General features: G+C 42.1%; 1 protein-coding gene across 1 annotated transcript; it reads right to left on the bottom strand.

The window, feature by feature from the left end:
• Positions 1-26,320: 26,320 nt before the first annotated feature.
• FOXQ1 (forkhead box Q1) lies at positions 26,321-28,351 on the bottom strand. The gene has a single exon (XM_086741919.1). The coding sequence runs from the start codon at positions 27,921-27,923 to the stop codon at positions 26,679-26,681; it is 1,245 nt and encodes a 414-aa protein (XP_086598045.1). The 5' UTR covers positions 27,924-28,351; the 3' UTR covers positions 26,321-26,678.
• Between the last annotated feature and the right edge of the window lie 43,738 nt (positions 28,352-72,089).

Genomic DNA, 72,089 nt, shown 5'->3' with positions numbered 1-72,089 from the left:
CCTCCCCGGTCCGAGCCTTTCTTCGGCCGTTCCGGAATCGGCCAAGTTTAAAAATACATCCATATTGTTTGTTTTGGTTTGGTTTTCACCCCCTACTCAGGTGAATGATGCCGCTGCATGGAGAGGAAGAGGAGGGGACACCCCCAACCCCGACGATTTCAAAGCCCCCCCTTTATTTGGCTGTCACCCCTGCCATACCATGCCTGCTTCTGGCCAGGAAAATAAATCCCCGGGCTGACAGGCGGAGCGGGGCAGCGCGCTGCTGAGCGAGGGCTCTGGGACCACCTCCCCCACCTCCCAAGGCTGGGTTTAAACGTCCCCCCATAGCTCCGGGAGGGAAAAACCTCACTTCGGATTTGTCCCAGGGCAGGGCAATATCCTCCGCTTATAAAGACCTGTAGTGCCTTTTAAACACCAGGCTGACATCACACTTAAAGGCCTATGCGTTCATATTTATTAAAACTTCGGGGAGAGGCTTTTATTTTTTGGACCGAGGCGAGAGGAAGAGTGAGATTTGGCTGGGCAGAGGGGGGTGTTCAGGTCACATGGCCCTAAGTAAACCCCAGGGCTGGGCTGCTCTTACGGCTAACTGTGTATCTGGTTACTTCAACAGATCAGACATGGTAGCTCGGAAGCTCTGCAGGCATCTGAGAGACAGCAGAAAAAGAAATGGAACCACAGCCATGGAGTGGGTGAGAGGCAGGGACTTCCCACGGGGAAGGCAGTGCAGCCCCGCTGCTCCACGTGGTACAGAGGATACAATGTGTGCGTGCAGTTATTCAAATCCTGCTGTTATTTGAATTAGGCTTTTTCCTCTCCTACTCCTTCTGTTCTCACAAAAATAAAAAGGAAAAAAGGAAAAAAAAAAAAAAAGCCCGTGAGCCTTAATGGAGAAGCGTATCTGTTTAACTGAAAACATCACATCTTTTCTCGTCCAAATTGAGCCTTAATACAAAAGTCACTCTGAGAAACGCTGGACCCAAGAGGATGTACTGTTTTCTCCAGGCTGGAAGAATGCTAGTAGAGCAGCTGATTGGACGATTAAGCTGCTGCCAAAGTTGTCCTGCCAGTAATTTATTCTCCAAAGGATAACTTATTCCAACTCCTGAAATCTGCAGTGTGGATCCAAGGGGAAATTTGGCTCAGAGGAGGCAGCACGTTCAGTCTCTGAAACTCATACAGAAATACAAATCTCTTGCTGCGGGTGGAGAGATGTCATTGCCTTTAAAAGTTTGAGCCCTTTTAGCACCCTGACCTGTTCATCTCACTAGAACATCTGGGTGTAAAAATAACTAGCGGTGATAGTTATTGCCTCTCAATGGTTGTCTTTCTTTTCAACCTGTCTCCAGATATATTCTAAAGTTATTTCTCCTCAGAGACTGGACGTAACCCTGCAAAGTGGCACATTCCCGGTTGAAAGTTAGGAACAACAGGCTGATTATCAATTACTTAGATCCTAAATGGAAAACCATAAAAGATTTTTTTAATGTATTGGTATAGATATTACACACACGTAAAACCTTTACCTATGTATTTTTATGTATTCATACATATAACATACATAAAACATTTATACAACTCAGCACTAAGTGCTGTCAAGACTCTCTAGCTATGTGTTAAAGGAATTCATGTCATGTACAGGAACTTTTCTTGCTGTGGTGTTTTCCTCACCTGAAGCTTGCTCCACTTCCAGCAGAGTCCAGGAAAGTTGTTTTTCCATCACCAGCGGTTGCATTTGCAGCATCCTGTGGGCCACTGAGTGATGTCAGGGTAACAAACAGAGGTGAAATCTCAGCCAGCTGATTTTGAAAACGGTTATGCATGAGGTAGGTCTGAAGTAACTGCATTTGTGTTGGCAGACTGGGTGCGTTGGTGATCTCTGCTATAGATAGGCAAAAAGGATGTGGCAGGGTAAGTGTTTTCCATACAGGTGAATGGGTGACACCTTTGGTTTACAGGGTTGGAGTGATGTGAGAGAAACTTGCCCAATTTGTGCAGTTCCTCACCTTCCCCACGCGTACTGCTGCTTCTTGGGACTTCCAACGCTTGTTGTGATGGCACGGAGAAATGCTCATATTTGAAAGACTTTTGTGATCTTGATATTTGTTATCTGTTGCCATCTGAGCGGATCACTAAGCACCCTGAATTGCTGACAAGTTGTCTGCTACCCCTGGCTAGATCTGGTGGAGGCAAGCCCAGCAGCAGCAGGAGGGTGGAGAGGTGTAAGACCGAGAGAAGCGTGAACTCACCAAAATGGCTGTTCAGAGTAAAGTGCTTATGTGATCAAAGCAGCCAATGCTAAACTTAAACCTCAGCTCTAAACCAAGAGCAATATTGCTGGGCAGAATAACGGGATTATTTCTTATCCCCTTGGCCTTGATTTTCCACTCACTTCCACTGCTATAAAAAAGGACTAATTCAGCTAAGTTAATGAAATTGCATTAGTGCTAGTCTGGTATACAGGCCTTATTGAAGCCAATGGAAATTTTACTGTGAACATGAGTAGAAGCAGTGAAAAAAAAAATCTTAAAGCTTTCCCCATTTTTCATGTTATTTATATAGCAGCATTAATCAGTAGTAATATCTCAGTGCTATTGGAACAATGTAGGCGCATTGAAAAAAGTGGAAGTAGTGCAGTTATTTTTGGGCTTGTGCCATTGGGCGCAGTCCATTTTTGCGGCCGTGAGCTGGTTCCCCATGAAACCACAATGAAAGGGTGTTCGATTGGCCTTGCTGTCAGGAGTTGGGGTGGAGCTTGAAGTAGCTGACAAGTGCATTAGAAAAAATAAATATAACCGGAATGCTTGGGAAGTTAGCTCAGCCAGAGCTAGAAAATAATTTGGACTGCTGTGAGAAGGAATATTTGAAAAAGTTATTCAGTAGGAAAATGCTTGGATTGGCTAGTAATCCCCAGTGCTGAGCACATTTTTCTATATTTCTGTAATTATATTACTGCCAGCTACTGTGGGACAAATGACAAACAACATCTGGTCACAAAGCCTTTCCAGAGTGATGGAAAAATCACTATAGCAGCAATTAAAATACTTAGGGCCAAAGAACAAAATAGCATGCAGTGACAGATTGAAACAGAGCACACTATATAGTCAACAGTTCCCTCTCTACCTCCAATTTTAAATACAGCAGTGTCAGCCTCAGTTGTATGACCCAGAGTAACTGCTTTCTCAAGGGGTTCCTGCAGGCTCTCCTGACCCCTCAAACTCAGCAGCACTTTTGCCTCAGATTTTAGTTGAGCCTAGATGAAGGTTCATGCATCCACAGCTGTTATTCTGATGAACAATACACATTTGAATTAATGTTGCAGTATTTTTGATACAGTATCTTTAGATTTAGAAAGCTGATAATACATTTGCTTGTTTCTATTTTTAGTTCTTCATTCTCTTTTTTTTTTTCTGGATTTTTTTTCCTTTTTTTTTTTTCCTCCAAGTGGATAAATGGGGAATAAAAAGAGGGTAGTGAAAATTATTTCCAGTTTGTCTTACTTCTGAACACTTATGCATATGATTAATTTATGGGTTTACCCAGACAACTCTTGAATAAAGACCCCACAGTTACCCCTCTACATATATAAAATTCTATACCCAACACATATGAAGAAACATGGGTGGATGTTTACAACTCAAGTCACAGGATTTTTTTCCAGTTTACATGAAACCGTTTAAAAGATCCGTTCAATAGCTGAGGTGTATACATCAGTAGAATGATTACCTTTAAACTTTTGAAACTATATTTCAGCAACAATTTCCTTGTCTACAACTTTACAAGGCTGTAAATAGCCCCTGTGTGCATAATGAATTCTGACATCATAGGCCAGGGTTCTTACACACAGCAGGTTTTCCAGAACTTTTATTAGCAAGTTACACCTTGAGGCGAAACTAAACCCCCCAACTTTCTATTATAAATGTTATAATAAAATGCTCCTTTGAGTTTTCCTAGAGCTCAATGTTCCTTCTTTCTTCCCGTTCCAAGTCATTCTTTGTGCAGCATATACGGGTTTGATACAGTCAGATTACATGGAAAATGTGTTTTGCTGCAGACATATTGGATATTAGGTATTGTTACAAGGCGTTTTTTATGGCTAGGCTTGCAGGACCAACGTAATAAGGCGATAAAGAACAAGATTTCTTGCTCTTACAATACTATACTCATGACTGTTTCTATTCCTATTTCTATTCTACACTTACTATACATGGTGCATGCGTGCTGATTTTATTTGTTCAAGTGCTGGGTATAACGAAACTCCAGTATGTTACAACCAGGGACTGGGAGGAGAAAGAGTCAATTGAGTCAGTCTTTTCAAAAGACTGAACAGATACTGGCTGCAATGAGACAGGCTTGCAATTAAACTGTTCCTTGTAGCCTATCTTTGCTTCTTTTCACCCACTGCTATGGCTAGCGCACCTAAAAGTTCTAGGTTCTTACAGACAACATCACAAAGCTAACGCAGCTACAACGGTCTTTCTCCTCTGCATTCCCATGGCGCGGTTCATGGCAAGGCCAGGCTTTAAGAACACAAACCTATTGAGCAAGAAAAAATACTTTTGTATGTGTGATTTCCTTTTGATCGCTAGTGCTGTTCCCAGCAGCTAAAAGTGATCCTGATTAGAGAAAATGAAGAGACATCCCTTCTGTCCTCTGCATTCCCGCTGGGCAAGTCACTTCAATGCAGATTTCTGGGCAGTGGACTAGCTAAGGTGATGGGGATGCTTGAATTAGTCAAGAAAGCGCTTCAATATACGCTACCTTCTGATCGCAGGCTTTAAGCATTTTCCAAAGCAGATTGCGTGCCTAGGTGAAAAATGTAAATGGTAGTACATCCCCATTGTGTAACCTTTCCTTGCAGCTCTTCTTGTCCAGAAAGGATTTAGTGATCGCCTAACTGACACCTCACTCTGCACCGAAGTAAGAAACCTAGGCAAAGTGAAGGTTTTGTTCCTGCTATTTGCCTTGGACAGTATGTATACAGATAGCTGTTTACTAAATGTGTGATGCTGTCAAGTAGCCATGCCAACAGCCCCCATTTCTGTTTTTAACACTATTTTCCCCTTCATTTTCAATTCTGTATGTGCTTCTATGTTTCTGAGTCTCTCCTTGTCTGAATTTCCATACTCCACAGAGACTGCATATCTAAGGCAAAAGGGCTGGATTTGCACAGTCCCTTTGTGGCTTCGGGTTGAAAAGCCGTGGACAACGCAGAGCCACTTTCTCTTCGGATTCCATTTCACCCAGGTCTGCAGAAAAGCAGAGCTCTCGGGTGAGAGGATTGAGGCAAGTGTAGGCAACACCCCATCTTGGCACTAGTGCCTGGGCTGCTATGGGGCAGCATGATTTGCTGTGAATCTCTGTCAGGAAACAGTTTTTCTAGCAAGCCGATACCCTTCTTCTTTTACAGACTCATCAAGTGAACTTCAAAAATGATGACAGAGTTTTGCTTGGCCCATTTCCTATGGCAGCAAAGCATCTTCCCAGCGTTGCTCCTCCGCCTCCCCAGCATACTGTAAGTTTCATTGTTGTCGAAGCAGGTTATCTGGAGGTCAGTAGGCTAACAGGGTGTTTGGATTTCCTAAAATTGTGCCTGTCCTTAAATGTGGCAAAAGAGATTGTTTACACAGCACTCCGTGAACCTGGACCGCACACTAAAAGCTGCACACAATGCTGCTATTTCTGCTTCTCTGCCTCCTTCCCCCTCGATGGAGGTATTTCAGCTTTCTGGGGGGGCTCATTAAGGTTCATAAAACACAGAAAAGAAGCTGGCTGGAGACACTCATAATTCTACAGGTCCACCATGTGGGATACACAATTAAAAAAAAAAAGCATAGCTAGAAAGAGATGTCTTCAATAAAAGGTTTAATTGAAAGCAGCCGTGATGGTCAAAATGGTACTGAGAGGAAGGAACTACTGTGACACTCAGGTTTGCGTTTGTTTCCTCTGACACTGACTTCCTGTATAGCTTTGAGCAAGGCGTTTAATTTCTTCAGAGCTCCATTTCCTACACATAAAACAGGGATAATAAGATTGCTTTTCTTTTATTGTCTTTTATCTTACCTGTTTGGGCTGTAGGTCCTTCTGCTCAAAGCCTGCCTCCAACTAGCTGACACTGTCCATTGGGATGGCTGTTTAAGGTACCGCTCGTTACACCGTCAGAAGCCAGGCAGTGTCTCTGTCCCCATGTGCTACTCCAGGGTTCAAAAGGATTTTATTATCAAATGCAGGAGTGGGTGCGACATCGTGCTCTTCCTCCTGGACCTGCAACAAAGCCCCTTTGCGAGAGCCCACTTGAGTCACTGAGAGCACTTTCGGGGCTCAATTAAGAACTACTTTAGTCCTATTTACCGCAGTGTACTTCCACTGAAATAATTTCACTGGTTTCACAGGGTTTTTTTTGCCTTCTGCATTTTCTCAATAAAAATATACCCATGCAAAATTGGCCCAATTCATATTCTAAACTGGAAACTTTCAGCTAATGTCAATGGCTTTGGACTGAGTACTAGAAAAAAAGAGGAACCTACTCCAAAAATAATTTTTGACTTCTAAAGTAGTAATAATCATTAAAACCCCCTATTTTCAGGGAGTGACATTTCTATGGCTTTGTGCTTTTCTTAAACTTAATATTCAAACTCAATCTTAACTTTGGCTTCTGTTCATCTTGAAAGTACAGAATAGAATGAACATACAATACTCCTAGCATGTTTTCTTGCTCATTTGTGCCTTAAGGATAACATTAGAAACTGCACATTACGAGTTCACTAGTTTGATTGTGAATCAAATGTTATACGTAAGAAAGACTGTAGGTGCTTGGGGAAATTTTGGGGCAGAAAAGCCAGGAGTTAGTTTTGGAGATGCCGAAAAATCACAGGAATTTTCAAAACTTCTATGTCTGTCTCAAGGGCACAGAAAGTTAAGAAACTCTTACTGAAATACTGAAAAATATATAATAAATTGAACTTATGACGTTCCCACTGTTCTGTCTTTTTATCATGGCTTCATATTCTTTCCCTCCTTCCATGCATGCCTGGCACCCAGCTGGGAGCCATCCAGGGTCACTGTAGTGAGCGCTGAGTACTGCAAGGAATCTGTCTACATGCAGAAGAAGTAGATGGTGTAGCAAAGCAGAAGGACCTAGCATGAACCCCAAATACACACTTACATAAACATGAGAGACCTCTTGAAGGACCAACACCCTCTACAACTACCTGAAAGGAGGCTGTAGTGAGGTGGGTGTTGGTCTCTTCTCCCAAGTAACTAGCAATAGAATGAGAAGACATAGACTCAAGTTGCATCACAGCAGGTTTAGATTGGATATTAGGAATTTTTTTTTTTTTAATTGAAAGAGTGGTCAAGCATTGGAATAGGCTGCCCGGGGAAGTGGTGGAGTCACCATCCCTGCAGGTGTTCAAAGAAGATGTAGACATGGCACTTCAGGACATGGTTGGACCTGATGATCTTAGAGATCTTTTCCAACCGTAATGATTCTGCGAACACCTGCCAGCCACGAGGGAGGCCTGAGGGAATGTAAGGCCTGGGATGGCGGTGTAGATGCAAACTCTCTGAGTCTGAGCCGCACAGTGCTTTTCAATATGCTGCTGATTGAGGCAACCATAAAAATGAGGATGGCCCACAGACTGGGGTTGTCAGTATGTTTGGGGGCTCTCTACTTGGTCTACAAGTAGAGGGATTGCTGTGCGTGGTTTTTAGAACAACTAAATGGCTGATGCAGTGTGAGTTGTGTCTGTCCCCTCGGATAATCTGGGAGAAACCGAGGAAAAGGTGTTGTCACCTCTAGCAGAAAATGGTCTGATGGATGTCTGAACTTTGTTGGTGTTTGGTTTTGGTAGTCTGAGGTTTAGTTCTTGGTATCTTTGAAGTTAAAGTGGACTGATTCTTTTTCAATATGTTGTTAACTAAAAGTAGTTGAGGCAGAGAGTGTGGGTAAACCAAGTTATGATTTTGTATGTAAGCCTGTGAAGGACTTCTTGCAGAAGAAAAGGAAGACGAAGTGCCATGGGTGCACTGTTTAACAGGTTGAGGCAAGAGAATAACAGGGCAGAGAGCTGAGCACTTGGGATCTATCTACACAATAATGCCAAGGGTATGGCAATAAATGAGAAGAATTCAAAGCCAAAGCTAAGATATAAGAGGTATCACAGAGCCCTGGCAGATGGATTGTATGACTGCTGTATCAGAATAACTCGCCTTGGAAGGGAGATGGGGAGCAGAAGTGAAGGTTTGAACTGCTTGCCAAGAATACATATACTTTCTCCAGAGAAGAAGAGAGGAGTGGCAAGTTTACTGAATGCTTCTGGGTAATAAAAGTAAAAATCCAGAAGTCTCCTGGAGGTCACAAAATTGAATGGAGGAGGTAGAGCAGAATCTGGTTCTAGAAGGATTTAAAAGGCAAACCATAGAGGAGTCTTATCAAAAATACAGCAGGGCAAATCTAATCAATTTTTTGGAGTGTACTGAGAATATTTAACTGTGTAGGAATGTGGAGAAAGCAATAAAAGAAGATGCTATTATATTTCTGGCTCTTACTTTTTGGAGGAACTGACAAAGGATCTGAAGTTCTGAGGGAGTTTAAGTGAAGAGGATACCCTGAAGAAGAACCACCTGAAGTAGCTTGACAATTGTTGTGGTAGAGCAGCTGACATCCAAGGAGAGGAATATATTAAAGCAACGGAGGGAGACAATAGACTTGAAAAAAGTAGTCCTCAACAGACTGGTTAGCGGGACTATTTTGAGAAGATATCTGTATCTAAATCAAAGAAGGTAATGAAAGTGTTAGCTGATTTTGGTCCCCACTTTTGTGCTCATTTTCAATTCTAAGTCTTTCTCTTTCCCTATTACACTCCCAGTTCTATATACAACTGCATTTATTGTTTGCCATCTTGCGTTTTCTTAGTATTTCCCATAAAAATAAAGCACATAAACATCCAAGATCAGAGAGGCTTCTACAAATGACCTTCAAAAAGCATTCAATTATTGAGAACGGGGGTTAAGTCACTATTTGCTTCTGCTTACAAATCCATCCTGAATAATTTGGCTTTGGTCTACTTCAGTTTTAGCCCTCTAAAGTGACTTCAAAAGATGCTCCAATCTGTCACTGCTGGTGTGCTCTCCTCAGGGGGTGGACAGAAGACTACCCAGGTGTGTTCTGGTGTTATCTTCAAAGGCACCTGCAGGCTGCAGTGTTGCCTTGATTTTCTGCACACCTCGACAAACACTCTGCTTAGTTTTTGTTCCTAATGGGTGTGCCAACCACCAGTGGTAGAAACTGGAGTCAAGGGAAAGCCAGCAATTAAGCAAATTGTTCAAACCAAGAAAAAAATAATTAGACATTTTGAACAGTGTTCAAACTAATGGGGGACCAAGAACAATGTTGGTGGTTTTTTTTTTCAGTTGTCACAGTAGTGTGCTTGTTCCTACCATGTTGATCTAAAAGACACAAGGTGTGTAAGGGCTGGTGATGTTCCTAATGGAAGGTAAAGCCATCTTGGCTTAGAAATTGCCTTTTCCTACAAGTATCTAAAAATTCCTTTTGATCCAAAAGGTATTTAGGTTTGTGCCCAAGAAGGCTGAAGAAGTAATATCAAATTTATTATCCTTTCATTTGAAAGCATGTGTGTAGTGTCTAAAGAACAGAATGAAGGCCAGATGTCTTCCATAGAAACAGCTCCTCCTTTTGTAAGGGTGGATGATGGAAAAGAGACCAACTGTTGAATCTGAGCTTCCCAGTCTGTGTAGAAAAATGTTATCATGTTCAGAGACTGTTGCTGAAGAATGCAGAAGACCAGGTATTCCAGGAAAAGCAAATTGACACACTAGTCATTTGAGTAGGGGGAAAAGAGGAATGCCCTCTTAATTGGTGTGTGGGTGGGTGTGGGGTTCTTTGTTCTCTTTCTGATCCTTGATGGCAGTGTGTTTGCCTGGCTCAAGGCAAGAGTATCACACTTGCTGGGATTCAGTATTCACAGCATCAGAAGATGGAGCATGTCCAGTGTCCCTGTGGAGGTGAGCTCCTGGGCAGGTCCTTGGTAGGTCCAGTCCCTGGATTTGGTGCAGGCACAAACCAAAGCGTGCAGACCAGCACCTTGCTGTGCCACTGATATCTGCTCTGTGGCTCCCCAGCAGGGGGAAACAAAAGGAGTTACGAATGGAGTGTGGATACTTTGGCAGGACCACATGCTATTCAGCATTACTATGAATCCTTCTGTCTAGACAGCAGTTGAACAAGAAGAAGTGATGCTTTACTGAAAGGTGTCCCCTGCTACTGCTGACCTGATGAATGTGCCAGAGAGTGTTTCTGGTTTTGGAAAGACAGAGTGTATGTCCGCCTGCCACTGTGCAGCCTTCCTGGCTCAGGGCTTAAAAAGTACATTGAGTGGATTGGGGGCTAAAGAGAAAGTTATGAATCTGGAGAGACCAAGGATGCCCTATCAGTCCTCAGTGGTGTGACCATCAGACCTTAGGGTGGGGAAGTGGATGTTGCAACAAAGTCAGAGGTCCAGAAACCAAGTAAAATCCCGTCGGAGGCTGCCATGCTTAGTTGCAAGGGGACCTCTCCGATGGGAGCTATAAAACTTTTTTTTTTGGGGGTACAAAATAAAGCAATTGGATCTTTATCAGCTTCATCTAATGGCTCTTAGGTTATTAGGAAAAGACAATTAACAGCTGGACCCTGTCCATCTTCACCACAATATTAAAGATTCTGTAGATCTCTCTTGTATTCTGAGGTGATTATTTCCCTCCCTGCCCATGAAGTAAGTTGACTCTGGGTATACTATGGCTAACTGCTACAGAGCAGTGCCTCCACTGTGAGAATTTTTGAATCAGATCCTTCAGATTTCTCCCTGCCAAGTCAATTTGAGGTCTTCATTTTTCTTCTTTTGCAGTAGTCTTGTGTTTTCCTGACAATATGTATGACTATATGCAAGATAATGCTTTTTTTCTTTCTGGCCAGAGTATTTCCCCACTGAGCTGTATCTTCCCCACAGCCCTTAACACACCTCAAGGAAGAAAAAAATAATAGAGTCCTCGTCTGCAAGCTTACAGATAGGCTGTCCACTTCTATTTAAAGGGGCTTCCTGATGGACAGGGCCAGGCTTACAACTGAGAACTTTATTTCCATGCTGCAGATGTAACCTTTGTGTTATAACAATACAGCTGGTTATATTTTGCATTTTTCTTGGTGTAAAAATGCCTAGTGATAGGTATATCCACCTGAATATGAACTGTTTGAGATATTGCCTGCAACTTCTGCTAGGGCTGGCTTCATAGGTCAACGTCTCCAGAACTGAAATACCTAGAAAGTTTTTGAACCCATATACGGGGATCTGAATTGGTGACCAAATTGTTTCTGAGAGGATGTAAAGCAGATGCTATTGCCATCAAAAGCAGTGTCAACTCTGAGTTCTCAGCTCTAACAGGAACAAATGCCTGCTTTTATTTCCTTGTGGTTTAACTTCAGCCAGCAACTGAGCACCATACACTGCTTGCTCACCCTCCACCTGCACAGTGGGATGGGGGAGAGAATCAGAACAAAAGTAAAACTTGTGGGTTGGGATAAAGACAGTTTAAGAGAACAGCAAAGGAAGATGAAATAATAATAATAATAACAATAATAATAATGATAAAAGAATATACAAAACAAGTGATGCAAATGCAATTGCTCACCACCAACTGCTTGATGCTTAGCCACTCGGCCCCCATCCCAGCCAACACCTGTGAGTTTATGTGTTGAGCATGAGGTCATATGGTATGGAATATGTCTTTGGCTAGTTTGGGTCAGCTGTCCTGGCAGTGCCTTCTCCCAGCTTCTTGTGCACCTCCAGCCTTCTCACTGGCAAGGCAAGAGAAGTTGAAGTGTCCTTGGCTTAGTGTAAGCACTACTTAGCAACAACTAAAGCATCTGTGTGTTGTCAACAGTATTCTCATACTAAATCCAAACCACAGCACTGTACCAGCTACTAGGAAGAAAAATAACAGTGTCCCAGCCGAAACCAGGACAGTCCTCTGCAGCTCCAGTCCTCTAGTTCCACAAAAATCCAAAAGGAAACTCTAAAATGGAAAGTACTGAATGCCTGGCCCAAAGCATGTTGAAATGTACACAAATCACTACGATGGGCTTTGGATCAGGTCTTAAATAAACTAACTCTTGGATTGTCACCTCTGTTCATAATGGCCCTTTGTTCTGCCTTTTTAATGACTAATGATTATATTATAAAAAGCCTTATGTAACTTCTGGCAGGGTTAGACATCATATATGAGAGGTGTATAACCTTAGAAATGCTCTAGCTAGTTTCTTGGGTTGTGTAACAAATAATTACGGAATCTCACTTAATTATTACACACCTCCAGGCTCTTACCCCCAGTGACTTTACATGCTTGTTAATATTTAAGCTATCTTGTAGCTTGGGTAAGTTGTAACGACTTTTTTTTGTTACTGAAGCTAATATTAAACAAAATAAGTCGTTAGGGGAAAGAGGAAAAGGTGTGATGGATGCTTTGTTCTTCTGAAAGTGCTTTTCCTTGCTTTAATGGTTTTTGGCTGATTCACAGATACAAGTATGAAACAGCAAGCTCTTCCAAAGCCTTCCTCATATGCCTCTCTGGCTCTCTGGGAATACACAGCACCACTCTTCTCAGCAGACTGGGCAATGGTGGGCATGCGAGTTTGCCATGAAGAATACCTTTGTATAAAATGTAGATCACTCTTAAATATGGTGGTTTTGCCTACTAAGACTAAAGCTCTAGCTAAAACCTACGAAAACAGAGGAGGTCTTCTGATTACAGAAAGTATCCAGGCCCACAGAAAGGACCCAAAGGATTCAGCCACTCTTTGCTATAAACAAGGTGGACAGAATAGCTCTTGTTCCTGCTGCTTTTGTGCCATCCTGCTAAACCAATAAATCTTTATCTACTTGCTCTAATTAAAAATTAAGAATTTTCTAGTTATTTATTCAAGATGTCTGTGGCCTCTCTTCAGGGTTAGAAGAACAATCCAAACCAGAAAACTTTTGTGTAAAATTGGAACTAGTCTTCAGCTGGGCCAGTGCTTCTGCTTGCACAGGTGATAGATAAGGCTTCAAGAATGGTATGTGCAACTACAAATGATCCCAGTATGGATGGCGGGGTACGGGATCACCAGTAGGGGTTTCAAGCATGACTCATTGTTAACCTTACCTTCCACCAGCTTTCATGGTCTTCAAGGGGACCTGAGGTCACAGCGCGTTTCATGATCTACAAAAAAAAAAAAAAAAGTTGCAGGTAGGCTCTGAAACAACACCATACAGTGGTGAGACTTTGATTTTTCTAATGAAAACCAAAGGTCCATCACTAGCTGCAGCTGGAAGAAACAATAGCATCAAGTAAAGATTATTTATTCACGATTACAAATTCATTTGTATTTGGATAATATGGGTTCATGGTATACTCAACTCTCAAATTCTGTATGTGGTTGCAGGTCTCCCACCCCTGTGCATTTGCCACCAGCTCTACCTCTCAAACCAAGGTAAAGTAAAGGTAGAAGAGGTTCACAAGTATGATCAAGATGAGGAATGAATTTACTATAAATCAAGACATGACTCAGAAGGGGATATGATAGAGGTCTCAAGTTGTGAGAGAAAAGTGCTTAGGGGAACGGTTGCAAATCTCTTCCAGATGACATTTGTTGATCCTGTAGTCTGTTATTGGATGGCACATTCAGAGCAAAACAGCAAGAGATGCTGCTTTACATGATGCAAATCTAACTGTGAAATTGAACTGAAAAAGTTGATATGGGTTCGAAAACTGACAGGACAAATTTGTGAAGGAAAAGTTCTCCAAGGCTACTAAGCACAAGGGTCCTGTTTTGACTCAGGAATATCCTAAGCTTCATGCAGGCTTAGGAAATATTTTGGAATATGTTTACCTGCTGTTTTTCACTCCCTAAGCTATGGAGAACACGTGTGAAGGAGACAAGACCTTGGCCTAACCAGACTCTTGCTTTGACATAGGACAGGTGTTTTTTTAAATTGGACGTATCTGAGGAGATTTGGGAATCACATGACTCAATGTGAAAAGACGCATAACAATACTCACAATCTAGCTTGATGCTTCTTGCGACATTTGCCACCAATTATGGGGCCATTGGAAAAATCTATATGGGTTGGATGTAAACCTGGCCTTTAAGTAAGATGTATTTGAGCTGCACGGCATGTGCTGGAGTTGTCTTGGACAGAGCAGACAGGGCAGAGGTAATCCTCCTGGCAGGAAGAGCTGGTGGTAGTCTGGCAAACCTGTCTGCCCTAATTGGGTCTTTCCTATACAGATACAGGCTGAGAGCTGGTGTTGCCAGAGCTCCCAGGTTCAAGTGAAAGGTGTGGGACCCTGGAGTGGTGAACGGCATAGTCACCTGTGCTGCTTTCAGTGCAGGCACACGCTGCTGTCCAGAAAAGAGACTCAATCCCTTCTTTTCTCATGTCAAAAGGCTGGATTCTTTCCTCTTTGTAGCATGTGAGCCTTTCTGACATTCCAGAACAAGAAACTGGCTCTGCAAATCCTTTTTCAATCAAAACCTTTATTCTTTATATTTCCATTTACATCACTGAAACAGTACCTGCAGGTTTAAGATTTTATTTTTTTTTTGTAGCTAGAGCCCTGTGTTCATTGTTCAAATGTGACCAAATTTAACCTATGTTTCTTCTCTGTTGTACTACACAGCTTTTAACCAAGACAAACTTGCTATTTCAGTGAATACAAATATGTATTTATCTGGGCAGCCAGAAAAATATTACAGTCAGGCTTTTTTGTTATATAAGTGTAAATGATGAGTTGTCAAATAATTTAGACTTCTAGATAAAATGTTAATGTATTGTTCAGATCATGTATATTGATAAAAAGAATATGAACTTGTTTGTTGACACTACTTTTATCAGATGATATTTACAAAAATTAAACTTTTCATTATTTTTCTCCTTATTTTGTGGGAAGGTACTAAATAAAGCACGTACTGGAGAATATAAAGAAAATGAAAAGCAGCAGTATGTTTGCCAATGTTGATAGAGTCTCTGAAAAATAAGCCAAATGAAAATTGATTGGGACATGAATAATTTCAAATACGATTTTTTTTCCTTCTAATAGAAAATCAGCTTTTGGCTTTGTCCTCACTTTAATTCTATTTTAATGAAAATATGTAAATTCTGTTTAAATGTTATCAAGTTTTTCTGTACGTTCAGTCATAGAACTAATGAAGAAGAGAGTGCCTTACATAAATAAGGCTACCAGTCAGACTTCTCTACTAGTCTGTACATGTAAACATCCCGGAGCTCAGGTATGTTTTCAACCTGATATGCATGATCAACACAACATAGTTATCGCATATCAGTGTAACTTGAACAGTAGTTGAGTTTACATGATAGAAAATGATGATAACGTATCTGTGCATTGATGGGCAGAAGGGAACCCCCAGGGCGGTGCGCTCGGAGCTGCACACAGTGATAACAGTGTTTAAGTTGGAAACTTAAAACCTCTCGACTTGCAACTGAATGGGCTGTCAGGCAGAGCTGCGGGAAGGCCTTTGGGAGACTCGGAGTTGTTTCCTTCTCCTTTCTCAGTTGCTGCTGTAGATGTAACCGGTCACCCTGAGAGGCAGCAGTGGCTTGGGCAAAGCTGGTATCCCTGCAGACAGCCGGTGAAGCAGCTTTGGTTAGAGGAACATGCACACATCACGCTGGACCTCAGGATTGTCTCCAAAGTCCTGGTCCTCAAATATGAGGGAATGACTATTCTCTATGTTGCAAGAGCATGATGAGTCAGTCACTGTCCATGGGCATCTGAGTAACTCCTGCCTATTGTGACTCTCCCTGAAGGATGGGGGTGTCTTTTGAAGGCTTAGGTTTTTTGCGTCATGCCTGTCAAGGGGATATGCTGTTGGGAGATCCAGCCCAGTAGATCTTCCAGGCGTTGCTCATTGATTTGACCTCATGCTGGAGTCAAAGGGCTCCTTCTATTTAAAATAAGGATGGCATTGGGTAGACTTTTGTGTGGCATTGTATGAGACAGAGATTTTTCCTGCCTGTCTGGGGCAGAACCTTGCAGAGTCTGTGGGATGGGCTATTAATACGCAAAATTAGGCATGCTTGGCTATTTAACCTATTCTTTGCTGTGTGCTGAAAACCTTGGAAAAACTGAATGCAGCCTGGCCCACGGTAAGCTCAGCACCCTGAAATCCTATGGGTGCCTCACAGCTTGCCGCAGTCGTGGCCTTAAGGCTCTTTGTAACAAGTTTAAGATCAGTTGCTATGTACGTAATCGGCATGTGCAGCATCTGAAGATTTCAAATTTGGCTCTTATATAGGAGAGTTTAAAGAAATGGGGTGCAGAAAGACGGAAACATATAGCAAATGATCAGATGAAAACGAGTTTTGTGATTCTTTTGGCTTTATGCCAAAATAAGCCTCTTGCTCAAAACAAAGTTTCACACTAGTGTTTGAGCCTTCTAATTTGAACACTTATTTGGCCTTTTAATAATGCAGGGGACACAAAAATACCCCTTCATGACTCTGGTTGCTCAATTTGGCTGGGGTTTCCCATTGCCTTCTTTCCCAGACTATTTATAGAACAACAATTAAGATTAATGTATAGCTGCTTCCATTTAGTTCCTGGCTCTGCTGGGTTATGAGCCACTCCCAGCAAGAGCTGACTGAGATATTTAGTGATCACGAGAATTCCTGCTGAAATCAGCTGGAGCTATCTGTCATGTAGATGTGTATACCTTGAAAACAAATTGGTCTCATTTTTTTTTGGTATAATAACTTTTTTTTTTTTCTGTTGTGAAATGAAATTGTGAGGCTGAAGCTAAACAGAGACCATACTTCCTAGTCAATATACATAAATATATTTTCAGTGTTTTTCAGTCTATTCTTGCCATTGAATGGGAAATTTATCAAATAAATAGAATTTCATTACATGAATCCATTCCTAACAGTCTTTTTTGGGGGGCTATATGTTATCCATACAATTTAAATGTTCTATGGCTGTTGTGAAATGGTGAAATATAATGATTGATTTGTATTGTTCTTGACCGATTGGTAGCTTTCACAGCGTATGTATATGGGCTTGGATGTAATGGTTATCAGTAGAAACTGCATGCAGCGGGCAGGGTCTGAGGCCAGTATATGTCATTTTGAGGAATGGACTCTAGTAATGAGTTTATGGATATCAAGTCTTCCTTTTGGTGTCATAAATCCCTGTGATGCTCCAGTGCTCCACTTTGTATAGTTATGGCCGATAGATCCTGGCTATAGGAACAATCCCTGATTGTAGGATGCTGCGTGCTGGCCTTGCATCAGAGGAGACGGATGGATGGTGCTTACGAAAGCAACTAACCAAAAGAAATTGAACTCAAGCAGTGTTCAATCCTGTTTTGCAAGCAATTAAATAAGAATGAAGATGAGGATGAGGGTACAGTTTTGTCAGACCTCATCACACTTGAGAGACCTGTAGGCACCAGCATGCTAAGCTGAGCTTCTTGTCCTGGTGAGGAAGAGCAGAACTGTGCCAAAGGGAAGGGTCTCACAGCTTAGATTGCTATCTGAGTTAGACTCAATTCTAGATGCATGCGACTGTTCAGAAATTGCAAAACCTCATTTCTAAAAGGATACTATGACAGGGTGTGCATGATACCACAGAGTCTGCCTTTTTAATTGCAGTGTCCCCTGCATTAGAATAGATTCTGGTAAAGTAAGGACTGCCTGCATTCCTAACAAAGCTAACTACTAGAAATACTCCAAAGGCAAAAAATACGGCTCAGTTTACAACAGGTTTCTATATATCCTGATATCAAACTGGCTGAAAATATTTTGATTTCTATGTACATGCTCATCCAGAATCCTATGACTTAAATCTTTAAAATATCCATTCTTTTTCAGAGGTCCTTTTTCTCACTTGGAATAAACCCTCTGACTTCCATTGAGTCAGGGCCCTGAGAACAATATTCCTTTTAATTGCACAAGACTCTTTCCTTCCCACAATAACTTGTTATTGGATGATGCAGGAATCCTATAGAATGAAAAATACAGCCTGATCCTGTAATTTAAACAATGCACTACAATGGTGTGTGCACTGAATTAAAAGGGGATAAAATAATGGTGTATGAGCACAACGGTCCCAGTTTTCGAATGATTACCTTTAAGATGTTTTATTGTAGGGTTTGGTTTTCACATAATGCTAATATATATAAAACTAAAATAGTTACTAATTGCTGATACCACCCCGTGACCTGAAGATAAAAAGGCCTATATGGTACCTCAGAGTAAGACAGTGAACTGCATTTTCTGTTAACTAGTGCCAGCACTAGCTGTGAAACTATTTATCCCATGCTCTTCTCTGCTAGACAAGCTTACTTGTCCAACTAACAGGCTTTTGGCACCATTCCCATGTCCACAAACCTGTGTGTGAACTGATTGATTTCTCACTGCTTCAGATGATGTTTTCCAGTTTGAGGAGTCATCTCCACCCTGTAGGAAAACCCAGCATATTTCCCCAACATTTAAATCAAACTATGAAAACATGTGCCTTTCACTTCTCTTTAAGCTATTTACAGGATCTTTTGGTCTTGAGATTTCAGCTGTACAAGGAACATAAAAGCATCTAATTCTGCTTTTTCATCTATTCTGCTAATTCATCTATTTACTGATGCAAATATTAATTAAAGGTAATTTGGGTAGCCTTCAACCCTTGCTTTGGTTGTTTATGCTGGAGAGGAGGAAATTATAATAACAAGATGATAGCATGTGCTAAGCTTGTTGAGTCAACTGGTCAGATTTGAACCCGTCATCTGTGGTGACAGTAACGATAATGTGCAGAGGAAATTCTCCCTTGCAGTCACTGGGAGCAGTATGGGGTGGTGGGAACTTAAAAGGGTGAAACCAATCTCCTTTATACAGAGTAAAAGAAATGGGGAGCAGTGTCTAGTCCCTGGGGAATAGGAAAATTTAAATCTGAATTTTCCCATAGAACTCTGACCAATGTTTTATTTCACTAGCTGTAGAAGACCCAGAGGTTGCCCACACTTACTTGGGAACTGGCACTAATGGTAGCACATATTTATTTTGCTTTGGCTAAGTCTCAGCAGTGACTTTGTCATAGTATGGGTGCATTGAGCTGAGCTAGGGGCTCTGACCAGGCAGAACGCCATTGATGCGCCTTTCTCATCTTCCCAGCTCAGGGTCTGGAAGGAGTGGTGGCGTCTGCAAGAGTCTTAGCAAAGGCTGCTGGCATCAAAAGAGTCTACGGCAAGGTCTGTCTTTCTGTGCTCAATGTTTTGTAGACTAGACTCAAGGGAGAAATTGCTTCTGCTTCCTCAAGGATAGCCTTGGATAAGGGCAAGTAAAACAAGGGAGCAGAGGGAGGTGAAAGGGGAAGGTTGTTTCTCTGCTTGAACAGGACTTCATTGAAATGTTGCACCGAAGGGGTTTTTTTTTGGTGGTTACTGCTAGAATGTTGGGTAACAGTCTGTGTACTCTGCTGTCACGTGTTAGCCTGGCTCTTGGAAGGTAACTTACAACTTTTGTCCTCCTTTAACCTGCTTCTGGAGCCCGGGGGGCGTGGGAAGAACCTGACATGACTCCAGGTATTGTGACATAGAAAGCTATTCCTTTGCTATGTCTTACAGTTACTTGGAAAGAGATACTCCAGAGAAGTTCAGAGAAAACCAGAAATGACTAGGGGTGTTCCTGGACCGACTTATGAGGAAAAAGTGAAAAAGTTGCTGCTGTGCATCTGTACAGTTCTGCTAAGTGATTAATGGGGAATGTGATGATAACACACAACTAATTGAGGCTTGTATATGCCAAAGAAAGGGGAATTACTTTGGTGTTGTTTGATGAGAATGAGTAATAAACACATACTCCTCTATTGAAGATGGCTGCATGAAGTACCCAGAGCAACAGCAGTGGCTTGACGGTGAAAGAGAATTGCATTAGATGCTTGTTTTAGGAATATAAAATACTAAAAATCTATTATTACCTGCTGATGCAATGTAACTTTTCTTTCTTAGAAAACAAACAATAAAAGAATTTCTGTGGGGTTTCTACTTCATAGCTTAGGAGGTTTTAAGCAAGGCTACTAGATACTGCCTTGCTTCATAAATTATTAAAAATAAACTGGAAGAAATTGCACTGGATGGAAAGTGAATTGGGCAATTCTAGAAGCCTTTATATAGACTGCATTTACATAGACTCTTATTAGAAACCTAAGGAAAACTATTTCTGTAGTGAGATGCCACAATTTTCAACAGCAAATGCCGTGGAAGGAATTGAAATAAACAGTGTGGTGTCATGTGTCTGTTTTGAAAGGCCATAGGTAACTTCTGAGGTCTTACAGAAAATTAACTTTTCAAAACTTTGAAGTAAGATTGACAACTTCTACTTGGAATATTGACATTTTTCTGGCCATTTGTAACAGCTACTGACAAAAACACAAGTTTAGGAAATCATACTCTCAGGTTTCTGCTGAAACTTTAGGATCTCTAAGTCAGCTAACTACAAATCCTGACAAAGTAAAATGGATTTCACAGAAGCAGTCTGGCTTAAGACTCTTCTATCCAATGAGGTAGCCTGGGATACACCATGGAGCCACAGCATACCAGTAGTAAATCCCATTTTGGCTTTGGCATGATATTCATTAACACTGCTTCTCTACAGCAGATTAAAAATTCTTTAGTAATAGCAAGGATGACAAGAAACACACTATTTATGGGAAGGGTTACAAGTTGGCGGTCAGATGGTACTGTAGTATTTCTCCAGTACCAAATTATTACTTAAAATAACAACAGCACAAATACAGCTGAAATAAACCCATTGAACCCTAAATTATACTTATTAAAACACTTATGAATCCTTACGTACTGCTTATAAACATATACGCAATGAATAGCTATGATCAGGAAGCACCTACAGTGGAATTTGGGAAATTATGCATCAACCTATTTTTCATTTTTTCTCTCATGCATTTCTATCTGATCCTTGGTCCTACTTCTGACACGCTGTGCTCAAGACACTGTGCTGAAGAGTCGAGCTGTATTGCTCCATCTTGAATAGTCTCTTCTTTGCTATTAAGGAGAGGAAAGAACCCACAGAAGTATTGCTTTTCCCCATAGCAAAGGAGGCTATTAGTATGCCATCCTGCTTGAAAGAGCTCTGAAATTTTGAAACATGTCATAACAAAGAAAACAATACCATGGTGCAAGAGCACAAGTATTATGACAGTGTGTTCTCTCAGTCCTTCCTCATACACACCCCCTCTGGCTCTGGAAAAGAGGACAAAGGCCCAGTCCATCCAGATGTATGGAGGTAAAACTTCCAGAAGGCAATAACAGCATTTAGCTCCCATGCAGGGCTGGAGACCACATAAATCACCAGCTTTTCTGAAGCTGGCAATCTACAGAACCTCAAAAACGATGTGTTAACATAGGTCTGAACGTCTAGAGAGGGCCAAACTGTATCTAGCCACCTGTCTGATCTTACGATGGGGTTCTTGGCCTTTGTAGATGGTTTTTCTGAAGCTGGTTTCAACACTTTTGAGAGTGTCAATGAAGACAGGAAAGTTTATTACAGAGGAAAACGTTTCCTTTCCAAAACATAAATGAAAAATGGAACCATATTCACCCCATTATTAAAGAGCTACTGCAGCGCTAGGCAAAGTTGCAACAGGATACAACTACCCTTGCCAAAATCACAGCTTTAGTGCCCTGAATTTGGCTGGAGGTGGATTTCAACTTTGTTTTTATGTCTACTTCAGACTTAAAAGGCAAAAAGTCTGGCACAATAAAAGGACTCTCTTGTCTGTTATTAAATGAAACACCTTCCCCAGCTCAATGAAGAATTGTGCAAAATCTGGACTTCAGTTCAGAAACTCTAACCTTCCATGCGGGTCTGCGGTTGTTCTCCTTGCTCTTGCGTAGGAAATTTCACCTTGGGCTGCTTAAGGCACAGTGCAAAAGGTGAAGGGCCTGTGAATCTGAGTCGTTTATACCTGCCTTTTTCTGGGATGAAATTTCGTTTTGTTAAGGGTCCTCTGTGTCTGACACACCCTGACAAAGTACCTGAGAATCACCCTTTTGAAAAGGGTTTGCAGCAGAAAAAAACGGATGAGGTCCCAAGGCAAATTTACATCCATCCTTTTCCAGTCCTCTCAGCACCTGTGAAATTAAGGTGATACCGAGGGCTGCACTTTTGCTTAGGAGCTTTCACCAGAGACCAATGTTGAATTGAGTCTGATAGCTAGCACTGCTGTACTGAGGTGGCTTTTGAATAAAGCGATTTATTTCGGTGGACTTCTTCCTGAGTAAGGGTTAGGGATACTGAAGGGCTGCTTATCCTATCCTAAGGTTCATTGGGAGTGTAAGAGCTGAAAGTAAGTTTCAGGCTTCATCAGATCTGGCTATTGAAAAATGGGGTTAATTAATCTAATAGGAAGATAACACAATCAAAATTCTGACCTACTGACATCTCTCCATTAATTTAAAGGAGTAAAATCCTTTGCCTCCACTGTAAAGGAGAACAGGCACGGTATTGCCATGTTCTCCTGTTGCTTGGGATCTGTATAATATATACAAACTGTTACAGATTGCTTTTGCAAGCTCGTTTCTTCTGTGAGCTTGTGTCTAGCAACCATAAATTCCCGAAGTGCTTAAACTTCTGCTTTGTATGAATTTGATCTTAATCCACAAAGGAGGAGGCTATGCGGTTCTGCTGCTCAGTAGATTAAAATTGTAAGAGATTTAGGAAAGTGGTTAGGACTAACATTTTTTTCAAGTAGGAAACTGGTTTTATCACTGTCTAGTGTGGGGGGCAAGAAACGGGGAAGCCCTGCAAAAATGTCTGATGAAAATATTTTGATTGCCAGGTATGATTTTTTTTTTTCCCCTTTAAAGCACACTAAAACCTTCAGAACCTGCAAGAGATGAAACAAAAAGTCTCGGAAACAAAATATATAGATTTGGAAAGCCAAATCTCTTTTCAAAAATGCAGTTAAAACCAGAGCCCAGTCGGACCAGAATTCATGTGCAGTTCTACTGAGACTGGGGTTTCTACCAAGTGTTGCACAAAGAAAGTCTGGAGAGCTTGCAGCAGCCAGCATGGGATGTTCGCAGATCCTCTCGCATGCCAGTGAAAAGACTGGTACACTTCCTGTTCCAACCAGGCTTTCTGTGCCACAGCCATTGGTTTTGCCTGTCCAGCACGTAGAAACCCCTCAGGTGTCCCGAACCACCGCACCCGTCCAACAAGCACTGGGGTACCCTGGGTGCTGCAGACCCTCGCAGGGCTGAAGGGACAGGGCACAAAAGTATCGGCTTACTGCTGATGTGTCAAATATCAAAAGGAGAAAGGCTTTGTCTCTCTTCTGTCATCCTGATTTATCGGACATTAAGAAAGACAAAGTACCCAGACATACAAACGTCGCTGTTTTGGGAAGGTCTGCGAAATGGTTAATGTGCTTGTTCCACACAAAAATGTAAAGTGTAGGTTCTCTGATTACCTGCCGCTGGAAAAGTGTTTGGACAGGTGCCGTGTTTCACCAGCCGTCCGTCACAGCCGACAGCCCGGATTTATGGCCCTACACCAGGGCCGGCCTCCCCACTCCGCCCGCTCCGCTCCGGCTCCGGGTCCTGCCGGTCGCACCGGGAAGGGGACGGGGACGGGGGCTGCAGGCAGGATGACAGCCGGGACCCAGCCGAGTTTATAAAAATCATTCTCCACCTCAACCCCGTAAATTCACTTACATGTGAACAAACCGCCCCAGCTCCCTTGCTCGGAAACCCGGGCATGGCCCAAGCGGTGTCGCGAATGGGGCAATTTCCACCCAAAGGTCAACAGGGGGAAATTCGTCCCTTGCCCCTCCTCAGGGGACGATGCTGAAAGAGGAGGAGGGGGGGAAGAGCCGACCCTTCAGGCAGCGAAAGCCCCCCCACCCCTGCTCGTCCTCCCGCCGCCTCGCCTCGCAGCCCGGGCGCGGCGAGGTCCCCCAAATCCTGATCCCGACCCGTCGAGGAAATCCGAGCAAGCACTGGGAATGGACGGCGAGGACACAGACACACCTTGCACCGTACTGTTGACGTACGTTTCCCGACGCATCCCCAAAAATCGCGATTCATAGAAGATAAATGCTTATTAACAAGGCAGGGCTCGAACTCCGTGGGCTTCTTTTCTTTTTCTTTCTTTTTTTTTTTTTTTTTTTTTATGCTCAGTTGTTTTTAAGAAAAACGGACTTTTCCAAAAGTAAAAAGCAGAACGCTATCCTGTTAAGCAGACCTTTATACACGCGTGCATCCCAACTCACACGTACGTACATCCGATGAAACCCACGCTTGCGGCTGTGATAACAAATTTCACTTTTTTAGCATGTTGGGTTTTTTCCCCCCACTTTCCCCGTGCTTTTAGCGTGCCCTAAAATACGACCATTACAGATCGACAAAACCAAAAAGATTCTAGCCGTCGCATACGGACACCTGACGTGGGCTCCTATAGAGAAAGAGGAGTTAAAATACAAGCTAGAGGAAAGGGTAGATTATAGAAGGGCAGATTAATATTTGCGCAGAGCCTCGAAGGCAGAACGATGTCGAAAGAGCGTGCGTGTATCGTGTGCATGCGCGTGTGTACATAAACCCCAATTCCTTCGAGGGCCGGATTACCCCATACATTAGTCACTAATCTCTCGCAATGTTCTGATGAGTGTCATGGTCGGAGCTTAACACACCGTGAAATCTTGCTCCGCCTTTAGTGAAATAAGTCGGCATGTTTGCCCGCAAATTGCTCTCTTTGAAGCTTTCCTCTCGCAACGCACCTCGGCTGTCCGGCAAAATCTTTGCTATTCGGCTTTGCAGCGCCTGAGCCCGGCGCTGAGGGAAAAGGAGGTGGGGGAGAAAGTCCAGGGTCCCAAATAAGAGTAAATAGGAAAAAGAACAACCAGTGGCCAAAATTCTGCTCGTCGTCGTTTGTTTAGGTGATCCGGGCTTACAGCAGACTCGGAGGGGGAAAAAAAAGCCTGCCTAATTTCATCCTTTATTTTAAATTAACAAACAAACAAATGAACAAACAAGCCCCGAATTATCATTTCGGAGTTTATGTAAAGCTCTTCGATTTCGGGGACGCCGCTAACCCATAATCCAGTACCAGGGGCAGTTAAACCCCCATCCTTCCTTTTTTTTTCCTACTCGGGCATTGCGAGGCTTTCCTCGTTGCTTCTGACAATAAGAACAGAACTTCTGACTTTACAGAAGACGCATCGGGATAAGGCGACGTGAGGACACTTTTTTTTTTTTTTATTACCGGCGCACATCCAGCCGCCCTCACCCCCGCTGCAGGTGCCAGCGAGGCTGCGCCCGGCCGCCCCAGCCACCTTCCCGAAGCCGGTTTTCTTGGGACCGAGAGGTGACAACGGGATTACATTTCGTGTGCTGTCCTTCGAGGAAAAAAAAAAAAAAAGAAAAAGAAGGGGAAAAAACCCCCAAGAACCCCAAACCTGCCTGCCTTTCTGCAGGGCCGAGCAACCGGTGGGGAAACTCGATTTAAGTCGAGGAACTGAAGAGGGCTTCCAATCCCCCACCCCTCCCCAAAATAAGGCGAGGGATGGGGGGCGGGGAGAGGGTACGTGGCACCCCTACCGGCCGAGAGGGATGGGAAGAACAGGATGGGCAGCCCGAGACTTCCTCGGCCAAGGCGACCCCACGGCAGGCTCCCCCGGCTCCCTTCCCACCTCCACGCCAGCACAGACATCACGCTCTTCTCCTTATTACCGTCTTTATTTAGGGGGCAACTTTTATTGGGAGGAGAGGAGGAAAAAAACAAAAAACAAGAAAAAAAACCATTGTGGCCGAGCGTCAACAAAATGCACACGCACATATATTATATACACAAAAATAAAATAAGAAAAAAATTTTACCCTTCTCTTTCCAGTAGTAGTGGTCTTGGCCTTAAATGTACAACGCCAGCCAGCACAGGAGACAGTGCCTGACAATTCCTCGAGCCCCTTCCCCTCTTCCGCCCGCCTCCCCCTTCCCCGAACAATAATTAATTAAAAAAAGCTGCACTCTCTTTGTGTTAAAAACGCTACTTTTATAAATAATTTAACGTCCTCCCTTCCCACGAAACGCTAGTTGCCGGACAGGAGAAAAGGTTTCTTTTGGCACAGTGATGCATCGCTTTGCAGTACGGACTTACGGCTCCCCCCGCCCCCCTCCCTTCCTCTCTCCCCAGTCCCCCACCTTCCTCTCAGTCCCCTCCCTTCCCCCCAAGCGCACAGCACGACCCCCAGCTGCCGCCTCCGCGCCTCTCCGTGGGGGCAGCCCCCCGCCCCGCTGCCCAGGGGGCTGGGGATTGGGGAGGGGGACAAGAAGTGGGGACGGCTGAAGTCAAGTAGTCTCAACGAACAGTAAGAAGCACTTGCGGCTCATGGCTATCTCCAAAACGACAGTTTGGGTTTTGTTGTTTTTTTTTTTTAATTTTTAATTTTTTTTTTTTTTGGCTTAAGTTACGCCCACTGTCATTTCACTAAGGCACAGTCACCGAGGCTTTTGCTTGGAGGCTTTTGCTCGCCTCCGGAGTTAAAGTGCGGGATCCACAGCCTCCTCCTTTCCCCCCCTCCCCACCTCCCCGAGCAGGGGAGGAGGCGGGGGGGCTCCGTTAAGCCAGGGGCGTCTCCACGGCGTACGGCTGGAAGGAAGCCGAGCCCCCCGCCGCCGGTTGCAGCGACCCGGCCAGCCGGAGGGGCCCGTAAAGCGGGGAACCGGGCGGCAGCCCCCGCCCGCCTTTGGGGAGGGCGGCGGGGAAGAGCGGAGCCCGCGGCCGCTCCGCCGCCGGCTGCTCGCCCGGGGCCAGCGCCTGCCGCCCGCCCGCCAGCAGCACCGGCGGCGGCTCGCCCACCCCGTAGGCGCAGAGCTGCAGGAGGCCGCCGCCGTACAGGGGGGCGGCGGGCGGGGGCCGGGCGGCGGGCGGGTAGGGGAGCAGGGGGTAGGGACTGGGCAGCAGGTGCGGGGGGGCGGGCGGCGCCGGCCAGAGGAGGCGGGCGGGCGGCGGAGGGGGATGCTGCGGGGCGGCGCGGGGCCCCGCCGGCCGCCGGAGGAGGCTCTCGATGGCGAAGGAGCTGGAAAACTTGGCGCTGCCGCCGCCCGCCGTCGCCGCCGCCCCGCCGCCCGCCGCCGCCGCCGCTTCCTTGGCGGCGGGGCCCGGTGCGCAGTTGCAGGGCGAGGAAGCGCAGCAGCACCGCGGGGAACCGCCGGGGGACGCGGCGACCGCTCCGGCCGCCTCCTGCGGTGGCGGCGGAGCGGCGGCGGGGCGGGCGGGCGGCGGCGGGGCGGCGCGGCTGAGGCGCTTGCGGCGGCGGCGGAAGACGCCGTCGGCGAAGGTGTACTCGCTGCTGGGGTTGAGCATCCAGTAGTTGTCCTTGCCCCAGGGCCGCGCCGGGTCCCGCAGCACCTTGACGAAGCAGTCGTTGAGGGAGAGGTTGTGGCGCACCGAGTTGCGCCAGCCGGTGTAGGCGCCGCGGAAGAAGGGGAAGCGGCTCATCAGGTAGTCGTTGATTTCGGCCAGGGTCAGGCGGCCGCCGGCTGAGTCGCGGATGGCCATGGCGATCAGGGCGATGTAGGAGTAGGGCGGCTTCGGCCGCCGCGTGTAGGGCTTACCCTTGCCGCTCTCCGCCGGCGGCTGCTGCGGCGGCTGCGGGGCGGAGGGCGGCGGCGGCGGCGGCGGCGCGGTGGCGGGAGGGTGCCCCGGCCGCCCGGCCCCGCCGCCGGGGCTGTTAGCGGCGCAGTCGCCGTCCGAGCCCAGCTCGCTCTCAGCCGGCGCCGGGGAGAGGGAGCCGCTGCCTTCCTGGTCGCTGCTGGCGCTCAGCTTGTCCTCGTAGTGCTGCGAGAACACCTCCAGCTTCATGGCGGCGGTGGCCCCCCCGCGCCTCGCGGTTCCGCCGGGCGGGCGCGACCCCTGCCCCTCGACGCGGCCTCAAGGGCGGCGCGGAGGCCTGGGGTTGGGGGACGGAAGGGCTTCGCGCCCGCCTCAGCTGGCCGCCCCGGGGGTCGCTGGACAGGGGGGTGATCCCTGACCCTCCGGCGGAGGCCGAGGCGAGGCGACGGTGCCCAGCCGAGTGCGCCCGGCCGGCCTCAGCGGCCCGGCGCGGGCCGGCGCGCTTCCTCCGGCTTCCACCTCTTTCTCCCCGGCCGGGGCGCTCGCTCCCTAGCTCCCTTTCGCCCCCCCTTTTTTTTTTTTTGTTTTGTTTTGTTTTGTTTTTTGTTGTCCTCCTCGCTCTTTACGCTCGCCGCTCCATGGGGCCGGGAGGAGAGCGGGGTGCCGCAGAAGGGGCGAGGAAGGTGCCGCAGAAGGGGCGAGGAAGCCCCCGCGAAGCCGGTGCTGGTGCCTTTCTGCCTAGTCCGATGCTCCTCGGGGCCGCTGCCGATGTTACCGTCGGGCGCTCCCGGGGCGCGGGGAGAAGCTCTCCGGGGCCGTCGGGGTTACTTCTCTCTCTCGTGTCCTCTGGCTTCGGGCCCCGGTGTCAGTGCCGGGACGCCGAGCTGGCTCCTCGCTGGGGCGCGGGCAGCAGCCGGGTTATGAGGGTGATTAGTGTTATTGTCATTATCTCTCTCTTCCCCTGTGGTTCTGTGTCTCTCCACCACTTTCAGACCAGCCCATTATAACGCCGGCGAGAGGCGGAGCCAGGACAAAGATCTGAAAAGGGTGGTGGGTGGAGAAGCAAGGTAGCAAAGGTGGGTATGCGCTAATAAGCCGGATCAGAGCCGTAATTAGCTGAGATGACGGCGAGGTCTCGTTGGAAAGTTATTTTACGAAACTTGTTTGTGTTTTCTCCTGCCAGGTCCCTCCCCTCCCCGAGTTTTTCGAATGGAGCCGGGCCCGCCTCCCAGGTGTAAAAAGCAACGTGACTTATAGGTGGCAGAGCAGAACCTGTTACGCGCAGTGATTTATTTTAATAGCGCCGTGTACAGCAACAGGTTGTAATGTGACAGCTCAACAACCTGTTAGAAAATAATACCCGGCTTCGCAGTTGTGAATTCCTAATGATTTATGTAGCCTGCACAGTCCTTTCAGTCCCGGGTCCCTCTTTCCTTCTGTCATAACCACACTCGGTGCCGGGGTAAAATGGGAACAGGAAGGCAATGCTGTGGGCTTTTGCCATGAGAGAATCAGTCAAAACCTTAACCTTAGCTATAAGCATGTTAATGTGCATGTAGTAGCATTGCTTGATCTCTTCGGGATAGTGCATTTGTAATCTCTCTGTTGTAACTGTCGTTCTCCAATAAAATATTTTATTGTGTTTTTAAATAGTGACTTTGCTTTAACACTTTTTTTTTTTGCATGTTGTGGATCTATAAATTTTCCGTAAAACCTGATACAAAAAGTGTTCTGTAATTTCACCTAGATGCTTTTCTTTCTAGAAAAATTAGTCGTGATCTTTGGGTTTGTTCTTCAGTTTAAGTTGCCAAGGTCTCACCCTCGTTTGGAGGTTTTGTCTCCTTCGATAGTAAGCTGGACAGAACAACTCAGTGAAGAGAGCTGTACGGCAGTAGCTTCTCTGAAAACTCCCTGTGCGGTCCCATCCTACTTGCTGTTCAAAGTCAATTGCAAAATGGCATTTGACTTCATAGGGCAGTAGTGCTAGTGTCTGCCAAACAATAACAAAACAAAAACATCAGCAGAAATCTAGTGCCGTGCTTGTATTTTATTTCTCGTATGTACACTTTGAATTTTGTGTCCTGGAGGAAGAGTTGGATTGCTCCATCTTTTCCAAACACAGTCTTTCTAAATCGAACCTTTTTTTAGAAGAAATACTTAATGCAGAGTCACTCCGGTTAGGACTACACTGTTGTGGTCTGGCTTTTAAGGAGTGTTGGAAAGGAACATGAAAAAAGACAGGTTTAAAAGAGACTAAGAGAAGAAACAAACAGCGCTACTTTCTGCCTCCATCTCTCTTGAATAGAACATACGTTCCCACACACACCTAGATTTTGTTTCAAATCTTTGCCGTTTCTTCAGTCTGCATGGATCTTAAATAGTAAAGACTGAATAATGAGAGGTTCTTCTGTCCTGTTGGTTGTGCTTTTGCTGACTTCAATAATGACAGATTTGATGTCTTCATGTTCTCACTAAAGCTGTACCAGTTCAGAAAAGCTGGCAAGTCAGAAAGACAAAAACAAGAGGAGGGAGACCTCTCTTGGTTCCTTGTTGTTGTTGTCTCCATGTAACATAAACCAAGATCTTTCAGTAAAGCATTGCATTAGTTGTAGGTGCCAATGTTTGTGTTTAAGGGTATGGGAAAAAGCTATCATTCCTTCCAAAACCTATATTTTCTAAGATGATGCCAATGGCGAGGGTAGGTTTTTTCCTCTTCCTGCTTTTGTTGTAAATAGCAGTGAAGTAGCGATGATTTGCTAGTTTACCTTTGATGTTTATTTTATTACCGTTGCACTATTTGTGTGGAAAATGTACACATTGTCTCTTATCTTTATTCAAAGAACTTAAAAAGTCATTCAAATGCTGTCGGTAAACATGTCAGACATAACAGAAGCTTTTTCACAGCCATACTTCAAGACTAGGAGTGGAAGGCAAAGCTGGTTTTGCAAGATTGAAGAGGGGACAGAAGCTTGTGCTCAAAATAATACAATTACGAAGATAGCTATTAATGGCTGGGAGCAGGGAGGCTTTCTAAGATCAACGCTGGTTCTTGCTGTGGCTCGAGGCCCCTTCGCTGCCTCTGAGTGAGAGCCTGTTGTAAACTGGCCTTTGAAATCTGTGGTGGCTCTTACCTGAGAAAACATATGCAGGTGCTTATGTGAAGGGCTGTGCATTGTTTAAATAGAGCCTTTCCTGGCCCAAGTGAGAGCGGTGTCAAGCCCATTGCTATTGCTGCCAATGGAACAACGAGCGAAGTTGTAAGAAGTGGTGAAATAGTCCAAGTACTCCCATCTCTCACCACTGAGAGTATATGTAACCTCAAGTCTTTTCCTGTTGTAGTTTTTTTTTTAAAAAGGCACAGTATCGCCTTCAGGTTTATAAAGATTAACACAATCATCGGAAAAACTGATTCTGTTAAGTAAACTTCACATCAAAAGCGCTTTGATGTGCTGTATTATAGCAAAGCCAAACACTCCACCCCCACCACCCCAAGAAAAACCTCTAAAAACCTCTAGTGAAGCAATGTAAAAAACATCTAATTCTTTGTTCTAAAATGAAATGTCTCTTCCTCTTTAGAGCAGCAGAGCAGGACTTTTTTTGATGTATGACCCCCTCTTTTCCTACCCAAAACAGTACTTAGTCAAAGACAAAGGGGAGAAATGCGAATGGTTGCTTGAAAATCACACGCTCCACTTTGCTTCCCATTTTCTGTAGTATTTGACTCATTTAATTCAGAAATAGTAAGCGTACGCCAATGGGCATTTGGAGGTAGGGCAGTGTAGTCCTTTGCGGTTAGCTCAAGCTATGAATTCTAAAAATATTCCTTACCAAATGCAACAAAATGCTACACTGTCTGGTGGTTGCGGGTATATTTCTGGTTGATCCAGTTGTGTTGTCTCCATGGCATTTTAAACCTTGATCTGGCTTTACACTGCAGTAAACATTGTGCAAAGGTGTGTCATGCTATGGTCTTGCTTTTATTTTTTTTATTTATTTTTTTTTTTTTCTCCACCCAATTGTTTCTTACCACTTTTCTGCCTTCTGTCCCTCCTGACTGCAACTAGATTAGAGAGAACTTCCAGATAAGGTCATATAAGCAGAAATGGTCAATAAAGGTCTCTTCTGTGGTGGCTGGGAAAGTCCTACAGTTAGTGGTAGGCAAGCTTATTTGTACATCTGAGATGTCTGGCACACCAGCTGGACAAAGTGCTTCATCATCTCTTCTCCTTCTCCTGTAGCAAGCTGCAGGAGCGCGCTGCCTTGCCAGGAATTATGAAATTGGACAATGCAATACGGTACGCAAGCAACAATAGACCAGTTCAAAGAGTTCTCTTTGGATGGGCTGCTCACAGCAGGAGACGTGCCTAGCATGCATAAATGAGCTATAGAGTCTGTGAAGGCTGGCTAATTGTGCTATGTATATTTTTATATTTGAAGGAAATCCAGCTAGAGACTGAGCTGTAAGAAAGCAGGTTAGTGGAAATTCATTTAGACCTTGAGAGGAAGAGTTTGATCATTGAAGCAGAATGCATGTCTGCATGAATTCCCACATTGGGAACTCTACAGATTTGCAGTTTTTCACAAGGACAGCCATTCCCTGTGGGCAGAGATTTTCTCATGTCTTTGCTAGGTACTAAGACCTGAATTTACAATGGGGACTTCCATTTCAAGTTTGTTTCGCAAAGCCTTTATTTTCTTGGGAGCTATTGCTCAGAGGGAAATTTTCCCATGCCGAGAGCTTAACATCACTTCCTCTCTGTGCCCATCTCATGTCCCATAAAAAAAAGTCTACATCTAAGCACATTTATTTTCTCCAGCTTACTGGATTGTGACAGAATGGGCAGGGACAGATTTTCTCCTGTGAAAATTATTGCTCTTGTTACTAATGCTTAGTACAGGAGAAGTAATTCTGGGTTCCTACACCATCCTTTCTACCTCAAGATCTGAGAGCCCCCCTCTCATTTTACAGGCAAAGAGGAGTGAAGGGGAGTCCTGCTGAAACTCATTTGTCAAGTCAGTTGCCACCCGGTCTGCAGAACTGAGATCTTCGGAGTCCTTGTCCTGCGCTGTGTCCACTGAGCTGTCCACCATGAGGCCTCCTCAGAAGCGTGGTACTGTTTGGCAAGCAGCTGTCAAAGTGGAGATTGCTCTGTCCTGAGACTCAGATAATTTATAGCTAATTCTCTCTTTTTTACTAGTGTTATATTAAGCCTCAGGGACTTGAATGGGGCTCCACACTGGCAGAAGATGAAGCTGGAATATATTGCAGGTCTGCAGTCTGAGAAAGTAGGTGACATAAAAGAGTGCAGGGTGAGGAGTGAGGTTAAGTCAATGCAGTATTTACAACATCTTTTGTGATGACTTAATTTAGTAACTGTCCCCATAGGCTTTTCTCTTAGCTGATTACCTGGTTTCATATAACTGCACCAAGAGAAAATCCAAACGGTGATGGACATATGGGTTTGTGGATCTCTTCAAGGAGATTGTTCTTGCAGTAAGAAAGACAGTGGTATTGGAAGGCAGCACAGGTATTGATAAGTCTGGATGTAATTGTCAGGACGGAATTGCTTGCTAAGAGACAGGCTCCATCTCAATTAGAAGTTATGTTGTGTTATGTTTGTGATGAAGTTATGATGCAGAAGCCATTTCGTGAAATTCTCTGGCTCTCTGCCAGGAACAGTGAATGTTTCTTGCTACTGGTGCCAAACAAACTTAAAAAGAAACCATCATAGCTTGTTATTGCTGGTGCCAGACCAAATATCTGTTGGCGCCAAACTTGGTATTGATGCCAGAGGCTTGCTATCACTGGCCCGTGATATGAGGAAATAGCAGCTGAGCTGTTATAATAGCCTCTTATTTCCTTCAAGTCCATGCATTGATGGAGCAGAATGAACAACTTCGTAAGAGACGTATAGCAAAATTAAGAGAGAGTTGAAGGGCTTTAAATGTGTGATGGAGAGCCATTGAACTTTGCTAGCCCTTCCTGGAGTACACTTAAGGCAGCTCAAAACCACATATATTTTACTTGGGTAAACAAGTGACTACAGATATGAAGGATATGTTTCCATTCAACTAAGTTAAAGTACTATTTATAGCACTGTGGATTAACAAATGAATCACCTTGCCAATAATAATCCATTTGAACAGCAATAAGTATTCAACATTCTTATTTCTGGGTTGGGTTTTTTGGTTTTGGGTTTTTTTTGTTGTTGTTGTTTCTTTGTTTTCAAAAAGCTGTTTCTGGGTGGAATCCCATGATTTATATAGGCATTAGCCAAATCTGTAAATAAAGAATGTTGTTAAAAACTACTTCCCCCCCCCCGCCCCCCCAAGATCAAGTCAACTGCATTATAATGGAGCTATTCAGGAGCAGGCTGCTGAAGGCCAGACCTTCTTGTGGTAGGCAGGATTTGGCATAATGCCCCCAAATTATGTCTCTCTTGTGCATGTTCTGTCCTCCATTTGCTATTTTTGATTTTCCTTCTCTGCTTCAAGATCTGAATCGTCATCTGTCGAGTCATTTTGATGTAATCCTCCAACCCCCTGGACAGCTCCAGAACAGCCTTGGTATCTTTGAAAACCTCATCTGTGCTACTGCTTGCTTACTCCTAGGACAGGTCACATAGTTACGCTGAGGGTATCTCTATTACACTACCTACTCAGGGTGGTGGGGGACGGGGGTTTATAACCTCCAAACCGTATTCCAGAGATCAGGTGTGTTTTCACCACTTCTCAGGCAGCAGAGAGATGCAGTAAAAGCTTGAGGGGCTGGTTCTTCAGCTTCTGCAGATCTGACAAAATCTGCACTTTTGTTGAGCTGCATGGGTTGAGTATCTGATCTCCAGAACCTAGGTGAGTTCTTAAGGGATTAGCTGAGTTGCAGTCTCTTGAAGGTGCAAACTTACATACTGTTGCCTCACACACGTGAAGTTTCTTCCCTAAAGATGTCAAAGTGCTTTGTGCAGAGGGTGTTGCTATTTCTGTTCTGTAAAGGTTCACAGGTTTTAAATGTCCTGGCCAAACGTACGTGATCTAAGCTGGGAATAGGACATGGGTTTCCTAATTCCTCAACTACTGCTCTATCTACTAACCCCGTTGTTTCCCTGAACCTTTACATATACTTGAGTAGATTAATAATTAACTTCCAAGTGGGGCACTTTGAAGCAAATGTAAAATGAAACCAAACACTTATCTTGGTTTTTAGTCATACCAGATTTGCAAGTAGGGTGTGTTTAAATGATGCAGGTAGATAAAAGTCTTGTTAATTTAGATTAGAGTAAAAGTCAGTGCCTTGTCAAAGCAAGTGACTAATTAGGAAAACTATTACCATTTGGAAAAGAAACAGTCGAACTATCACTCAAATATATTTTAATTAATTGAGCAGTACTGGTATTAATGCTGAATAAAGACTCGTGCAGCTGCTGGGGAAAGGAGAAAGACTGAGAGCTTTTCCTGGGAATTGCCAGTGTTCTGGGTTTTTGTTAATTCTACCTTTAGAAACTTAACAGCACTTGTCATCAGTGTGTAAACACTGGAAGGGAGGAGAGTCCTGTGAGTCACTGGGGAGCCCAACTTACAAAATTTAAGTGGAAAGCTGCAGCATTTGTGTTAAATAGACAGCCTTCAGTCCCTTCGCCTTACCAAGCCAACAGGACAGCTAAGTGCTCATGAATGGTCTGAGATGATGAATCCAGTGAATCTCAGGTCTGTACTAAATGTGATTAGGCATTTGAGAACCTGCAAAGGTGGAAACACTAGGGCAAATTCATGGTGTGAAAAGAAAGATTACAATCAGACTGTATTTATGTTCAGACAGATACATGCAATTGTGAAGAATCATTAAATAACTGTTAACCACACCTGCACAGAGCCTCTGGCGATGCTGGCTTATACAGAATCTCAAGAACTGCCATGTGCCTGACATCATACCTTCGCAAGGAAAGAAAAGTCCTGGGTGTTAGCCCAAGACTGGTAAGTAAAACACAGTCCACAGACTTGAGCCAGTTTAATGTCTGTTAGTGATTTTCTGGCATGTCACACCCAGCACCTTCTCCCCTGTAAATCTGTCAGTGGTCCTGATTTGTTTGGTTAAGTCTAGGTCTTACTAAACATCTCCGACTCTGCTTTAATGCAATGGCTACTTACCTGTCAGTCAGTCAAGACCGTGAGGAGGGAGTAAGCATGCATGCTCATGGGGAGCCTAGCACAAACAGTGTCTTGACTTTTCTAGGGCTTGTAGTTGCTGCTGTGACACACAGCTGCTTGTTTGGGTTTCTTTTTACATGGATTATTTTCCCTTTTAAAAACATTGGGGGTGTTTGACATTTTTTTCATGATGGAAATGACATCTCAGAACTTCTTTTTTTTTACTGTTTAAAAAAAAAAAAAAAGGAAGCCTAAAGGGAGCAAGCAGGGTAAAGGTAGCAGAGAAAAAGGAAAAGAGGACTGGAGTAAAGCTGAGATGAAGAGATGGAGATGTGGAGAGAATTGGAGGAGATAGCTCCAGCCAAGAGCACGTGGCAAAGCAGTTTTACTCAGACTGTAGAAAATTTCCAGGATGCCCAAAGATCTCAGATTTGGCTGCTTCTGCTGGTGGAATTTTTTGGACTGCTCACCTCTACAGCTTTCCTCGGGCTAGGGAGTTCTCTGGGTTTTCATTTCCCATGGTGCATTTGGAAGCAATAGTCTTTCATCTGCATTTTCTCTGTTGGAGTATACTTTTCCTGTCTTTCATGGCTAGGGGTGATTGAAGAGTTTAGGTTTTTTATTAAATAAAATGTATTAAAAATATAAAAGTGAAGGTTGAACATCACTGTGTAATTCCTGAAAGGGGTTGCTATGCATTGGTTTGATACATTTTCCAAATTGCAATTTCTGTACAAAATCTTTCCTTTTTTTTTTTTTTTTACCTCCAAATGAAAATCTCCAGTAACTGTGAAGAATGGGAGATTCTGCAGTAGAAACTGAGTATGACTGATGCCAGAGGGATTTTCAAGAAGGTGGAATAATATTTCAAAAATTTAGACTTCATTATTCATTTCAGAGATGCATAAGCCCTGGCACTTGACATTGATAGATCAGACTACGGAGATATTTACTCATCACTTACGAGAGTCCTTATTCATAATGTGATTTATTTATGCCATAGGGGTTTGAAAGACACTCTATTTTTACTTTCTCCAGTTGAGATAGAGTTAATGCCAAGAAACATAGCAAAGGCCAACATATATTAAAACCTTTGAGAGTTATCAAAGGAAAAATGCCCTCCCACCATGCTACTTTAAATACCCGTCAACTCTCTGTAAGTAAATCTTGGTGACTTGGACGGAGTTTATTTTGAAGGCAGGGTGTGAAGTAGTACACCCTGTACCCTCTTACCCCCACTTTGGCTATCATTAAAGGTTGGCCCCTTGACGAAGTTAGGTGGAGTCAAGCGCAGAGGCAAACTGAATAGGTGGGGCTTTCACTCCAGTGGGCCTGAATTCAAACCTTCAAAACTTTGGCCAGACTCACGACTATTCACAGTTGAGACTTTAATTAAATGGTGTTGGATATGGGAGTTAAATGTGGAAACTCTGTATTCTATTATACTGGCTCATGTTGCCGAAAGAAATAGAGCCATGCTTCTTGATTGAAGAGACAGAGCTAAGTGCATAATTCACAACAAATAATTAATCTAAATGTTTCTAAATGATTCTTACAGAATCTGGTTATGGTTGAGAAAGATCTGTATTTATTAATGGTGTGGGACTCCCTTTCACAAGGGGAAAGTTTATTTATATAAGATTAATGGGTTGAGGTATAGACTTGCAAGTTCTTCCTGAGTCATCAGACCCAGAAAACGTGTATTTTATATTAAGGTTAATACAATCTCCCAAGTGAAAGCATTTATGAGTGTACTTTAACTGATGGGTATATGATGACTGACATTCCAAAACCTCTTCTGCAAACACCTACGCTAGCATACTTTTATACATAGGAGTAATCCTAATTAATTTGACAAAATTACTCTTGTGCATGAATGTATTCATTAGTATTTGAAACAACATAGTCTTAGTATGGTGAGTGTTGCAGATACAATCTTGATCTTAGACTTACAGATGCCCACAATGTCCCATCCGATCTTTATGGCTACCTTAGCACTAGTAAATAAAACAGGCCAGCACACAACCTGTGCTGCTGAGGGCTTCCAGCCACATGGCTGAATTCTCTTCCTTCCTTTCAAAGAAGTGGCCTCATCTGTACTGCCTAGAGGGAATGGTCCTTCGTCCATGCTGTCTCCTGAACCTTGCCTGTGCATTGCGTGAGAAAGTACGAGGTGACGGGGAAAGCCTGTGTCAGGGAGCTCATTGCTGGTTAAACAGTGTGGATAATCACATGGCAGCTCTTGAGTTCATGTTCTGGCTCCTTTTCATTTGCAAGTGCAAGATGTAACTTATGTGACTATTTGTGTTCATTTCACATCTTGGAGCTTTGATAAGGTGTTATTGTTCTCATCATTGTTCTTTACAGGAAACACTAGCACTGTTGTTATCTTCAGCAGTGTACTTTTGGGGATGTGCTGGCTAGGTTTCTGTTCCCGCGATGCTGAAGAGTTTTGCCCAGGAACATTGCAGGGAAACTGTCTTTCTGAGTGTATTGTGAGTCTTCCCTTCCAGAGGTAAGATCTGATGACAGCTGGAGTAATTTTATTTTTTTTTTATAAACACCATTTCAGTCTGTCACAAGAAAACTATTGGCTAGGGTATTAAACGGTTATAGCACTAAGGAGAGTGGCTTTATTTTGAATAGAGGGGAAAGTAGAGAAATTCAGAGGGCAGAAGAAAATAACACCTACAAACTGAAGACACAATAGTGAGTTTGAACTGAAAATTTGCACCCTTAATGATTTCTAAATATGTGGATTCTGCTTTACAGATAGTGAGTCCTCAGAGCTGCTGCCTGAAGTTGTAAATGCCTACCCATATTGTCACACCAGGGAATTGTCATCATCACCTTACCCCAAAGCAGGTGCCTGTAGTACATGAAGTGATTTGCATCTTGCAGTGCTCATTTCTGTTAGCTGAAAGGAAGCCTAAGGCTTCCCAGGGGATCACCTGGGATCTATTACAGAGCTCTAAAAGTATTTAAGGTGAATTCCAGGCTGCCTATCTTCTCTTAGGAAGCACTTAAAATGGAGGTACCTCAGATTTTAGATGGTTACAATAGTCTGCTTAATGGAGTTTATGTATATAAGATAATTGATTGTGAAAACAAAATCTACTTTTTTTTTTTACTAATTGAACTTCATCCTGAAGTTAAGATACAATTGAACACAGAGGGCTAGACCAAAGCATTGTTTAAGGTGAGCGGAATTGCCCATGGAAATTTGTTTGCTACTTAAAAGCTGCATACTATGTTCCAACTTGATGCAGTTATTCTCTTCCTTTTCCTGGCTACCACTCTATCATTCTTTCTGATATGACTCAGGCAGAAGGATGTTTCACATTGGACTGTTTTGTAACATCTTTCCATGAAATGCTAGAACATCAGTGCTTGCTCCAGGAAAAGGTGAGTTAATATATGTTTTCACGTGCCCTGATGGTTGCTTTGCTTAATCAATAGTAAAAATGATGTCTTTATTGACACTGAGAGCTTTCCAAAAGTGTTCTTTCCACTGTTAGTGATATGTTGCTTAACAGAGCTAGCTTAAGCTTGCCACACTGGCTTTTGCATTGTTTGCTTTGCATTGCATTGGTTGATTACCTCTTTCTGTTAACTTTCCATGTACAACCTAATTAGGTTGTGAATAATGGGACATGTTATCAGATGGTATGGACTTACTAACTACAGTGAAGCATTGTGTGATGAACAAACTAAAGATCTGGACAATGTTTTATATGTTGTTTGTATTTAACTGTCTCTGTGCATTTTTGGTGAAGATAACTGCCAGCATATGTGATGGCAACTCTGTTGCCAAAAGAGGTGTGTCTGTTTATGCCAGTGAGTTGCTTGACTGTCGGTGTAAATATAATAGCGTGGTAATTACTGGTTATAGATACAATAAAGATCAAACTATTTTCCATATGGAATGCTTTTATTATCTTGGAACCATCTCGTCTTTTCACGTGGAGAATGCTAGCTAAGTGCATGACATCTTGGTGTTGGAAATCAGAGTAAAAACATCATAACTCTTTATTTCTGTAGATAATTTGTATGTAGTAGTGTCCTGGTTTTGTCTGGGATAGAGTTATTTTTCTTCCTAGTAGCTGGTATAGTGCTGTGTTTTGGATTGAGTAAGAGAATACTGTTGGTAACACACTGATGCTTTAGTTGTTGCTAAGCAGTGCTTACACTAAGCCAAGGACACTTCAACTTCTCTTGCCTTGCCAGTGAGAAGGCTGGAGGTGCACAAGAAGCTGGGAGAAGGCACAGCCAGGACAGCTGACCCAGACTGCCCAAAGGGATATTCCATACCATGTGATGCCATGCTCAGCATATAAACTGGTGGGAGTTGGCAGGGGGACAGTGACTGCTACTCAGGGACTGGCTGGGGATGGTTTGATTGGTGGTGAACTTCTCATTTGCATCACTTGCCTTTCTTGGGTTTTATCTGTCTCTCTTTGTTAATTTCCTTTTCATCACAATTTATTGTCTCAGCCTGAGTTTTACCTTTTCTTCTTTGTGTGGGTTTTTTTTTTTCTGTTCTCCCCCTGCACCCTCCCAATTCTCTCCCCCATCCCACTGGATGGGGAGTGAGTGAATGACTACGTGGTGTTTAGCTGCCTGCCAGGTTCAACCACAACAATTAGTTGCCCATGAGTTGTGAGCCATGTTCTCAAGTGTCCTATTATACAAACTAATAATGACTTATTTTTGTCCAAAACCAACAACAAAGATAACTTCTTTATAATACATGTAATGCTCATGCTTGCTAGTTGTATGAGAAAAATTGTATGGTTTCTCTTTTCTGATTAGATACCTTATGGAATAAATTAATCTAAGACATATGTGAGTAATAGGGAAAATGATAAATATGCCAACAATATCCAGTTTTAAAATTGTTTTTCTTATGTATCTGATAATTGAAGTAAGTCTAGTCTTATCTCTTAGCAAAGCAAACAAAGTGTACGTATCGATAGAAATCACACTGTTCACAAATTATTTCAGATGGAAGTTGGCTTTTAACAGTGAAAGATAATCCAATGTTTTCCTACTGTATTCAGTTCATACTTCTCACTGAAAGGTGCAGTATGACACAACATGTTGTGTCTCTCCCCAGCAAAATGTTGCAATACACATTGGTCAAAGTATGTAGTATTTCAGAGCTATGCATAATTTGTGATTGCAACAGTCCCAAATAGGATACAAGCAGTGGGAACACATGAAATGTGCTCAGTGTTTCCATCTCATTCATAATTTTGACTCAGCAGTTCCACCTGATTATTAACAGTTTCTCCAACAAGCCTGGATTGACTAAGTGGATTCACTGTAATGTACTTAGGCCTATGCAAAAGTGACTTTCTAAATTGGCTTTGCGGCACTATCTTGGTGCCTGTGCTATTGTGTATTGCATCAGGTAACAAAATAAGCAAGAAAGAAAGTGGTAAAAAGTACTATTTAAACTGGAAGTGAGGCAGAATTCATTAAAAAGAGAATATGCACCATGTTCTGCTCATTATAGGATTTGCTAATGCTCACAAGTTCTTCCAGCTAAATTTAATGTATGCAAATGATTATTTACAAGCAGTTATTATCAACAATGCTAATAACTTCAATGCCAGTAATAATAGCAATCTGGGCTAATTAACTGTTTTGAATTGAATTTTGTAATATTTGCAAATTTTCTGTTTTATGGGCACTAAACAAAATCAGTCCTGTTGGCTAGCACAAAACTCTCTTTCATTCTGGGTTTGGAGACAAGATTTGAGCCGGATTAAAGAGGTGGCTGAGAAAGGTTCTGCTTGTACCAACAAAATGGGTAGAGGAATAAAGTCAACATAAATGTATTCAGCATATTTTCTCTGTTCATATGAAACCAATACATTCTGGTAAAGTGCAAGAGGCTCACTTGAGAGTTTTGTACTGGAAATGCTGTATTTTGATGGTTCCAAATGGTCTGGGGGGATGATTGTTGTGTTGGTTCTTCTTGTTTTTCTGGTTGGAAAAGAAACAATTTTATGATCTACACGCAGGATTTGTTTTATTCCTTCCAGGCTGTGGGGAGGGAAAACAAGAAGTGAAATTTTGACCTGACCACAAACAGAAAGTAGAAGGCAAGTTCATGGGAGCACAGAAAAGAGGATCTCCTAAACTTTACAACAATCTGTTCAAAATGGCTTTAAGGATGGCAATATTGTGTGTTAAGTCTGCAGATTCTGTGGCATCTTGTTCTGTCTGTCTGGGCAGTGAGGTTCCGTGCACGAGCCCCGTGTAAGACACAAAAATAAGTGTGAATGATAGCAATGAAGATAATATTTCTTCTTATAAATAGTAATTAATGTTAATTAATGTTGACTCTCTGTGTTCTAGCTTGGATGAAACTCTGGCAGGGACTGGCAGACAGGCTGATGTGAAATCTCCACCCACAAAGATCTGCTGAAAGAGCAGTATCTGGTGGAAGGGGATCTGTCCTTCTAAGTGCAAAAAATGTGAAGTTTTTCTGATTACTTTTTTTTTTTTTTTTGCAGAGAAATCAAGGCCTACAGCTTTAGAGTCTGTCTGCATGCATGGGTCTCTAGGAAATGCAGACATGGAACAAATGTAAGATCAGAACATGTTCCTTATGTAAGCTTATAAATGCTGTTTCATGTTAACTGAAAATAGCACGTGTAATATAATGTTATCTTATAATACTGGCCCCTTCACATATGAACATATAGATGCCAACACAGTTCAGGATAGGTGATGCCCTTTCCCAAACAGGGTGGGCGGCAGCTGAGCCATGCTGCTGCGGCTGTACCACAAGATGCAGGAACGTGTGCTGCACAGACTGGTGCCGATAGGGAGGCTGACTCCTCCTCGCTAGACCTTGGTAAATCTGTATCTGCGTGCATGCCCACACATATGCATACTATTTTTCCTCTGCTGCTTCCCTCCTACTCTGAGCCTCCTTCCTTCCAGCACTGCCCTCGAGCCAGGAGGTCAGTGCTACTTCTTTTATTTTTTGGCAGTCATGATTTTCTTCCCATGTCTTCTCCTCTGCTTGTTGCTTTCCCTCTTTCCAGTGGAGGGGCAGCAAGAGCTGTTTGGCTGATTTAATGTTTTTCTGGGAAGGAAGGGATAAGACTTAGAAAAATAGGATACTGGTTTTCTGCCTCCAGGCAAAGTGTGTAGGGGGATATTCTTTTTCTTGAGGGAGGAGATTTTTATTACCAAGGAGGGAATTTCCCCTAAGAGAACAGTTTTACCTGAGTTCCCCTGAGACAAAGGAGTCAGGAGCCTGTGTGCTGTGGATGTTATGGAGGATCTGGGGCTGAATGAACCAGTTGCCTTCACAAAATAATCCAGCTTCCCAGAGGGAGAGAAGAGGGTTGCGTGTGGCCTTGCAAACAAGAAGGAAAAGGAGAGGAGGAAATCCCTGGTTGTTCCTGGCTTGGTGGGAAGAGTTACAGGGTCCCTGATCACTTCACTGTGTGACCAGCAAACACCCTTGCTGAGAGCTGTAGACCAGGCCATTTGCTGGAGCAGTTCTGTGACTCCATCAGCTCCCTCGCAGAGGGTATATTCTAGAGAAAAAACTGGGCCTATGGAGCTATATTAACTGGCATTTCAGTGGTAAGATATCCTGTTTTCTTGTTTGTTTGTTTGCTTCCTGCTGGGAGATCAGTTGTATGTTGAGATGACTTGACTTGATCCACACCTCCTTAGCAAATACGTTGATTCAATGTTTCGAGGATCATGTTTCTTTGTGGTGCAGAATTATTTATTACAATATTTGTGGTAGGCTGATGATACTCTTGTGATGATCAAGAAGAATAAGTTGTGGATTTTTTTAAGAATGTGTTAAACCAGTTCTGTCAAAATAGAACTAATAAATACCAGTAATTGTTTAGACACTTGAAAAGGAATAGTTCCCCACCATTTCTGAAAACATTGTAGGTAATGATTTGTCTGAATTTGTATGGAGACCTATACTTACCTCTACATTTCTGAAGCTGAGAATAGAGTACTGAACCTGTTTTGTATGAGTCTGGAATCTGAAAACCTAGGGTTTTTCACTGAACATGTGTGAAGTAGGCTAACTTTAAATGTTCAAATTTCATCTACTAAACTACTTTGGCAGGAGTGAAACACTGGGATAGCAAACATAGAATACACCTTTCTTCTTAAACTGAGGAATCTGGTAGGAAGGTGGGCAGGGACCAGGCAGATGGCACAGGTTCTGCCAGTTTCATGGAAGGTTATTAGTGGATATCCTCACAGACTAACCTGGGACTGATCTTACTTAACACTTTCATTAATGCCTTGGGTGTAGAAGGTTGGAACCAACTGATGAAATTACCTGCTGACACAAATGAGGAGGCATTGTCAATATAGAGATAATGTCCAGTTCTTCCCGTACAGGGAGTGTGAGGGCAGGAATAATGGGAACGGACTAAAAGTTTAATAGCTGAGAGCTCCTGCCTTCAGTGGAAATTGTTGGTCCCCACAAGCCAATACAGCATGAGGTGGGAAAGAACTAGGTGGAGAATGATTTGGATATGCTAATTGACTGCAGAATAACTGTGAGCTTCTGGTGCAATCTGGGAAAAGTCAAATGGAAATAGATCATTAATGGATTAGGCTTGTAATTAGGAGATTACTAGAAATGAGATTCTGTAATAACCTCCCAGCTGGAGTAGGAAGAGCAGCAAACCTGACTGAAGCTTCATGAACTGATGAACAGGGCTTCCAGTATCAGGGGATAGTCTAATGACACAAAGATAATCCAGACCTTATTTCCAATGAAAGAGGTGTGTGAGGTTTATTTAGCTATACAGTACATATAGAAAAGGAAATTATTGTAGGCATTGCTGATTAAAATTCTGAAATCCAATAAATCAATTCAATATTGAATGATGATGAAGTACCATTTTATTCCTCTTAATTTTCATTAATTTCTCCATGTATGACATATTCTAGGCTTTATGGAACTCATTATTTGTAATTGGTCTTGTATCAACAAGCAGCGAAGATCAGACTGCCTGCCATTAGTGACAGTTGGCTTAATTTAGTAATAGTACTTAGCAGTTATGTAGTGTTTTAAACTTTCACATCCCTGTTCAAATATTAGCTAATTAGTCATCACATCGATTGCTTTAAAGATTGTCAGGCCTTCTATAGAGATGGGTAAATAGATGTTGTTATCTGTATTTCAGAGATGAGGAAATTGAAATACCTATATATAAAGATACACAGAGATGTAACTTGCCCATCTGTGTCTCAAAGACACCTTTTGTTTCAAGGTCTGATGAGTTTATCAGCTTCTTAGACCTGATTCAGCATCCACTGAAGCCAATGAAAATCACTCTAGCAACTTCAAAGGGTCCCCTTGCTGCCTACTTGAATTACCCTGCAAAGACCAGCTTCCTGGTATTACCTAGCAAGTGTAGGACACTTTGAGATCAGTTGATGAAGAGCACATCTGCCCTGGCAGTCAGCGCCCTTACTGTTGCTGTAGGGGACAAACAGAGGCACTTGGAAATGATGAGGTTTGCTCAATCACTCAGTGAGTGAGTCCCAGAGGTGAGACTGTGGGATTCTTGAGTGCTTTGTTTTCTGGAAAAGTTGTTTAGGACCTTGAAAATATTGGTAATCCAATGATGAGATTTTCAGAAGATTCTAGGTAAGCATCACTTGTCAATTTTGGAAGGAGTACCCAGGCATTTTGAGAGTCCCAACATACGTTTCTAAGTCTATTCAGGCATCCAAATAACTTCTAAAACCCAGCCATACACTTCAGTGGTATGTGGGAGTTAAAACTCAAGTACAAAAAGTTCAGCAGAGACTTGTTTGAAAACTCCAGAAGTCAGCAATGTGTTTGTTGCTTTTTAAAACCTGAAGTTCTGTGGAGAAGAGAAAAGAAAAAGAAAGAAAAGAAGTCTTAACCTCAAGTGTAATACTGAAGGATCCTAGAAATCCTTTATCTATGAAGTGGCAGGCAGCTTTATAGTGTCAACTAAATGTGACATGCCTCGTCAAAGTTTGACCAGTTATGTGGAATCTTATGGTTCAGTTGTGTACCTTGAAAAATGGAAATAACCCTTCACACATTCAAGAATGCGTTGTCATGTGTATCATTCAGTTTTAATTCCTTGAACATTTACTATACTTTGCATAAGAACTATCTGTTTCTGCAAATGTTCCTGCCCTTAAGTTTGTTGGGATTTTTGACAGATAGCATAAAACAATTGAAAAAGAATATGGAAAATAGGCTTTTATCAAAATATATGAATGAATAATCAGGGTTTCATTTCTTTTTTCTTTTAATGTTAATGTTTGTTTGATCCTGTTAGTCAATAGTGCAGTATTCCCCAAGCTTTGAAAGATGAGCTTAGATGTGGGAAAGCGGCACAGACAATATTTTCCTTACTGTCCTGCCACATGGTGCTAAATACATGCTGCTCTTGCCTGCCTTCCCAGCCAGGAGTATCATGGTGTTTGGGAAATATTGCAGTAACAAGAACCTACAGAACAATCTTCTCTCTGGGTCAAAGCCCTATGCTATACTCAAAACCAAAGCTTTTCATATTTGTCACTTGTTACTCAACAGCAATCACAAAATGACAGATATTGTAAGATAGACCCCTCCTTAGGCTTATGTCTGTAAAGAAAAAAATGATGAGACATACTCCTCCACATACTTGAAGGTGTCAGAAGTTATTGGGGTATTGCAGTAAAACCAGTGTGTTTAGAGCAGAGCAAAGAGGTGAAAGGATACAGGGAGATGAAGGCTGCTGAATCAAACTCCTATCTCCTGGTGTGTTAGCAGCATGTGTTGTCAGGCTTTAGTCTCAGCAATGTGTGATAGCTACTAAAGCAATAACAAATGGCAGCTGTTGCACTTAGTCTCTGTTTTCAGCTAGCTTTGAGCATATGAGTGTTTTTTTTTTTTTCTTTCTGACTATGTGAACCTTAAGAACTATAGCTCTGGTTAGCTACACCTTTCAGGAAAACAAACAAAAACCCACCACCACAACAATAACAAAAAAACCAAAATCTGAATTGGGTCCAGCATCTGTATGGCCACTGGCACTGGCCCCCAGTGTGGGACCAGAGGGAGTCCTGGATCTCCTTGCTTTACAGAGCAGCTGCTTTCCCTGTCTCCCTTTGCTTCTGCCTACAATGTTCCTGCTGCTTGGTTGGTGTTCAGGAGGGGATTGTGCAGTGGAAATCCAGGCCAGCAGGTGTTTTCCTTTGTGTCTGACAGAAGACTGGCAGCTCTGGTCTGGCCATGCTGGCAGTTTTATTGACTGCTCTACCACCTCCATCCCTGTTCTCCTTGTCCTAAGCCCTGGAGGGGAGGTCTGCCTTCATCCTTTTAGGTCCACTCAGTACCAAAATTCCTCCAGGTAGCTTTTTATTCTCTCCTCATAACTTATGTCCATGTAAGTATTTTTTCGGAATGACTTGGGAATAAATTAGATTGAGGTTTCAATTCCTCACTTTCATTCTGCTTTTTTAAAGCCATGTAGTTTTCCCTCCTTATGTGTTTTCTCCATTGGCAATATTGTTGCTTTTTGCTTCAATGGCAGGTAGAAGGAGACTCTCCCTCTTGTCACCCAGATACAATGTGTTTCAGTCCACAACCTTTTCCCACACTTCCCCTTCCCTCTTGTGTTGCTGCCCCTGTCATAAAAGATTAGTTCAGACAGAACATCAGAAATCAATTGTAGTAGAGGGACTTTTTAATTTGTCGATGTGATGGACAATGGCTGATCTAAGGGAAAAGCATGTCTTTGGTACATGACTAGGGCACAAGAGTTTGTTTCGTAATCTGACATCTTAGATCTCCCGCTCCTTGGGCTAAGCACCTCATTTAACTCTGTACCCCAGTTATCCAACCTGCAACGTGAGGACAGTGGTAAGGATTCACATGTTTCATAAAACTTAGAATGAAAGTGCAGTAGATGGCTGCTTTTCCAGATGAAAAGGAGGTCCCAATCATCTCGTCTTTCTAATGGCCAATTTTATGCCATGAAAAAAGGTTTATTTCTACTATGAGACTACAGTCATGTCATGAATTGTAGGGCAGTGTGTAAAAAGTCAGGTGGATCTCCTGTCCTGGAAAATTGTGAAGTTAGCAAAATTGATTTTTAAAAAATTGGCTATTATTCCAAATTGTGCAAAACCTGTAAGTGGATAATGATTTCTAGCTTTGCTTGAAATGAAGTTTGCTAAGGGCAGTCTCAGACTATCTTCTGTAGTCAAGTAAATTTCTTATTAAGAAAATGAATAGTTTATTGAAATTATTGGATTGTAGTCATTGGTTCTTTCTTCTCTGGTAGTCCTTCAGTTCCTCTCCCCACAGTGCCTGAAGCCATACTTAGGTTTCATGAACCTATATATGCCGAGAGAGAGAAATGAGATTAAGGAAGATCACTATCTTCCTAAAATACAGAAAAAATAATGTATACCTACACATGCTCTGAGATGCATACAAGTAGAGAAAGAAAAGATGACAGCCTGCTGTAAATTAGTGTAGCTTAATTGAAGTCAATCAAACTGCTAATTTGATTTAGTCAAACTGTACTAATTTACACCAGCAGCTGAGATTTTGGCCCTTACTGCTTTAATTCTGTACTAATCTGTTTATAGCTTTCAAATATATGGAGCCAGTTGATTGCTAAACTGTTTATTGGGTGTGGTTCCAGGATTACAACAGTAATTATTTTACTGAAGCCCTTTATTTTCAAAAATGCATGTTTCAGATTTACATAATAGGACTAGACAATGACTAAGGGGCAAATTATACCAAGATTATTGCATGCACTTACGCATGTGTTATGTTTTTATGACTCAGAATGGAGCTTGTTTGTGTTCCACCTTTGGACAGAAGTGTCTTTGGGGGGGGGGGGGGAAACATGGCAGAGCACAAGAATTACAAAAGAGTCTCAGCCTGTGGAATTCTGTGCCAAGACATGATGCTAGACGATAAAATATTACTTAAGTGTGAAGGTGGGGGGACCCGGTTATGAAATGTTAAACGGTTTTCCACAGCTCTGCTCACTCAATATGGTGTTTATTCCATCCTGAGAGTTGAGGGCTTTCGTGCCAATCCTGACTGCGAAACACCTCTTCTCTTTGCTACCCAATTCCAACTGCTGGCACAGGAGCATTCAGAATTCAGCATGGTATTTTGGATGGTGTTTGCCTGGAATTACCCACTCTCAGTGCCTTTCCTCTGCCAAAGGATGGTGCTGATAAGGACAGTGGCACAGTGCTTTGAACAAGCTTTGAAATATTGTTTTCCCTCCTTTTCCTTGGGTGTGCTTCACAGAATAGTTTGCATCCATTTGATACACAGAAAAGCTGCCAGCAATCCTCTGTCTGCAGAACCACCGCAGCAAGAAGAGCTTCAACTCAACAGCGGTGCCTGCCTTGGGACTGACAGAGCCCACTTCTCCTCCTCGCGTGGTGATCGGGCTTAGTCCTCCTCTTCCCTGTGGAGCCTTGTCAATCAGTGTGACAGTTACTGCTAGGTTTGAAGGATGCTTCTGGTGGTGAGGGCGCTTTCGTGTAGGTTGGATACTTGAATGAACCTGTTCAGCCTGGTTGTTGGTAGGATCTACATTCTGAAGGTTAAAGGCTTTAGACTCTTATCTCTTGAGCACCTCAGCCTCTCTCCTGGCTTCTTGGTGTTTACAATAATTACCTTAACGAAACAGATCATCATCTGCTTGCTGTCATCAAGCATGCAGAATGGTTGTTGGAGAGTTCAGGACTGCAAGATTTGCTTTCTTGCAGCCAGAAAACAAATTAATGAAAACATTGTTCCAATAATTCCCAACCCTGACCTCTTCAATGCATCCTCAAAACTATAAAGGCATATAAATAATTATCTGGTTTTGTAAACAGAGCTAAGTAGAAAGATACAACTCACTTTGGGATCACCAACTTTGACAGTACCTCTTTGAGGAAAAAAAAAGTCTGTGAAGCAACTTACTGTAACTCTTACAAGTTTGCAAAATGACCTCAATCTTCATAACTGCTTGTTAAAGGATTTTCTAAAAAGAGCAGCAACACCTGGAGACTCATTTATCACTGTCTCTGCCTACTGGCGATCCCACCTACACACTGAAGAATGACTGCTAACATAATATTTATGCAATAAACCAGCTGAAATATGTGAAAAGAAAAGCCTTCTGTAGGGATGGTAGAGATTAAAGAAGTATTTGAAGTCATTGGTTATTTTTCTTCTGCTTGATAAACAGGGAGGATTCTTTTGGTTTCATGGCAGTGTTCTCTTGAAGAGAAATTTTTTTTTGTATTCATTCTGACACAGGAAGGCCACCTAAGACCAAGCAGGTTTTTCTTGTTATGAAAAAGGTATTTTGTGTTTTTTTTTTTTCTTTTCCCTTCCAGTCTTCATGCTTGCAAACTATATTGTCATCTTCTGCGACTCAAATCTATGGAGTAGGGCCATTCTGAAAATCTCTTCAAGGCATTTGTTGCCTCTCGAGCCTCTTTAATGATGTCCAAAGGCACCTGCCTTGCAAAGACCAGTCTGATAATTCCTAGAGACCTTAAACTTTTCTAACTGAAAAATGCAGCAAAGACTCCACCTAAGACCCATGTGTCCGGTAATAGAGGTGCAAAGCTTATAGAAGAAGCAAAGACACAGGCAGAACTGGAGCCCTGGAGGTGCATTAGCAAGCCTAGGCTCAGCCTAAAACCTACATAGTTGAGTGGAATGACCTTGTGTTAACTTCAGTCAGTCCAGCACCTTTGGTCATGAGGGATAATTGAGTGTAAAGCAAACATAAGGTCATTTTGCTTGCAAACATAAGGTCACTCTCCCTAGGCTTCTGTCTCTCCTCTGCAGTGGCCTTGTGCATTGAAATTCATGAATGGCCATGAAAACCAAATTTTATCTTAGATCTCCAGGTCATCAACCCATGGAGCTCTTAAATAATAAGGCTCCATTAGTGGTAGTACAAATATACAGTAGCTATGTTGGTCAGTGTAAATGAAGAAGGCTATCACTTCAGATCATGTTGGTCAGTTTAAATTATGTTGGCCAGTCTAAATAAAAGGACTATCTCTTCAGATCTAGGAAGCTGGGCACCACTGGGCTACCACTTTAAAACCATTTATGATAATTCTTTTGGGTCATAAGTTCAGGTACAGTGCAAGTAAATGGATTGCACAAAGGAGGCGCAATTTATATAGATGGTCAACCAAAAAAAAAACCTCAACTCTGTTAGAGTACAGGGAACATAGCTACCAAAGACGAGCAGAGAGACACAGTCCTCATGGAAGTGTTTGTGACTGACCACATAACAGCTATGCAAGTATCTTGTAGTCAGCAAGAACACTTATGGAATGGGATGATCTGTCTTCTGTTTGTATCCTCTCCCTGTCCACCAGCTTTATTTAACACAAGCAAACAACAACAGCAAAACAACTAAAACAAAGCACAATAACAACCAAACAAAAACAAGCAAAAAACCTCCCAGGGCACACAGAAGTAACATGTTAGATTTCTCTACTGCCTCTGCGTCAAGGCTTTGACCCGGGATAGTTTCCCCTTTAGTTGTTTTACTATAGCAGTGTCTGTTAGTGAAGAACATCACCAAGTCATCAATTCACATAAGTAATCTTCAGGAAAAAAAAATCTTGCTGGATCACAAGTGTGAACATGAGTTGGGAATGCTGTTTAAAAAAAAATTAAAATAAAATTGCCAACCTGGGACATACAAACAGGAACATAGCTGGCAAGACACATGAAGTAATCCCGCTTCACTCAGTGCTGATAAGGCATCAGCTGGAGCACTGGATCTGATTTTGGGCTGGGCCTTTCTAATAGGATGTGAACTCATTGGAGAAAATCCAAAGTGAACAAGGGAATGTTTGAAGGTCTGGAAAACCTAATGGTAAAGAGAGATTGAATGAATTGGGGGTTTTGGCCCAAAGAATGGAAGATTTCAAAGGGAGAGAGAGTTTAGTAAGGGTCCTCAAGTATGTAAAAAGCTCTGGCAAAGAGGGAACTAGTCAGAAGGCAAATGTATCTAGTATAATCCTGTGCTGCTATTACTCACATTGGGCTAACTGTCTCTAATTGCGGTATGTTAGATAATAGGGTAGATATTCAGGAATACTTTGTAGTGATAAGGATAGTGATTGCCTGGAGAAGTAGCAGAGTTTGTGTCAGTGGAAGTATTTTGGAAAAGATGGATAAATATCTTTTAAGAATGATGTAAGAGCAGATGATTTTTGCCTTGGAGCACTAAAATGAACAAGATTGAGATCCTTTTTAGTTTTATTTTTCTATTATTTCATGAGGAAGGGGAAACAGCAGAGAAGATAAGACTGACGAAGGCTTATGATGATTTGTGCAATTTTTAAGGTGCAATTCTAACACAGTGCCATGTATCTAGATAACTTAATAATCATGGAACATGATGGCAATCCACATAGACTTATCTCACTAGTATACCCACCTGTCTGTATGGGCTGGTACAAGGAGTTTCACAGGGTGGTACCTGCACAGAACAGATGATGTGGTATGGGTTAATCTCAGAATATTGCAGCTCAACCAGTTTCGTCTAGAGGCATCTCCATGTGGTATAACTTGTGGGATTTTCTTTTTCCTTGCAAGAAAATAGATTAAAATTTAATAGAAACTGGTAGAGAAAAGGTTGAGTAGATATTGACTATATATTTTGCGTAAGGTGCTACTTGCAAATGCAACTAGGAACTTGAGTTAAGTACCTAGAAGCTATCAATTGAATGTTTAGTGTCAGCAAATAAGGGAAAAGCAGAATCTGAAACTAAGCAACCTCCTTGACAGTTGTGAACTTACTTTCACTGTTTTTGTTGTTGTTTTTTTTTTTTTTGGTTGGTTGTTTTTTTTTTTTTTCCACGTTTCACAAAAAAAAAAAAACCAAACCAGAATTCTACGAGAGTCTTGTTTTTCAGATAGTTACAGCAAGTTAACTGATTACTGAAAATGTTATTTAGGGACTGTATTGTGAATCCTTGGGGAATGTGAGGGCAGGTACCTCATATACCCTATTATATATCAGAGACACGGTTTCTGGCCAGATGTTTCTCCTGTGATGAACTACTACAATTCGGCAGGAAGTGAGACCATCAGTTGTTACTGGCCTGGCCAGACAGTCTCTTTGATACAGAAAATGCATTCAAATACCAGGAGGTATAACCAAAAAGTTCTATGGTGAGATCTCAAAATCTTCAGTATTCAGACACAAGTTGGAAGGCTTTTTGAAAGATGTTATTTCCTGTAAGGAAAACAATTCTCTGAATAGCTTTACTTGAGCAGAAAAAGTGCAGATGGCATGGCTGGTTTGTAGGACAAAAGGCTGCTCCTGCATCTCTGACCAACTCTAGTTTTCTTTGGGAGACAGTAAAAGGTGCACAATACTGCACAATAGTTGCAAACTGTTTTGTTTATCTCGAAAAGTATATAGAGATGAGTGAGCTGTCGGATTTTTTTAAGTTTTAAAATTATTCTGTACCATGTGCAGTAGGAAATCACTGGATAACATCTTCAGATCTCTGCTTTGCCATGCTGAAGAGATGCATTTGCCTAGCCTAACAGAAAATGTCGAATGGGTCATGCCTGTTGTGTGGGATCCTGTGGTGGGTTGACCCTGGCCAGCAGCCAAACACCCACCCTACGTCTTGCTCACTCCTCTCCCCTGTGCGATGGGGAGAAAAAAGAAGGAAGGAGAAACAACTTCTGGATACCAATAATGACAGTTTAATAAGGAAAGCAAAAACTGAGGGTACAAAAGCAAAGCAAAAAGAGGAATTAATTCACTACTTCCCATCAGCAGGCAGACATCCAGCCTCTTCCTGCGAAGCAAGGCCTCAGCACAAGTACCAGTTGCTTGAGAAGACAAATGCCATAACCATGAACGTCCTCCCTTCCTCCTCCTTTTCCCTGAGCTTTTATTGCTGAGCGCGATGTTTTATGATATGGGATATCCCTTTGATCAGGCTGGGTCAGCTGTCCTGGCTGTGTCCTCTCCCAACCTCTTGCCCACCCCTGGCCTACTTGCTTTGTGGGGAAAAGAGAAAATCTTCATGCTGTGCAAGCACTGTTCAGCAACAGCCAACACGCTGGTGTGCTGTCAATGCTTTTTCAGCTCCAGATGCAAAAGCACAGCTTTTGGGCTAATGTGAAGGAAGTTAACTCCCCCCCAGCCAGATCCTGTGCAGAGCCCAAGAATACTGGTCCTGTGGCTACATAGTTTCTTGCAGTGTTTGTGTCTGTGTTTTGGTTGCTTGATATCATACTTCTACCTTTTAGTTCTGTCTTTTTTTGTTTTTTAGGTGTGAGCAGAGAGCTCTTGAGTATGTGGTGAAAATTTATACTGAGTTGCATGTACAAAATGCATTTGCAGGAAGATGTAAATGTGATGAAATGACAGACAAAAAAATTGCTGCAGGGCTTGCCCTTTAAATAAACAATTGGGAAATGCCAACTATTGAAACACTCTTAATTTCTTTAGAGATTATCATAGCTTTTTTTTTAAAAAAAGTGAATTGATACTGTTTGTTTTTTTTTTTTAAATCAATTAAACATCTTGCTATTCCCATCATGCAGAAGGAGAAAGGAGCTTAGTTTTAATCTCAGTTTCTCTAGCAACACTGCTGGCTTTTCAAATTGCTTGAGATCTGAATATGATGAAAGACAATGATCCAAAAGGAAGCAAAAGCATTCCAGGAAAGGTAATGCCTATATGTTTCCACTTCTATGGCAGGACAGAGGTGCACTCAGCCTTAAACACCAGCCTTGAACACCATAACTTTATCCTCTGTAATTAAGTGGTTATGTTGCTACATGTAAGGATTTACTATTGTTACTATTTTGACCACTCTGAACCAACTTGACTACTGGGCTGAGATGAACCAATTTACCATATCGTGCCAAAAATCAACAGAAACAGCCATCATTTTTTTCCCAAGAGGCAGGTTTAGTGAAAACATCAGGTTTTGGTTTTTTTTTTCAATTCATCTGTTAACCTTTCTATGAAGTTACAGTGTATATTTTAGCTTTTATCTAGGGATTTTGAAAATCAAATACAAAATAGGACATCTTTCAATAAAATCTGACACGTGTACACAGAGAGGGGGAAAAAGATTGATGCTTGAAGAGCCAGCATGGGACTTCAGAGCCTCAGATTTGGTTTTCTGCTCTGCCAGCCTTCACCTATGAGCTTTGTCAGGGAATTTAATTTTCCTGTACCTCCGTGCTCCATCTGCACATGGGATAATAGCTTTTCATTGCCTCACAATCACCTTTACCTGAATATTTCATGGGGTACTGACTAGGAAATCCCACTTGTCCCCTGAAACTGCCACACTGCACGTAGATATCTAAACAGTGGAAAGATGTGGAGACTGTACTCACCTGTATGACAAAATGGGATCCTTCTTTTAGAGCAATTTCAGTTTGACAATTGCCCATTTTTATTGCATGATTTACAATTTGCAGCAATAACAATGAGTATTCTCAGGCCATTATTTCTGATGGGAGTATAAATGGGGATATAATTTTAATCTCATAATGAAATGATGACAGATATAGATAAACATATAGTAACACATTAAAAATTCCCACAGAATTGTAAGCCAAGTGTCACCTAGAAGAGGCTGGGAGACTGAGCTACCATGTTATTACAGGCAGACCTGGTAATGACACAGACAATTAAGATTGACTGACTTTTCATTATATGACTTTTGTTGCAGTTGCTGATAGCATTGCCAAAGTGTAAACCGCTTGGGCTCAGATTTTCTATGCCAGGTATTTGGCTAAGGTAGATTGTTGCTGTTTTTGTGGAACATTTAGTAAAAAATGGTTCAACTGTTTCTGAGAATGAAGTAAGGACAATATACTGCTTTTTCACCGAGTCCTGGGCTTTTAGAATATCTTTTGAGCAAAGGCTTAAGCAGGCTTTCCAAGTTAAGATTTGAGATGTATGCCTTTTATTGACTTAGTAAGAAGACCTTAGAAGGTAGAAGAATAAGGGCAAAGACCTGCAGTTGATCATTAAGGTTAGAGAGGCTGAAGAGAAAGAAATGTTCTTAAAAATGAAACTCCAGAGCTTCCAAACTTGGCAGAGTCCTCTGTTATCCTTCAGTAGCTGTATAATGCAGAATGATGCCTTGGCCAGCTCATGCTGAGGACAACCAACTATCAGTTACCCATAATTCTCTGTTAAAGATGTAAAGGTTTGTGCTGCAGACAGTAGGACATGTCTGTGTGGTAGAAGCTTATAAATTCATATTTATACATGGAGATGCACAGCCTGTATACATAGAATGTACCAAAAAAAGGAGGAAAAAAAAAGCCTAACCAAAAAAAAAACACCCCAAAACCCTGCATTGAAAGGATGGAGAGTTGTGAAATTAAGTATTAAGAAGCTAGGGCATGTTTGAGTCATGGCTTTCATAGCAATGCTGTAGCAGCACCATGACATACGTGCATTCAGAAGTCATATCTAAGCACATGACTTCATGCTGTTCTCTTCTGGTGGGTGCCCATCGCATTAAGAACAGAGATGGACGTGAGATAAGATGTTTAGAGGTCCATGCAATCGAATGCTGCCCAGGAGTAGTCCATGTGTCAGTCGGAGCTGGGTTCAAACATAGAATATTTTGCAAAACTCTGGGGGGAGAAATAAAAAAAAGGAAAAATAGACCATAAGCAAGAAATGCAAAATCAGCATGTAAATAGGGGATGATTTTTGAGATACATCGGTGTCTCAGCTCCGGTCTGTAAAATGGAGATAGGACAGCTCTTTGCCTCTCAAAGCTGTTTTGTGATTATAAATTCATAGCATTTCTTCTCCCCCCTCTCAAAAGCACTTAGATGCTCTAATGACAAATATGACAGAGAAGCCTATGAATCCAATCACAAATGCTGATTTTAGTGTTGTTTTAAGAGGTTGTGTTAGCAATCCTGGGTGCTGAATGAGGCAGAGGTCCTGGGGAAAAGTCACTTGTCATCATGTCAATGAAGAATGCATACATGCAAGGAAGGCTTACATGAGTTTGCACAAGCAACCATGAGCCATTCTTTCAGTCCTGTTCATTTTTGCACCCTTAGCTTTTCATTAATGCTTTTTATCATTCATTATATGGGAGTTACATGCAGTTTTCAATATAAAGCTGTGCATTTGAAAATAAAAACCTAAAAAATTTCCTTTAAGATCAGATTTAATAGAATATTATTAGTATAGCCTCGAATGTGTCTTCTCAGCCTGCAAGTGATACAGCTATGGCTAAACTCCATTTTCAATTGCATTTGATAGCTGGGACACATGACTTTTGGAGTGTCTCTACTGATTCAAAATATTTCATACAATGGCTTTGTGTTACATTATGCAATGTATTAGATGTATATTTAATTGTAATGCAGCCATTGGTGGATTTCCACCAGTGTAAGTGAGATCAGAATAGAGCCTCAAAGAAGGTTTACAAGAGCTATTCAAAGGTCTATCTTTTAACTCGTTGCTGTTACTGCTACAGTTTAATCTGAACACTCGTGCAGTGTGTTGTAGGCAAAGAGTAAAAGGCAATCTTTCTCAGATTTTACAACGGAAGCAAAAGACAAGCAATAACAGGTGGACACAGATGCAATGAAAAGGGGAAGTATAAGCAGAAGGTAAGGCAATATTGGCAAATATGGTAGGTAGTGTGATGGCTGCTCAGTAGCGTCACTGTTGTCAATGTTTTGATAGCTTTTGCAAGCAAGTGACGAGCAGAGGACAGCTATGGAGAAAGATAATGAAGTGGCCATGGCAGTCCATGGAGACATCCTTCTAGACAAGCACAGCAATGTGAGGGAAGCCCAAAATGACTGGTTTGAAAACTTACTAAGTTGATGGAGTTTGGTCTCCTGGGCTAATGGCAGGTAGTGAGAGAGGCTGTGAAGGCTTCACTACAGATGCTAATAGCTTGCTTCATGAAAAGGAAAGGACCTCTGGGGGAAACAGGTTCTTTTCTATTTCCTTTTGGAGCTAGCTGAGCTTGACTGCAGCAGGCTAAATCCTTCTGCTGGTATGAAACATGTAGTGCTGGCACTGCTTTTCTGGGACAACTATATGATAGACCTTGAACACTGCTGGTTTTGAGGCAGTTTGCCACTGAACTGTGTTTCCTAGAGAAATGGGGAAATGCTTGCAAAAAGGTAGCAAGCAGAAGAAATAGGAAAAATGTAACAGATATTAGTCATGGCAAGGAATAAACATAGAAAAATAATAAAGGGAAAAGTGGAATGAGGAAAAAGGAGTGTGCCAGCCAGGTCTTTAAAGAGTACCATACATTGTGTAAGATTATCTTCTCGAGGTAACAGAGGTAGATAATCTAATTTTATTTTCTTTGATGTATTTCATTCATGTAGAAAAATGTTGATTTTTCTCTTCCCCTTTTAATTGAACCGCCTCTGTGAAAAATACAGGATTAAGTTGCAAAAATAAGGTCTATTGTTGTCAAACAAGTTTTGCAGACACAAACATTACTCAGAAGCTTGTAAAACCTGGAACTGTGAAAGATTCATATGTTCTAAGTCAATACTTCTGTGATATCTTTTGCCTTCTGAATACAGCTTCATCTCCACCGCATAGTTTTACTGTGATTATCCTGGAGACAGAAAAGTCTGGTCACTGTCTCAGGTGATGACAAAGTTATTTTCTTGAGCAATCACCTGCACTGTCTGCTCTGAAATAGTTGCAAGTAGCATAAGAAGTTTTAATGAGCCTTAGCTTTAACAGTCAGCCCTGAACTGCATGGGTTGCTTGGAATCTCAGACCTTTTTCAGGAGCCCGAACTATTCCTTTACTGTGCCTCTGTTTTGAGTGGCCTGAGTGAATCGGGACCATGTCATTGGTTATTAGGCACCCAGCACTCATGAATATCAAGGTGATTTAATTTCCCATATACTTCCGAGGCTTTTTATGCACCCAGGAGGACTGGTGGGTAGCTCATGATTTTGAAATATGTTAAATTGGGTTGTCTCTGCTCCAGTTCCCACAGAAATCAGTGGCCAGCCTCCATTGGACTTTCATGCACTCAGGTGCTCACATGAAAAAGTTTGTATTTTATTTACTTTTGTGTCCCACATACTGGCTAGAGAAAAGTATAGAGCGTGACAGCTCCTGCAAAATCCTTCTGCTTATGCAGTTACTTGTCAGAACTACCAGAGGTACCAAAACTCTTAAGTTTCAACCCAGTGTGTGTGGGCTTAGGAGTTCAAAGAATAAAACTGAGGACATGTATGAATTGTTTCCTAAGTCACCTCAAAAATTTATTATAAACAATGGCCAGACTTCCCTTCCTCCTTTCTGGGTGCTGGCTATCACTGACCTGTATTCAGTTGTGTAAGTATTCCTTTGTCCCTTTAGCACACTCTTTCATCAACTCAACACATGCTCTGACTTCTGGAGCACTGCAAAAATTACCTTTCAAAGTGGATGTATGAGAACAGCTGAAGCAAATAGGTTTGTGCTTCTGTTTGAGGCTGAAATAGAAGTGGGTGAAGGAGGGAGGGAGGCCTAGTGAAAATTAGGCCTGATTTTTATTGACAATTTAAATGCAATTTAATTAAGTGCAATGTGAGAGAATGGGAAGTGGGAAAGTATGGTTTCTTTGTTTAACTTCTTGTGATTTTAAATTGGTATAGGGGATTCAATATGTACAATCTTTCGTATGATTAAAAAAATAAAACAGATAAATAGGTCACATTGTCATGACAAGTGTAAGCAGTATATTATACTGAATAAGTATTCACTGGAGTGGTCAAGGTAAGAAGAAAGCTCAAGACCTGGGAGACCAGCTAAATAGAAAGGTGGAAGGAGGCACCTCATGAGAAGATGTAAGAGAAGAGGCAGGGGAATTATGAATTTGTCCATCCACAGTGATGATGTCACTTTCTCTAATGATACATGTAATGTGTCTTTGTTTTTCTCCCCAGATATGTCATCACTAACAATAGGATGAATGTGGTATCAGTCAACAGGGTTGGAAGAGTTTTTTCACTCACCATACTTTGTGCCAATGCATCTTTGCATATGGCTTGTTTGGTAGGAACATGGAGAATTAAACATTCTGGGTCTAGTGCACCACAGCTACAAATCTGGTTGACATTAAGTGATTTAAAGCATGGGCATACTTGATTCAGTATAGCTACTGGAAGGAAATTATTTGTTTATTTTACACTTATTTTTAAGTGCTACAGAAATGGAACAACCTGATTCTGGTGGGGGAAGGGAAAGCATGATTCTCTCTCATGTAAGTAGAATGCCTGGTTTGGTTTTAGTGGATACTAGCTTGGATTTAATTTCTTAGAGGAAGAATTTCCTTAGGAACCTAGGTTTGTTCACTGGTTTGCTCAGAGGAAAATCTTCTCCCCGCCCCCAAAAAAAAAAAAAAAGAAATACTGCCTGCATTCCTTCTCTAACGTGCTCTGCTACATCTCCAAGCAGTTCTTTAATTTCAGCCATCTGGTTTTTTTTGCCACTGCATCAACTAACAAGGGGAGGAATGGACTTCAGATTTTCAGCTATATGTATTGTTTTATTAGTATATCTGTGCAAGCAAGAAAGCATGTATAAACTGTATAAAATCAAGAAAGAATGTATGAATGTAGAAAGACAGTTATCCAGTATAACCAGGTCAATGAAACAGCTGAGTTTCCCCTTAGCCACAAAACTACCTAGAAGTCATATTTCATTTTAGAGTGAAAGAAAATAACTAAGTTACTCATGTTTGATTTCTCAGATATTTATACCTGTATCTGATGAACGGGTCTAAAGAAATGAATTTCCTAGCACAGCTAATGTGCTAGGAACTTTCCTATCAGAAACTTCAGCTGATGTTAGAATATTTCACAGAGACTACTTAGTGTCTAAGATTATTTGATTATTATTACCACAATGTGTATTCTCCCTTCATTATTTCTATATTCATGTAAAGTATGTATATGCTGCCCAGAAAGGGAAAATAAATGGAATCAAGCAGGTGCGTGAGCTCTATGAATAGTCCCGATATGCAGCAGTGCCTTTTTCTTCCTTTGGCTGTAAACTCTCCTAGTACCATGTGTAGCTTAAGTAATCGAGATTTTTGTATCACCCGTTGAGTCTCATCTGAAGTCACTATCTTTTAATTTGTGCTGAACTCTTAAAAATCCATTCATCCATCTACTTATTTCACTGGAGTAATGCATTGACTGGCTATTCTCTTCTATGTGCAGCAGCAGTGACTGTTCACAAAATCTGTGTTAAACAGAGTAAGACCTACTTAGCTCAGTCAGACTTCTACCTGGAAATGCAGGAGCCCTTCTTGGTGCTGCATACCCACTCTCTCCATTGACTCTAATGTAGGTTACAGGAAGGTAGATTAGGATACAAGCGTTAGGAACCAAGTTTAGTAGTTTGGAGTGATGTGTAAAAATGAAATTTTATTTGGGTTTGTTCGAGAGAGTCAATGGATTTTCCTGCCTGGCCCATAGACCAGCCTAATGTTTGTCATCTTTCTCCTGAGGAAAAATGCAAGGTAAACAGTTTCAACTGGGATTACTGTTAGTGATCCCTATTAGACTTGTGAATTCACTGGATTTGTTTATAGGTCTGTGGAGGAAAAAAAAAGACAGAAGACCCTACTTTTTCAAGGTACCTCACAAAAATCTTTGGAGTTCACTAAACCATATTACCACACTAACTCTTTGGAGGTGAGGTAAGGTGAACCTCAGAGACCAGTGAGTTGCATACACAATTAAGTTAAAGCATTTGCATCCAAAAATAAAGGGTGTCATCTGTGGTGACTAGCACAATATACCAATATACATGCAGAGTCAGTTTTGGAGAGGAGCAATGAGAATAGCTGTTGAAGGTCCCAAAGCCTGGAGACAAGCCATCAGGCTGAGTTAAGAAATTATAAGTCATCTAATGTGGGAATGAAAAGAAGGATAGCTTAGCCTCTGCCCAGAGCCCCAACAGCTAAATGGCTCTGCGAGAATGTCTGGATCAATTAAATTGCTTAACAATAACTGTTGTGGCATAGCTGCTTTTGTTAGACTACAGTCAGTTGTTACAAGTAATGAGCATCGCATACAGTTTTAAGTCCTGACATTGTAAATTCCCTCTGGTAGCACCCTCAGGCTTGATCCAAAGTGGGGCTTTGATGCTGCAACACTGAGTGCTATATTGCCGAGCTTTCATGTGGCTGGCTCAGGGTAAGCAGACACCTCTGCTAAGTTCCTTGGCCCCATACAGGTATGTGGGAAGAGCGAGGTACACTGGGATTAGGTAGTCAGCTTTCTATTAGGAAATGCTGAGGATACTGTGGGATCTTCACCAGCACGTAGCCACCTGTTACACCCTTTATTCCTAAAACAGAGCTTGTCTCTCTCTTCTAAAAGATGGCAGAAGAGTAGGTGGGGGTGGCCTTTTGAACAGGAGCCTAGTGATTAAAGCACTCCCCCAGGCTGTGGGAAATCTTGCTCAGTTATTACTTTTGCCTGAGGGAACTCAAACTCACCTCCCAGAGAGTTTCCTGAATAATGTGTCTATCTGTTCTCTGCAGTGCAGGTACTGACCCTGCTTTGAAATTAAAGAATTAAAGAGAACTGAAGGTAAACTAAGCTAGAAACCAAGAATAAGACACTGCTTCCAAGGAGCACAGTGACTTTTCTCTCCAAGGGCCATTTCATTCCAGACGCCTTTGCCATGCATAGAGTAGGAACCTGTCTTCAAGATTTCCTTCTCCATGTAAGAGGAAAGTGAGGGCTTTCACTTCTGACCAGTGAAACAACTCCAGTGAGAGAAAAGGGGAACAGTGTATACTTTAGAGGCTGGGGGGGTTTGCATGGCAGATGAATAATGTGTGTTTGAACTCTCTGAGGCTGGCTGCCATGTGGTGATGGTAGGCATGATCCCAAGTTTCTTCCACGCTAGCAGAGTGATCTGACAACTGAACTAAGAATGATATGGTGGCTGTATCTAGAAAGAAAACAGCAGCTGCTACTGGATGTTATGTGGTGCCTGGTCTGTAGGGGTGCTCTGCAGACTCTTGGTGGATCAAGGCAATGGGGAGAGAGGAGCGGAAAAATGACCAACTTTTGCATTTTGCTTGGTTTAGGTAGGAGATATTCAGTGCTGTCGAGGCTTGGGTGCTTCCTGGCACGTGGAAAGACAGAGCTTTAGGTGTCCTGACAACTTGAAGTTCATATATGCAGGCATCTGTAGAATACAGGCATTAAGTAGCAGCTAAATCAGGTGTTATGGATCCAGAGTCTTGGATTTTGGTGGAATTTAATATTTTGGTCCTTTTCGGATTGATATTCTTGTCCTGTATCTGATCATTATAGTTACTTCCAGGACTGTGTAAACAAAATGTTTATGCTATGAGAGAACGTGTATCATAATATTTGGGCCACGTAAAGTGGTGTAAGCTGACATTTGCTCATGGCGCATTCCTACACACACTCTAGAGCAAGTGTTGACAGAAGTAAATGTGAACACATAATGAGTTACTAGATGGATGTGTTTTTGGACAGTCTCAGCAGGGTGATTATGTTTGTCTGTAACAGTTACCAATTCAGGAGGTTCCGTAATTTTCATCTCAGGGTCCACTGAAAATTGTACCGTGCTGGTGCCGTGAATTTGGCATTGTGTTCTAGTCACCTGGCTGTGTTAAGGCATTACCACTTCTTTCAAACTGGTATCTGAAAGCAGCCAAAGTGAAGGTCACGATGTCTTAAAAGAGAATCGGCTAGCCACTGTCTATAATATCGAAGAGTGTTACAGACAGAACCAAGCAGCAAAGTCTAACTCCTTTGGCACTGCTCGTATGTCGTGATAAAGGATCATCAAGTACTTCCTAGTACAGTGGGATCTTGGGAAGCAGAGAGATTTAGGTCACGTTCCAAATATCAGTACTATCTGGAAAAATATTTCTTCACTTGCAGCGACTAGAACTTTGTACTGATTTTATAAAGTTCCTTTCCAAATAGGGCTAAGCAAAAGTAAGAATATTTTCTCCTTATGAAAATTTACATTTAGCCTGAGCTGAGGCAAAATAACTAATGTTCACAAGTTTTCAAGGAACAAAAAGATACAGAAATGACAGCTGAAAAAAATCATATTGTTGGTATAAAATTACTTTTTTTTTTTTCAGGTTCTGAAATGACACAAAGAATTTGTAGCACATTCATCTGTCTGGGATCCAACTGACCAAATGTCAGATCTTATGACGTAGACATCCCCGCCTGAGTATGTCACTCTGGGCTCCATTTTAGTCACTGTGCAGAAAGAGGCATTTCTAGAATGACATTCATTTCATGCTAAAGCAAACTTTTAAATAAGTCAGATGACTCGCACTCTAAAAGTGTAGTTCAAAGTTATGAGATGAATCCTACCTCTTATATATTCACTCTTGTCCCATGGCCAGGGAGAGGTACCTTTCCTGTGGTGTAGATGCCATTACGGCTCCAATAGCTCCGTCAGAGGGAGGGACTATGGTTCCCTGTTAGAAGTGTTACCTGACCAAAATTACAGATCAGCTGCAATTACAGATAAGATAATAAAGTATAAGGTCATCTTCTTTCAGCAAAACACTCCTAAATCCACCCTGTTCCTACCCCCCACCATCAACTCGCCACACTAGTTGTCAGACTATAGGCCATTAATGAAGATCGTGTTCAAACTATTGCTCTTTGTTTTACCTGTTGAGTCACACCATTTGTCTTGAAGTCTTGATGCCTGAACTTTTTTCTTTTTTTTTTTTTTTTTTTTTAACAGGATAATAATGAATAGCTAATGAGACAGTTCTGGCAGAAATTTTCTGAGAAACTGTCATTTGTGCTAAAATTCATGAAACCTCTTTACAAACACTTGGCAGTCATCCAAATACTCTTAGGAAGGAAGAAGAGTAATGTGATCTCACAAATCATTGATGAGCTGAAGTTGGCATTCTGGACTTGATTTGAATTTTTTTTTCTAAACTATTTGACCCACACTTGCATCCGCTTGTAGTAAGGCTCAAACTCCTTTCTAGTGATTCTTACGTTTCCAAATTAGTGAACAGCTGCCAGGAACACGTGTGTGTGTTTGCACGAGTCTTTGATAACTATAATCAACAAATGTATTTGAAATATAGCATAACCACCACCAAGTAGCCTGCTAGTTCTGTTAGCTCCTTTTAACCCAATAGTTGCTTTTGAAGATTGGATCTTCTTTAATATGATGGTATTATGTGTGAGCTTATAAGTAGCTATATGTGAATGCATGCTGGACGGTAACAAGCTTACAATTATACCTTACATCCTTGGGATGGTAGCTTTCCATTCACTTGAATTAAGACCTTGGATTAGAAATAAGTCTTTAAATGACCTGCACACTGATAATATACAGGCAATTACAGTGATCTTTCTTGTCCGGGCTACATAGTCAGGAATATTCAGCCACAAAGCTCAGATTTAACAGTGGAGAGACTATCACCTCCTGACATTGTGGACAAATAGACAAAAATCGTCCAGTCTGGGTGGCTCAAGTTAGCCGGGGCCTTATGTAGAGTCTAGACTACTCTTGATCCAGTGGCATTATTCTTAATAATAATAAAACATGAATGTATTTTTATAGATGCTTGTATATGAAAGGCTTTGGGCATTCCACAAAATGCAACCAATCACAACAGTTACTTTCCATTAAAAACTGTGACATACCCCAATGAAACTGTCAAGAGACCAAAAAATACCTACTAAACAGCTAACAAAGCACAAAAGATAGAGCAACCACCCACAATTCATTATATTTCTACATTTGCCAACCCCTCCTGGCCATACTAACATGAGAGGGGAATTTTTCATGACATGATGGGGGAAAGATCCAGCTCAAAATGAACTGTAGGAGAGGTCTCTCTGACAGAATATGGCCAGCAGTGTGCTCAGCTGTGCTTGCTCAGATTGAACTGAAAGATGTATTTCTTCAAGCCAGCTCTAACTGGAATAGCATTATTGCTGCCTTTTAGAATTTAAACTTACTTTTACTAGAGGATGATGACGATATAGGAGTACTCTCTGTTGACATTTAGACGTAGGCTGAAGACTAAGATCTGTATTTGAAATATCTTGTGGTGTAAAGGAATTCTGTACCACCTCTTTATGGTTTTCCTTGATGTTTTACTCTTTGTACGTATTCTGGCAAACTCTTGCTATCTCAGCTAAAAGGTGATCAAAATAAGCTTTGATTTTTTTTTTTCTTTTTTTTTTTTAAGGGAGATTTTTTTCAAATCTCCAGAGTTGCTAAAAATGCTGATTTTAAAAAAACTGTAGATATAACTACTTTTTTGGTTGGACTGAAAAGGAGCTAAATGACTCAAAATGTTGTGCTACTTTTAAAATGTCTGCAATTCTTCCTTCGGCTTGTAAATCCTCATTTATGTAAACCACAGTCTTTTGTGGTGAAACTGCTTTGAGAGTTTTTCAGCATTGTAGTACGCTGTTTCTCTCCCACTTGTTTTGAGTAAGGATATGGTCTGAATTACCATGTTATCAAAAAAACACCTCCACAAATAGCTTTCACTTCCAGCAATCATGAACTGCATAGTTTTTTCTATTTTAGCAGACAGTACCTTCACAATATTGCATACTGGATCAGATCAAAGCAAAAAAAACATCGCTGCCACAAAATGAAAAGGAATAGATATCACAAAGCTTGCGTTTGTTCAATTCAGGAAGGGAGAATAAAGATTCCAAATGAATTGGAGAACGAAAGCACAATCATTTAGAAGGTGGCCTTTGGTGTGGTCACCTCTGTTGAGATTCAGTCTAACAGAATGGTGGTGTTGTCTCTACTTGTTCTGCAATGGCCCCACCCTATTCATTTGTGCAGAAGAATGGATCAAAGTGAGCTTGAAGATAGACAAAGTTTATAAAAACAGAATACTCATTTTCTCATATGTTCTTCGGTGCCTGAGGCAGACGTATTGATTGTAAAGCAACCGAAACAAGCTAAGCTATTCTTGCCTTCTATATGTTTGAACACTTGTAATTGTGCAATAGGCAGTGAAACAATCCAGAATGACACACAAAGTGCAGTACAAATGAGACAAAAGGAGCTGAATTGTTTAAATAAGGCAAGGCTGTGAAACTGAGATTCAGATGAGATTTCATCTTGTTGATGCTTCACAGAAATGAAAAAAAGAAAATCATTAAATTGCTGAGTGGTTTTGTCTTAACTGTCAGTTAATATAGCAACTGTAAACTGTATGAATAAGTGTGGGGTTGTTTTTGTTTTTTTTTTTTTTTTTTCAAATGTGAAGAGTCAGTGCATGTCACACAGGCCCATGAACTTGTCTGTTACAAAACTGGCTTGTGTTAGATCCACAGGTAGGATGTTGAGGAGAAAATGAAAAGGATCTTTTGTAAGAGTGTATTTCTTTTGCCCTGCCTAGGAACAGTGCGAGTCTCAGGCATGACTCTGAAGGCTCAAACAGGGACTTTGGTGATTTCAGGGACCCTAAAGAAACAGGTTCTCTGCCTTGGGTAATTGCATTTTCCCATAAGAAGGTGTAGTTCAAGGTTGCTTGCAGAATCAGTTGCACTTAAAATTTATAGGGCTGATCCATGATGTATGTTTTGCCTAACCTTAATTGATTTTTACAGTTTTGCCTCTATTTGCCTGTTCACCATCTTAACTGTAGCAGCACGTATCTACTGCTCATCTCGTGTCCACAGGTCTGGTTTGTGGACAGCCTGTCAGACATGTTTGACGGCCTGCTAACCACCTTTATGTGTCCAGGCATGCTCAGGTCTATGTGTTTCAGCTGTGTCAGCACCTCTGTGTACTGGTTTTCTGCTTGTATGGTCATGAAGCTGGTTTTGAAGAGGGCTTTGAGGTTGCCCTCTGTGGGGTGCATAGTACACACAGATTGGACAGATCCATCCAGAGATGAAAGTGCTTCTCCAGGGATATCTTATGCTATTTGAGGGAGTGGAATAAGTTCTGCTGGTGTGAGATGCCCTGATACTGGTGTAACTGTATCATTGCTAGGACTGATCCTCATCCCTGGCTAGTGTACTTTACTGGTATGGACCAACGGTAAAGCGACTTGCATTGCTGTGGCAGCATAGAGGAACCTCAGTGAGGGAATAAATGGTATTTACACCCAGCTGAAGGCTTCTATTTAATTCTCATGCAGCAGAGAGCAGTCAGAGCGTAAGGAGGGACTAGGCTCTCAACTTGTGCAAATAAGGGTTCATTACCAAGCCTCTCCCGCCCCTCCCTTGAATTCACCTGGACACGTGCTTCTTCAGTAAGATAAATTCTGTTCACTTTCCAATGTGCTGACTTTGGGGTAAGGGGGAAAAACAGTCAAATCAGATATGTTCTTTTTTATTTTAATTAAGTCATCTGTATTTGAAGGTGGTGACAACTCAGCTTCAGGCTTCTCTTGTTCATCCCATACTCTGGGAAAAGTTCCAGTCTGATTTTAGCTTTGCTCATAACAGAAAGCTTGTATTGGTTTCCTAGCCCTATAATAAATTGTGAATTCTGTCATCAGCTCTAATGGTATAATGAAATTTCAACAGTTACACAATGTGCAGTGTTCTTGTTTTCTAAGATACTCTGCTGAATGGCCAGCTACTGCTGGGGAAGGCGAGAGCTCCATACAACACGGAAAGTTTCCTTTGGATGAGAGTGGATTTGCTGTTATTGAGAGCTCCCATTATGCCTCAAGGGGCTCTGCCCTGCTCTTTGTTTTCCCTGGCAGCTGGAGATCTGCCATAGCAATGCAGATCATTAAGATTTCAAGCCTGGTATCCTACATGTAGCTAAATTTAAGGCACCATGGTTCACAGACAGCTGAAGTCCTGCTGGTTCAATCCTCCACGCTTCTACCTCTGATGTAGTTAACTTTCCCAGTGCTCTGTCCTCTGCTCTCACCATCTCCCTGGTCACTGAATGTGCAGGGAATGCTGGTTCAAATGTTCCTGGGTGTAAGGGGAAGAAAATGTTCATGTCTGTGGATATGAGGAACATCCCTTCCCAAGCTTTTTTTTTTGGGTTTGCTTTACACCCTTGGGTAAGAAGCTTAAATTGTCCCTGCAGGTCCCATTCATAGAATGATTCCTCCCTTTCTTAAATCCATCAGTATCTTCACATCCATGATTGTAGTGAGTGCCCTGACAGACTCTGGGGTAAATTATCTATTGCATTTTACTGTTTTGTGTTTCCTAGCCATGTCACTGAATTTATCTTATCCTTGAGTTTTTTTAATATAACAGGCTGATCAGATTTTGCTTCTTGGTGTTTTTACTAGGGTTTAACAGCATTAGGAACTGTTCCATCTTCCAGTTTTGTCACCTCATGGCACTGTGAAAGACAATGTAAAGTTGGGTGATGAAAAATTATTCCTGCATAGATGGATGTAGATACATATTCCATTTATGTGGAACATCTCAGGAGATATGGAGAAGATAGTAACAGCCTTTACAGTCCAATGGTGCTCAGATGCTGGAGGAGCAGTAGCTTTGCCAGCTGTTAAGTGACTTAATTCTGTGTTGGGATTCAAGCCACAAAATTAAATAGCTGCAATGAAAATATAGAGGCCTTTCTCTCCTCTTACTATATTCTGCAGCTAAGAATCAAAACTGTCCTTATGTTGACTTTTCTTAAAGTTGTTTCTGCATTTCATTGATGGCATTTAATGAAATCCCTTTGGATTTGTGGAAATCACCTAGCCAACACTGCATTACTGCTTATTAGGACAACCAGCAGGTAATATGGATAGATAAAGCATCCAAAATGTAGTGAACTGGATGCTTGAAAACATACTAGGCTTATTTCACCATTTAGAGTTTCTACCTGAGGTTATGGGCACCAGGGACAAGATTAAGTCAAGACTTCCCATTATAACAGCATTGCCAGGTGTAGGAAATATTTGTTGCCACAAAGCTTCATGAATGTAACACAAATGTCCTTAATCTGACAAACTGAAGGACAACCTTTTATTCTGATGGAGATGGCTGTATGCTTTGATGGTCTTAGTGTGTAGCTATTCTGTGTCCTGCTCTGATGATGTATATGCTATACATAATACAGTAGTGCCTAGAAACACTGAATAGTGTTCTGGATTGCATTGTGCTGGATACTGTACAGACAAAAAAAAACTCCAGAAGGTAATAACTGGAAACCTTGAAGTGTCTTTCTGTTGCTGATTGAGAGATTTCTAGAATTCTGGTTTGTCACCTTCTATTTTCATACTTTACACGGGAGACATTCTAGCAAGATATTTGCAGGTTTCTTTTCTATAAATCTATCTGTGAAGTTTCTGATGGGTGGTACAGCTCCTGTTGCATCCTGTCAAATTTGTGGGTGCAATGCACCTTCCCCAGTTAAATCCTTGCTGACTAGGTCTTCTCCGTTTCTTCCCTTGCCATCTGGAATGTACTGTACACGATGCTCAGCCAGAAAAAAATGCCTTTTTTTTTTTTTTTTTTTTCCTGTAACACTTTCCTGTAACAGGGAGCTGGCAACAAGAAACCTTTGTTGCCAGAAACCATGTTCTCTGTGGGGGTGGCTCGGATGGCACTGGATTGACTCGGAGACTTAAAAATGAAAAGTATTTATGATAATTTTTATTGATGGTAAGTAACTAGCCCTACCTCTGGGGCAACTAATCAAATTAACTTTAAGAACAAGAAAATAGGCTTCTCTGAATGGCCCTTAGACTTTGTTTTTATGAAGACATCCATTTGTCCATTCCACAACAATTCTTCTTCAGCTTACAGAATGCCTGGTTCCTAGGAATCAAAACTTTATGACAGAAGGCATATCTTTATTCCTGTCTATACAATTCTTTAATTCCTTGGTCAAATTAGATAAGGGATAGAGTCATGGGGTAAAAGACAAAAAAAAAAAAAATTAGTTGGCTACAGTTTTAATGTCTGTCAATAGCTGGTTGGAGAAGAGAGACTTCCATTAATACCTTATTCCTATTCGAGTGCTCTATTCCCTCCTATTAAAGTGAAGGACTAGCGTTAATGATCAATCCCTTACCTAACCAGAGACCACAGCCTGCTGACCAGTCTGCACATGTAGCGCCAAATCAGATGCTGCATACACTGTTGCTTGTGCAGGCTAACAGGTGGGCCCATGGAAGTGAACTGAGTGGTACAGTGATTACAAAGGAAAGTGGTTGTAATTTGGGGATGTAGGGCATACATCTTCAGGAAACTCAGCTTCACCAGTTGTCTGGCTCATAGAACAGCTCATTGACCTTATGCCTATTAGTTCCCTAATTCTCCACCCCATTCTATAAGGACTCAACAATAGGAAGAATGTCAACCTGGTGAATCACTGTTGACTGTGTCCTCCACATTTTCCTTATTTGGGCAGACATTTTTGCTCAGGTATGCTGAACATCCACAAAGTGGCTAGATACTAAGCCCTCAGACACTCAGACAGGTGTCTCAAAAACATTTAGGACACTTACTCCAAGGTTCATGAACTAGATTTTTAAAATAAGTCTAAGGAATTTAGATGTGGGATTTGGGACCAAATTCCTTTAGGCTTCTTTACTCTCTAAGGGCAAGATAGTCAAACAATCTTGACCAAATTAGGATAATTAGTCCTTCATCTTACCCCTGCAGCGTATCTGTTATACTTGTCTAATGAGTGTACTATTCAACTGCGTCGGGGATCTTTGTTAATTTAGTGGGAATAAAGAATTAATCATCAGTATCTATGCTAAGAAGTTTGTGTTTAACATCAACATGCCCAGTAGATGTGCAGATGTTAGCCTGATGTGAAATTATAGTTAGACATCATCTTGCACTTGGCTAGTTCATTAACCGATGTCTTACACGCTGTTGGGACTGCATTTGGCACAGGGTTAGAGATTTCAAGATGTGCTAGTATTTCTTTACTGAATGTAGCTGGGATAATATAAGCAAAGAGAAAGAAGCATTATTTGTGCTTGTATTTAATTAGACTTGTAGTTTTGAGGTGCCCTTAGCTACAGCTGTTCTCTTGAATACCGGGAAGCTTCTTCTCTGATTGATGTATTTGGGACACAATCCTGTGTAAGGTGATGCAGCATTGCCAGACAGCTCTCCCAGTTGAAGAACTGGGTAAACTGAGATTCCTTTCTTTACCTAGCAGCCATAAGAGTCTTAAAGCCTGCAGTTCACTGGAGTACTGGTTTTGTCTCTTTTTACAGCAAGAGTTGCAGAAGACAGAGGACTACTTGTTTTCTTCATTT

This window comes from Chlamydotis macqueenii, chromosome 2 (assembly GCF_036417535.1).
Source record: "Chlamydotis macqueenii isolate bChlMac1 chromosome 2, bChlMac1.mat, whole genome shotgun sequence".
NCBI classification, from domain to species: Eukaryota; Metazoa; Chordata; class Aves; order Otidiformes; family Otididae; genus Chlamydotis; species Chlamydotis macqueenii.
The sequence above is the reverse complement of the archived record's forward strand: the minus strand, read 5'-3'. Positions and strand labels throughout refer to the sequence as shown.

Bases quoted from the DNA above. Each gene is read 5' to 3' on its own strand.
- FOXQ1 (XM_086741919.1), bottom strand. From the start codon at position 27,923: ATGAAGCTGGAGGTGTTCTCGCAGCACTACGAGGACAAGCTGAGCGCC.